This window comes from Lactuca virosa, chromosome 4 (genome assembly GCF_052849685.1).
Source record: "Lactuca virosa cultivar CGN04683 chromosome 4, Lactuca_virosa_CGN04683_v6, whole genome shotgun sequence".
Taxonomy (NCBI): Eukaryota; Viridiplantae; Streptophyta; class Magnoliopsida; order Asterales; family Asteraceae; genus Lactuca; species Lactuca virosa.
This window is the reverse complement of record NC_136429.1, coordinates 517,480,462-517,552,550: the sequence shown is the minus strand read 5'-3', so window position 1 is coordinate 517,552,550 and position 72,089 is coordinate 517,480,462. Positions and strand designations below refer to the sequence as shown.

General features: G+C 38.0%; 1 protein-coding gene and 1 long non-coding RNA gene across 2 annotated transcripts; one reads left to right on the top strand and one right to left on the bottom strand.

Annotated features, from left to right (window-relative positions):
• The first annotated feature begins 18,762 nt into the window (after positions 1–18,762).
• On the top strand, positions 18,763–20,673 carry LOC145109419 (tubulin alpha chain-like). Its single transcript, XM_079046564.1, has 4 exons — positions 18,763–18,926; positions 19,102–19,336; positions 19,423–19,793; positions 19,877–20,673. Exons 1-4 carry the CDS (start codon positions 18,834–18,836, stop codon positions 20,528–20,530), a joined length of 1,353 nt encoding a protein of 450 aa, XP_078902690.1. The 5' UTR covers positions 18,763–18,833; the 3' UTR covers positions 20,531–20,673.
• Positions 20,674–21,485: 812 nt separating this feature from the next.
• On the bottom strand, positions 21,486–22,615 carry LOC145109418 (uncharacterized). Its single transcript, XR_013709008.1, has 2 exons — positions 22,045–22,615; positions 21,486–21,674 (listed from the first exon to the last, which is right to left on the bottom strand). It is a non-coding gene; the product is annotated as an uncharacterized LOC145109418 (long non-coding RNA).
• Between the last annotated feature and the right edge of the window lie 49,474 nt (positions 22,616–72,089).

Below are 72,089 nucleotides of genomic sequence, written 5' to 3'. Positions count from 1 at the left end.
CCACCGATGAACAGTTGACTGCGAATTACTACGATCGTTCGCACCGATTCGCGGTGTTAAAGTAGATTGCGAATGAAAAGTGGACTACGAACTACTACGAATGTTCGCACCGATTCGCAGTATAATCATTATGTATGCGAAAGTGGTTTTGGAATAGATTCAGCTTCCATCATTCCTAGGCCTTGAAGAATTCTATTGAAGGTTGTTTCAGGCAAGGCTTTTGTGAATATATCAGCCAACTGATCAGAGGATCTCACGAAATGAATTTCAACATTGTCGTCTTCTACGTGATCCTTGATGAAATTATACCTAAGTGCTATGTATTTCGTCTTTGAGTGTTGCACTGGGTTGTGACAAATGCGAATGGCACTTTCGGAGTCAGAGTATAGAGGGATTCATTTCATGCTTAAGCCATAATCGCGAAGTTGACTTTGAATCCAAATGACTTGAGATGTACATGAGGCAGCAACTATATATTCAGCTTCAGCTGTTGACAAGGATACGCACGTTTGCTTCTTGGATTGCCAACTAACAAGTTTGCCATCAAGAAATTGGCATCCTCTAGTTGTACTTTTTCTATCCAATCCACATCCTCCAAGGCCAGCATCTGAAAACGCTTGTATGAAGAAGCCTGATTTCGCAGGGTACCATATGCCAAGTGATGAGGTTCGTTTCAAGTATCTGAAGATATTCTTAATGGCCGCCATATGAGGTTCGCGAGGATTTGCTTGGAACCTAGCACAATAACAAACGAAAAACATAATATCTGGTTTACTAGCTGTTAGATACATTAATGATCTTATCATTTGACGATAAAGGGTCATATCAGCAGCTGGTTTTTCCAGAGATGGTGTCAGTTTCGTTCCGAATGCCATTGGAACCTTCACTTTAGAGTCTCCCACCATGCCAATCCTGGTTAGTAAAGTCTTCGTATATGCTTCCTGATTTATGAAAATACCTTCTGGTCCCTGTCTTATATTCAATCCAAGAAAAACGTTAATTGGACCCATGAAGCTCATCTCAAATTTAGTTTCCATCAACTTTTGGAATTCAGCTGTTAAGCTGGGATTCATAGAACCGAAAATGATGTCATCAACATAAATTTAGACGATCATCAAGTGGTCACCTTCTTTCTTGAGAAAGAAGGTTGGGTCAACCGAACCTTGTTTAAATTTGGACATTTTAAGAAAGTGAGTGAGAGTTTCATACCGGGCTCTTGGAGCTTGCTTCCGACCATAGACTGCCTTGTCCAAGATGTAGCAGTGATTGGGATATTTCTCGTTTACGAAACCAGGTGGTTGTTCCATGTATACAGTCTCTTCTAATTCTCCGTTTAAGAAAGCACATTTAACGTCCATTTGAAATACCTCGAAGTTCTTGTGTGCTGCGTATGCCAAGAATATGCAAACAGATTCCAACCTTCCAACAAGTGCGAAGGTCTCTTCGTAGTCAATGCCTTCTTCCTGACAATACCCCTTAACCACAAGTCTCGCCTTGTTTCTTATAACAATCCCTTCTTTATCCATTTTTGTTGCGAAACACCCACTTTAAACCTACGACCGATGCATCTGGTGGGGTTGGAATTAATCTCCAAACTTTGTTTCGTTCAAACTCTTTGAGTTCGTCTTGCATCGCTTGCACCCAATCAGAATGATCAAGAGCAACATTAACTGTTTTAGGTTCTACTTTGGAAACGAATGAGTTAAACATAGAAAATTCCACTTTAGATAATAATGTAGTTTGTTTTGCTTTTTGTTGAGATCTCGTAAGGATTCCTGCAGAAGATTCACCGATTACTTGGGTTTTGGGGTGATCTCTGGTCCATTTAGTTAGTGGAGGATAGTTTGGATCATAAGTGGGATCCAATTCAGCATTTACTTCTTTGAATTCTGATTGAACATCCGAATCATCATTCGCATCCTTATTCTCCCCCTCGAATGACGAGAGGTCCTCTTCTTCAGGAATTAAAGTATCACATGTGAATGGAGGTTTGTGGGTCATTGTGGGAGGTGATTCATTTGTATCATAGGGTGGGTCAATAGAAAGAGACGAAGTTTAACCCTTCCCCTGCAATGGAATGTTCGTATCTTGTGGTGTAGATTGCTCCCCCTGAGGACTTGCATTGGAGTCAGAATTCTCCCCCTGGAATGTAGTGCTCGTGTCTTGAGGTACTTTCGTTGTTGATGGCTGATTGTGCATGTCTTTCGCAGTGTCATCAATTATCTTTTTCAATTCATCCACTTTATTGTCAGCTGCTTTCGCTTCAGATGTGATATCTTTGTCTGGCTCATCAAAGAGCAACATGAATTCCTCATACAGATTAGAGAGTGGAACAGTGGCTAGACTTAGCTTATGAAAGATTTCCTTCGATTGACTTTCATTCGACTGAATCCTCTTGAAGTAGTTATCATGTAACATAGTAGGTTTCTTCGATCTTCTTTGATCGTTTGTTGAGAACCCTATATGCCTTAGAGGTCAATGAATATCCCAAAAAATGCCCTCGTCAGCTTTCGCATCGAATTTGTTTCGTTGTTCCTTGGAATTGAAGATGAAACACCTGGAACCAAATACATGGAAAAACTTAACGTTAGGTTTGCGATTATTGATGATTTCATAAGGAGTAATTGAGAATCGCTTATTCAGGATGGATCTGTTTTGGGTAAAGCATGCAGTTGTGATGGCATCGGCCCAGAAGTAGAGAGGTAGACATGCTAACGACAACATTGTTCCTGCAGCTTCGCACAAAGATCGGTTTTGTCTTTCAACTACACCGTTCTGTTGTGGAGTATAGGGAGTAGAAAAGTTGTGTGAGATTCCCTTTCCAGCGAGAAATTCTTTAAATGTTTGATTTTTGAATTCCAGCCCATTATCGCTACGAATGTTGCAAACCAGCTTTCGCAGTTTAAGCTCAATTTGCTTTATGAAATCCTTGAGTTATGGTGTGGCTTCAGATTTCTGTTTAAGAAAGTAAACCCAAGTGAAACGTGAAAAATCATCAACTATTACGAGAATATATTTACTACTACCGACACTTTCGATTGCAGAGGGTCCACAAAGGTCTATATGTAGAAGTTCTAGAGGTTCGATGGCTTTCGTGTTTACTAAAGTTGGATGACTTTTTCTGCTTTGCTTTCCCATTTCACAGGCTGCACATAAATGATCCTTGTCAAATTTCAAGAGTGGAAGCCCTCGCACATGATCACCAAGAACAAGCTTGTTGATGTCTTTGAAGTTGAGGTGCGAAAGTCTTATATGCCATAGCCAGCTGTCATCAGAGTGAGCTTTCGTAATCAAGCATATGGCAGGCTTCCCTCGTATCGAGTTCAGATTCAAAGGATACATTTCTCCTTTTCGTTGCGACTTTAAGAGAACCGCTTTCGTATTCTTTTCTATAATCTCAGATCCTTCATCGTCAAAGGATACTTTCAAGCCCGTCCCTACAACCAATTGTGACACACTAATTAGGTTGTATTGTAAGCCTTCCACATATGCCACCTTACGAATCAAAAAATCTCCATTTGTTATCATCCTATAGCCTCTGATATTTCCAAACGATTTGTTTCCACACTTCACATTTCCACCATTTTTGAGAGCTCGAAACTCTCGCAACTCCTCTTTCCTTCCTGTCATGTGAAGCGAATAGCCACTGTCGATATACCATTCAGTGTCAAGCTGCTCGTCACGTATAACCTACGAAAATCAAGCAGATTTAGGAACCCAAAGTTTCTTGGGTCCTTGTGAGCCTTTTACAGAAAAGGGATAAGTAATTGCAAGATCAACTATATAAGTTCGTTTAACTAATTTGGTTTTGTCTTTCTTAGTGATGGTGAAGACTTTTACTGTATTATTTTTCATTTTCATTTCTTTTGAATCAGATTGTTTTTGTTTATTTTTGATTTGATTCTTGACGAATTTTTTCTCAACTTTCTGTGAGTTAGTAGTCGACTTCCTGGTTTGAGCTTCAAAATCCGAGACTAACTTTCACTTTCCTTTGACATCTTTGAGCGAAGCTTTCGTGGGTTGAGAATGATGAGATTTTGGTTTCTCAGTGGGATTCTTTGAAAGAGAAGGTTTTTGAACAAAGTTCCTTTTTGGTTTCTGAGGATTGCAAGAATGACAGTGCGAACATTGACTGGGATTCACATGCGAGCGAGCTTTTGCATTTTTATTGGAAGACTTTTCTTTGCAAACATAATTGTAATTTTGGGATTGCCAAAATTGCTTCCTTTCATTGAGATTTCTCTGATATCTCACGTTTCTTTGACGTTTTTGCTCTGCAAGTTGCTCAGAGGACTTGTGAATGTTCGCCTTGGGTTTCGTATTTCTTACATGAGATTCATCCTTCACTGACTGAGATTCGCTTGGACTTTCCTTTGTTCCACTTGGGCTTCCTTTCTCAAAGCTTGAACGATTGTTTAGTGGTTCTGCCACATATCGTCCTTTCACTCTCCACGAAGTTCTTTCTGATAGACCCTTCGTTTCGTCTGCATTGTCTATAGGAGCTGACCAAAAGTACTCATCGCAACCATCTTTGTTGTCTTCGTTGACGATGGATGTTAATTTGACATTTTGATTTTTGTCCAGTCCTTTAGTAGCAAACACTTGATTAGGGACAGTTTGAACTTTGGGAAAAACCGTTGCTTTCGCTTTTAAAGTTTCTGGTTTATTTTGAGAAATACGAGCGAACTCAACAGAATTTTCAGAAATCAAAGCTTTCGCATGTTCAGTTTCATTTTTAACAAACTCTGAGCAGTTAATCTCATCCTCTACAGATATTTCACTCATATCACTATCCTCATCAAATTCAGATGTACTTTCAACATTAATTTTGTTTTTTGAACTTAATTTGGCATTCAATGAATCGAACTTCTGCATAGTATCAGATTTTAATTGCTTCTATTAAGTTCTATGCAGAAGTTCACACTTGTAACAATCGGCGTCAATTTCGTCTTCCTTTAATTCAAGAAATGGTAAAATCATCTTGTGGATTTTCTTACCAATCTCACAATCAAGGTGCAACTGAGTAATGTTAAAGTAAATCCTTTTAGCATTCAAACAAAAAATGTTACGTTGTTTTAAAAGCATCAAATTTTCTCGTTGCAAGTAAATTAATTGATCCCTAGACTTAAACATATCCGACTCAATCTTCTCAATCCACATTTGCCCCTCATCGCTTTTTGACGAAACCCTGCTGATTTGATCAGTTAGGTTAGAGTTTGTTAAACGAGTTCATTTTAAACTGTCACTAATGCTTGAAAAGGTGAATTTTAGGTCATTTAATTCATTCTCATATCTAGACACAGGTATATTCAGAGATTCAAGAATTAGATTTACCTTGTTGATCAGCTGTTCGCACTCATTAATTTGTTCACCAACTGGTTTTGTTGTGAAGCAGCTGTCATCACCTCTTTTATCCTCAGTAGCACTCCCTTGTGCCTGTGACCTTTCGTTTGTCACCATCAAGCATATTCCTGTAAACCACGAACTCTCCTCTTTCGCAACGAACGCCATGCCATGTGTGGGCCTGCAAACCTCATCATCTTCAGAGTCTTTTGACCAGACCTTAACTCCTCCAAACTTGTTTTCAGCCATATTTTCCTGCACAATCTAAGCAGGCATAGAGTTATCAGAAACCTTTTTCTTCTTGATCTCCTCCAACTTTCGCATGTGGTAAGCATCATCATTTTCTCCTTCCTTCTTCTCATTCAACCTTATCAACATACACTCCTTTGCCAAGTGGTTTTTGCCATGACAATAGTTGCAGTCATAGCCAAAGTCACCCACAAGCTTCTTCTCCTTTTTGTCTTGTTCCTTCTGCAAACTGTTCACATTTTCTTCTTTCACCTTTTCAGAGCTATAACTTCCCTGCCAATTGCGATTCTTGTTCTGGTTGAAGTTTTTCTTTGCGAAACCATCATAGCAAAATCTTCTTTAGAGAGTTCGCATTCAGAAAGCTCAAAATCTGAATCATCATCTTCATTTGTCTTCTTACCCTTCGCAACAAGGGCCAACAAACCCATTCCTGAGACAACTTTCGCTTCTTTAGTCACTACATTTTCATGTGACCTTAAGATTCCTACAAGCTTGGCAAGCGTATAGTTCTTGAACTGCTCATGTGCCTTGACTGTAGACACCACTGCCATCCATTCTGATCGTAATCCATTCATAAACGTGACTTTTTGTTCAATAAGCTCACATCCAATCCCATGTTTCGTCATTCTGCTCAAAAGATGATTATATCGATTGAAGGTTTGACTTAATGTCTCTTCAGCCTTCTGAGAAAAGGCACCAACCTCTGAAAGTAAGAGTGTTTGAGTTGAGTGCTCAAGATCTGCATCAGTTAAGTAGAGTTCCTTGAGTCGATCCCAGATAGCTTTAGCAGTATCACATGAACTAACTAGACGAAAAGTATCAGCCTGGAGAGAAAATCTAATGATCCTAATTGCCTTAACGTTGCTGATTAGCTTTTCTTTCTCGTCCTGAGGAACATCCTTTACATCAAGGAGAAGCTGGTTGTATTCCTTCTGAGTTTTGTTTACCCTTATTGTTCCAGTATGAATAAAATCACCCGGTGTGATAGCTTCCTAGATAAGATAACCATTGTCCTCCAAACCAAGAACATAATCTTCAAAGTGAAGAGCCCAAACTTCATATTCATTATGAAACAGGATATGAATCCTTGTAGTTTAACCAATGGCACTAGACAGATTGATTGAGTTGAAGTGAGAATCGTCTTGCTGCATGATGACTAGATCTATAAACCTGTTAAGAATCAGATGTGCAAACTAAGATAATTTATAGGGTAATATCAAGATCATTGTATGCCGTCAAAAGCACAATAGAGACAACTAAACAAGATCCTATATTAATGGAAACCCTAATAACTCAATACACAGAAGAGATACGTATAGATTACATATCCTCCTACTCTGATACCAATTGTTAGGATAAAGTCCTTAATGATCCTTTAGATTCAAAACAAGTAAAAGCAAGAACACAATCAATGATGCAAGTAATGCTGAATGATTAAGTGTCACACCTCAGAAGAACTCGACAAAGAATTGCTATTGTAGAGGCGTGATTAGGGTTACAGACAAATATGAGAGTTTTTTAAAATGTGATGCATGCATGCATCTTAAATACTCTAACCCTAGAAGATAACTACGGGAGGACAGACCCAACCCGTTTACATAAAAGACTAAACAAAAGCCCAATGACGCAACATCTAATACCCAACAAACCCCTTGTAGATCCAAGATGATGCAATTGAAGTTATCCATATGATCTTTCACTTAGGTACTTTCATACATTCTGAGAGTGTACAACCTTTGCTTCTAACATAACTTGTTCGTCAATGAGTTGTTTTGGTACTCGTCACAAAGTTTATCCTAGAGCCCAGAAGGATTTGTTTAATCCACGACCTCCCTCAGTACTTAATATGTCAAGCTCAATAGAATGGAACTATGTGCCTTCGCCAGAATGTCCACCTTCTTTTCAGCCGCCATGTCCTTTGGCAATTTTGCCTCTCCTTCCAGTGCCACTCCATATCCTTGTTGAACCAGAAGAGCCCTCATCTTCACCTTCCACAAAGTGAAGTCATTTGAACCATTGAACTTCTCTAAATCAGACTTATGAGTAGACATCTTCAATCACAGGAATACAAATCGCAGCTCTGACACTACTTGTTAGGAAGTAAATCTGATAACTATAAAAACTATAAGCACACAAGACACAGTATTTACGTGGTTTGGTCAAGGTGACCTACGTCCACGGGCAGGAGGGAATTATTCTTTATTTCAGAGCTCTCAAACAAAGGTTACAAGTATTATTTTCACAAATATTCACCTAACACTTTAGAATTCAAGATACAAAATGACCTAGCATGCACCCTTATTTATACTTGATGGAACAGACCTAAAATCCTAATGGGCCAAGCCCATTGGCCCATAGGACCATGAATGGTGTCAATCAATCACAATCCACCATGCAACATCTTCTGGAATTCTTCCATGTTATACAACTCATGAGTATCAAAAACACACTTGATGGACCACCTTGACCATAGTGGAGCATCATGATGCACGGGTGGCGCATCATGAACACTAATCCCCCAACATCCATCATGGTGGCACAACATGATGTATTTCTTGAGCATGATCATCTTTTAGGCAAACATGGATCAACATGGCACAACAAAGGAATCGAGATTGCACATCATTTACCAAGTTGGTCCTTGATGGCGCAACATCCCCTCCATGAAGCAACATCTCATGAGGATGGCACAACTTCTCCTCAAGATGGCACAACTTCTCCTCCTTGGCTCAACTCCACTCCTTGATGGTGAAACATCAACCTCTTCGAGCAACTTCACTACCACATGGCGCAACATCCATTCCTTTGGCGCACCTCCTTTCCTATTGGCTCAACAACTTCATGAATGACACAAGATATGACACCATGGCACAACATCCTCTATGCTTGGCACAACATGTTGCTCCATGTTGCTCCAAGTTCTCCAAGTTTCTCCAAGTTGCTCCAAACCACCCCAAGTTGCTCCAAGCCACTCCAAATTGCTCTAAGACACTCTAAGTTGCTCCAAACCACCTTTTGGAAGATATGTTCCTTTGTCTGACGATCCATTCCTTTCTTAGAAGATATGTTCCTTTGTCACACGCTCTATGAATCTCAAGTGCTCTATTGTGATCTAAGTGCTCCAAATGCCCCATGAGCATGATCCAAATGCTAAAGTCACATTTAACAAATCACCATATATATAATAACCTAGAACCTTATACAAATTGTCTTATATAAATAATACACATAGAATATGAACACACATAATTAAAATTTTAAACATGTACAATGCCCAGACGTTCGCCTAGTATGTATATATATATATATATATATATATATATATATATATATATATATATATATATATATATATATATATATATATAAGGATTTTTAAACAAGTAAACACAATTTATTAAACAACTTAATAGATATTTTTAGGGACTAGGGGCACTATTCAGGGCATAATCTAAGTACGCATGACGTAGGTAGATTGGTTATGTAGGGCGTAAGTGAACCGAGTGTTGACCGTTGATTTTTTGACCGGTTTGACCTTTGGACTTAGTTTTGAAAGGGCGAAATGGTCGTTAGCCCAAAGGAGGTTTAATTGTGAGCCTAGACATTTCGTAGGTTAGTTTTTTCATTAATTATTAATTAGGGTTTTATTATGGATATGTTTAGCAAGAAGAGGCTTGACATCGTTGGCTCGAGTGGGTGGTTTATCTTTTCTTCAGGATTGATGTGAGTCTCTTCATTGTACTCATGGGTCGAAGGCCCTAATGCCGACCCACTGGATTATATTTGTAGAATAGTAGTTGTCTTTGTGACTCATAATGATATACATGTATGTGCTTGTTGTCTTTGTGACTCTTGATGTTATGATTGTATGATTTATCTATGTGGGATGAAATTGACATGGGGGTGAAATAGACCTGTCTAATTAAAAAACATTGATCAAGTTGCAATAGACTCAGGGGTTAAAAAGACCCGAGGGTAAAATAGACCCATTTGGAGTGTAGCTCAGTGCTCCCTCTCCTTAACAGTCGAGCTCTTTCTTTCCTTTCAAGAAGCATGAGTGGAACGGTCAAACCGTTAGGTCAGCAGGTTGAGAAAGAGATTGATCGTCACATACGACATTGACCCAAAATGATATTAGTCGTCATATACGAGATTAGACTTAGTCCGTTGTTGTTTGATCTTTTACTCGGATAAGTGCTACAATTGTCGAGTTGAGGAGCGAGACTAAGGTCGACCGTTAGCGAGACTAAAGTGGGAGGCTAAAACGAATGCTTTCAGTATGCCACGAGTGGCTTTAAGAAGGTGTTATGTTGGACACATTAAGGACTAAATTTATCCAGGTCCTGGTAGGTTGAAAAACACTGATTAAGTTGAAATAGATTCGGGGGTGAAATAGACCCGTTACAGCTTCGAGCTGCTATGTATGTATGGTATGCAGTAGTTTGAGGAACTCACTAAGCTTTATGCTTACGGTTTATGTTTGAAATGTTTTTAGGCACTTCTGTTTTTAAAAGGAAGGACCCAACTTGATCGCACCGCATACCGTGGAAGTTTATTCCACATTGACTGTTTATGTTTTCACTCTGATGTTTTGAGAATACTTCTACTATGATCGTCTTTTAGGGTAATTATTAATGATTTTAACTTATTTAAAATGAGATTTTTTACTTAGTATTTTTGGGACGTTACAGATGGATTAGCTAAGCAGATTTAGGGCTATGATTGACTGCAAGAGGCAACCCGTGGTGGTTCAAACCCAAAGTCGGGGAGAACTAACCATCTATGGCGAGGGTACCAGGTTTGGTTCAACTTTTTGTTCTGCTTCTAGGGTTATGAAATATCTATAACATAGACGTTCAGGTTAACTCTGGTATGTGGTTGACACTCGAGTTGAGGGGAAAAATTAAGTTTCAGATGTGTCAGTGGTTAGGGAGTTTCTAGATGTTTTCCCGAAAGATCTACCCTGTGTGAATCCAATAAGGCCTTTGGAGTTTAGGATCGATCTAATCCCATGTGCGACACTAATTGCTATGGCGTCGTATCACCTCGCACCACCATAGATGTAGGAGTTGTCCTCTCAGCTTCAGGAGTTGTTGGAAAAACAATTTATCTGACCGAGTAGTTCACCTTGGGGAGCACCGATTTTATCCGTAAAGAAAAGGACGGATCTCATGGAATGTGCGTAAATTATCAGGAGTTGAACAAATTGATTGTGAATAACCATTATCTACTTCCAAGTATTGATGACCTCTTCGATTATATACAAGGTGCATCTTGGTTATCCAGGATTGAGAGGTCGAGATACCACCAGATGAGAGTCGGAGAGGAGAATGTGGAAAAGACAACTTTCCAGGCTCGATATGGTCACTATGAGTTCGTGCTGATTCTGTTTGGGCTCGCCAATGCACTTGCATCATTTATGGATTTTATGAATCAAGTATGCAGGCCGATGCTCAACCGGCCAGTCATTGTGTTCATTGATGGTATTCTGGTCTACTCTAAGACTAGAGAGCAACATGAGGAGCACCTACGATAGTTACTTGGAGTGTTAATGAATGAGAGGTTGTATGCCAAATTCTCCGAATGTGAGTTTTGGTTGCGAGAGGTCCAGTTCTTGGGGTATAATAGTTTCATTTTATTTACTTCTTTTTATAGTTTATTTTAGTATATTTCATATATAATTTAGCTAATCTTCATTCATATTTTCCTTTTTGTTATATTATGACTATTTCGGGTACTTTCTAGTTTCGTGAGCATAGTTGAAGATTTTAAGGAGACTAGCGGAATGGGATCTTTGGGAGGTGATTGGACTTGAAAGACAATAAGGATTATGGGCTTCGTAGCTAGTGGAGATGATGCATGGAGTGGGCTTGTTGATTATTTGAAGGTGTAACAACCCGAATTTGACAAAGAAATTTTTTCATTTTAATTAATCAATCATTTTTGTATAGATCATAAAGCCCCAATCTTAATTGTTTTCAAATCCACATTCATTACAATTTATTTAATAGAAAACATTAGAGTGTCCCCCGATTCATATCAGTGAAAAAGAGATAGAGTGCACGCCACGTCATCACGCCTTGCCCTTGCCCTTGGGCTCCGAAGTACCTGAAACAAATCCACAAACGGTAAGTTGAAAAGCTTAGTGAGCTCCCCAGAGCATACCACAGACAATCACATACACATAATCTGTTAGCAATTAAGCTACAAACACATCATATAAACTATGCATACATAAAACCTAAGGGAATGCCATGGGCTACCCCACATGGTCTTACATCCAATGCCATGGGCTACCCCACATGGTATTTACCTAGGGATGCCATGGGCTACCCCACATGGTCTTACACCCAATGCCTCGGGCTCCCCCCGGGGTCTCCCATGCAGAACACACAATCACATAGCATATTAAAACACATAATGACTAACACATATACCATAATCACATAATGGGCCGACCTTGGTGCCTTAGACCCATAGGTATGGTGAGAAGACTCACCTCTGTCCGCTGAAATACAAAAGTTGCTCTCCTAACAGTCTGAAACCTCTCGTGATGAATGATAATAATAAATTAATGTCAATACCTTACTTAGTCAAAAGAAACCCAAACTCCAACCCCTTCAGGAGGCCCAATTATCCCTTTCTTGCTAGTGGGCCCGAAGTCTAAGTTCAATATCATTAATGGGCCAGGCCCATTAAAGCCCAATAAATATATCCAAGGCCCATAACAGATCAAATGGCCCACAATTTATAGAATGCAATCCAATTCCAATAACCAAGTGAGGCCCAATAGCCCAAAAGCCCAAAACAGGTCCAAGCCCGTCTGCAATATGTACGCTCAACGTACCGCCCTGGTACGCGCAGCGTACTGGGGCTCGGGGACTTACGTGCGGCGTACGCCGATATACGCCCGACGTACTAACAGATTAAGCACGTTTTCCATTAAGTGCTTAATGCTCGATTCTTTGACGTCCAGAAGTCAGATCTAGGCCTATTAAGATGACCCAAGGCATAAAGTCAGCAACTTTATGCATTTGCATGTCCCATATGATCCCAACACTCTCATAAAGACCATTTTGAAGCTCTTAACCCATGCATGAGGTCAAAACTCCCACCAAGACTCCATTTTTATGTTGGAAAAGGACTAAGGGACCTCAGATCTGTCATCTCCTTCCTCTGGAGTTGCTTAACTCACAAGAAAAGGGTCCAAGATCAACTAAAGGGACAAGACTAGAAACCCTAGCTAGATCTAATGATTAAAATGAAAAGGTACAAGCTTTATACCTCCAGAAGCTCCTCAAGGTCGAAAATGATCAGATTCTTGAAGCCAAATGACACTCCAAGCTTCCTTGGCAACTTCTTCTTCTTGGATGAACACTAAAAGAACCACCAATGCACTCTTAAAGCTCAAGCTACACTCACAAATGATATTAGGGTTTTTAGGGACGTTTAAAGGTGAAGGAGGCTGTTAAAGGTGAGGTTCAAAGGAGTTAAGGATGTTTATATAGGGCTCAAGTCCGATTTTTAGGGTTTGAACATGCTGGCACGTACACCCAGCGTACTCCTTGTACGCCCAGTGTACGTGCTGCTCCTCCGCGTTCCTCCTCACCAAGTATGCTAAGCGTACTCTTAAGTACGACCGGTGTACTTAAGGGTCTCTTATGCCAATATCAAGATATTTCAAGGGCTATAAGGTCATACCTGCTTATGGGTGTTACAACTCTCCCCTACTTGAACTAGACTTCGTCCTCGAAGTCCATAGCAGCAAACAATTCGGGGTAATGCTCCCGCATCTCCTCCACGGGCTCCCAAGTCCATTCGGAACCCTTTCGGTGCTGCCATTGCACCTTTACCAATTTCACCTCCTTGTTCCGAAGACCCTTCGTCTTCCAGTCTAATATGGTGACCGGCCTCTCCACATAATTCAGGCTCCCATCCACCTGAATATCGTCTAAGGAAATGACTGCGGACTCTTCAACAACACACTTCCGAAGTTGAGACACATGGAAGGTGTCGTGAATCTGACTAAGCTCCTCTGGCAGCTCTAAACGATACGCCATCTTGCCCACTCGGGGCGAGATCCTGAACGGGCCTATAAACCGAGGCCCCAACTTGCCTCTCTTTCGAAACCTGATAATCCCTTTCCAGCGTGACACCTTTAGCAGTACAAAGTCCCCCACCTAGAACTCAAGGTCTGATCGCCGCCGATCAGCATAACTCTTCTGGCGGCTCTGCGTGACTCGCAACCGGTCGCGCACCTGTTGAATCAACCCGGTAGTCTTGAGCACTACCTCAGTGCTCCCCATGACCCGATTCCCAAACCTCTAGTCCCAACACACCGGGGTCCTGCACCTCCGTCCATATAACATCTCGAATGGAGCCCGGTCGATACTAGCATGATAATTGTTATTGTACGAAAACTCTGCCAGTGGGAGGTACGTATCCCAACTTCCTCCAAAATCCAGTATGCATGCCCGAAGCATGTCCTCCAGCGTCTGGATCGTCCTCTCACTCTGACCGTTTGTCTGTGGGTGGTACGCCGTGCTGAAATGTAGCCGAGTACCCAGTTCCTCGTGGAACTTCTTCCAAAATCTAGATGTAAACCGAACATCCCTATCAGAAACTACCGACACTGGCACCCCATGCCTAGCCACCACCTCTCGAACATAAATATCCGCTAGCTTTTCTGGGGATATACTCTCGGAAATAGGAATGAAGTGGGCACTCTTCGTCAATCTGTCCACGATAACCCATACGGCATCCACGCCCCTCGCCGTCCTCGGAAGCTTTGTAATGAAGTCCATAGTGATCTCTTCCCATTTCCACATGGGAATGGGTAGCCGCTGAACCTTGCCATGAGACCGCTGATGTTCGGCCTTGACCTTCCTGTAGGTCAAGCACCGCTCCACAAACCAGGCGATCTCCCGCTTCATGCAAGGCCACTGGTAACTCAGCCTTAAGTCCCTATACATTTTCGTAGCCCCTGGGTGTATAGAGAACTTTGACTTGTGTGCCTCCTCTAATATCCTATGCCTCACTCCCCCAGTCATCGGTACCCACACTCGGCCACACTGCGTCAAAAGGTCGCGGCTATCCTTAACAAACAAAGGATACCGCCCCCGAATCCGCTCTATCTTCCAATTCTCCTTCTTCACCCCCTCAACCTAAGCCTCCCTGATCATATCTAACAAAGGCGAAATCACAGTCAACCTCATAAAAATGTCCCCAATCGGGGACCCCGTCGCCTTGCGGCTCAATGCATCGGCCACCACGTTGTCCTTCCCTGGATGGTATAGGATCTCGTAATCATAATCCTTTAGCACATCCAACCATCTCCTTTGTCACATATTGAGGTTCTGCTGATCCATCAAATACTTTAAACTCTTGTGGTCGGTATAAATAGTAAACCGTACTCCATACAAGTAATGCCTCCAAATCTTGAGGGAAAACACCACCGCCCCCAGCTCTAGGTAGTGAGTGGGGTAATTCGCCTCGTGAGGCTTCAACTGCCTCGAAGCGTAAGCAATCACATGCCCCTTCTGCATAAATACCGCACCTAATCCCGAAATCGATGCGTCACAGTACACCACCAAATCGTCCAACCCTTCGGGTAGTACTAGAATCGGAGCCTCGCATAACCTTCGTCTCAGGGTCTCAAAAGCCATCTGCTGATCCTTACCCCACTGAAAAGTCACATTCTTCTTGGTCAGACGAGTCAAAGGCATAACAATCTTGGAGAAATCCTGGATAAATCTTCGGTAGTATCCCGCTAAACCCAATAAGCTACGAATCTCTGATGCATTCCTCGGTACTTCCCACTGCATCACAGCCTCCACCTTGGGTGGATCAACCGAAATACCCTCCTGATTGATGACATGCCCCAAAAACTGCACTTCCCTCAGCCAGAATTCACATTTGGAGAACTTTGCATAAAGTTTCTCCGCCCTCAGGGTCTCCAGCACCTCCCTCAAGTGCTGCTCATGCTGCTCCTTGGTCTTAGAATAGACCAGAATGTCGTAAATAAAAATGATCACTGACCGATCCAGCATCGGCCTACACACCCGGTTCATGAGGTCCATGAACGCTGCTGGGACATTGGTGAGCCCAAACGACATCACCACAAACTCATAATGTCCATACCGAGTCCTGAAAGCCGTTCTCGGTATATCCTCATCCCGAATCCTCATCTGGTGATACCCGGACCGAAGATCAATCTTGAAGAACCAAGACGCACCCTGAGGCTGATCAAATAAATCATCAATCCTCGGCAATGGATAACGGTTCTTTACCGTTAGTTTGTTCAGCTCCCTGTAATCAATGCACATCCTGTGCGATCCATCCTTCTTTTTCATGAAAAGGATCGGCGCTCCCCACGGAAAGCTGCTTGTACGGATGAACCCTCGGTCTAGCAGCTCCTGAAGCTACGCAGATATCTCCTGCATATCGGGTGGTGCCAACCGATACGGTGCCTTTTCTATTAGTGCAACACCTGGTACTAAGTCAATGCGAAACTCCGCTTGCCTCTCCAGAGGCACTCCTGTTAACTCTTCGGGGAAGACATCCCGGAACTCCCGCATAACCGGCATACTGCCCATATTTGTCGTGGTCTCAACCCTCGTATCTGAGATATATGCCAGATATCCCGTACAACCCTGCTGTAGAAACCTCCTTGCCCTCGCAACTGAACAAAGAGTTGGACCCTGCGAGGCTCTCTTACCATGTATCACCAGTTCTCCCCTACTTGGGGTTCGAACCCTCACCAACTGGCACTCGCAATCAATCATTGCCCAGTTGGCTCCCATCCAATCCATCCCAACAATCACCTTCAATTCGTGCAACAGTATTGGGACTAAATCAACGCGAAACCTCTCACCAAGCATATTCAGAACACAGTCCTGGTACACCCTCGCAGCACTCACAGTGCGGTCATCTGCAATCTTTTGCACACTTCTACACATCCGTAATTTGTAGGTTTCTCTGGAGATTTTGGAGCATTTTGAAGGCCAAGAACACATCAAAAACATCATCTATTTGCTCTTGATTCTTGCTATATGTTTGGTATAATCTACCCCCACTTTGTTTTCTGGAGTTTAGCCATGCTAGGCTAAACTAATCTTGGGTGATTTTGGTGAATCACTTGAATATTTGGTTGAATGTTGAAGAACTCTATGAATTTTTTCTTGAATCTTTATGAGAAGGTTTTATGTTTTAACATCTTCTTGCTACTTGTATGTTTTTATTCATGAGTTTAAATGTATTTGTAGTGATTAGTTAATTTCTTGATTAAGTAATGGATCTTCAAATTAGCAAGTAATAAGTGGTTCTTGTGTTAGTTTTCACTTCACACAATCACAAAAACATTTTCTCCAACATGGTAGTGAGAGCATTTGACTCCTCTTGGATTTGATGACTTTTTGGTTCCTAATGCTAGTTGATTTTCACTAATTACATGCTTAATGGAAATTGTGACTTTAGCTAAGGAAATATGTTATGAGCTTCTCTAGCTATTTTATTAACTAAGAAAAGTCTATGTAATCTCAAGCTTCTTGGATTACAGTAACCAAATTATAGATTTAAAACAAGTATTGTACTATTGGGTTCTAATGATATGTTCACCAAATGTTCCAGTGAGGAAACCTTAAGTCAACCATCTTTCTCTTATTGATTTTACATCAAACTCTTGCTTTTTTTAAATTGTGTCTTTAAATTCTAGTTTAATTCTAATTTTCTTTAAACATTTCAAAATATCAAAACCCCCCATTTTTACTTTTATTGTCGTTTTACAAGTATTTTTACAAAGAGATTTTCATAGAATTATAAAATTGAACCAATCTCCGTGGATACGATTCCTTTACAGTCACTATACAATATTTTAGTGTACAAAATTTAGGGTTATTTATTTTGTTGGTCTCAACAACCACCAGGGTACCTCGTCAATCAGAAAGAGATTATGGTCGATGCGACCAAGATTGAGGCGGTTATACATTGAGAGGTCCCGGAGTCTCCATCTGAGATCCGAAGTTTTCTTGTGCTGATAGGTTATTATCGGAGGTTTATCCAGGATTTCTCTAAGATTGTTGTTCCTCTCACTCGCTTGACGAAGAAGACTGTAGATTTTCGCTGGGGGATGAGCAGCAGACTACATTTGAGATTTTGAGGCCGAGACTTTGTGAAGCCCCAATATTGACCATTCCAGAGGATGTTGAAGATTTTGTGGCATATTGTGATGCTTTGATTACAGGTTTGGGGGTGGTGCCCATGCAACGAAGTAGGATTATTGCGTATGCTTCCAGGCAGTTGAAGCCGCACGAGACTAGGTACGCACAATTTGGAGTTGGGAGCTCTCAAGATTTGACGACACTATCTTTACACAAAATATATCGAGATTAATTAGACATTGTCTTAATTTATGTTGAAACAAACAATTTCACTTATGTTTTTTGGGGTATACACATACCACGTCACCCCTATTTCATAAAAAAATGATATACCACAACTTTTGGATGACACATGTTGAACACCTCCCGAGCTCATGAGGATAAACCATGAAAAACTATCACCACCACCACCACACACACACAGGCCCATCAAGCTTTGAACACTAACGTATTTTACAGAACTCCACATCTCAATCACCATGATAATGTTTGAAATTTCGATCCATATTTTCTACACATACTTCAATGGCAAAATGAATAAGCAAATGCCAAAAAGGTATCAAAGGACTATAAGTGGTTGGGTCTAAAAATATTTAAAAAATCACAAAATGGTAAAATAAACAATAGTGAACATTCTTGACCATTGCAGATTCAAAATATCTGTCGACCAGTTTAACCGGTCGGACCTTCTCATACCAGAACTAGTCCACAATGGGCCTGACCCGAATGACTGGACCGGGCCTTCTGCAATCTGCCCATCTAATTTTCTTATTTTGTAAAAAGCAATATTAAATAGTCCAACCCACCTAAATTTGGGCTCAATGAAACCCAAAATGTCGACCTAAATCAGTAAATCACACCATAAGAAATTCTAAATTCAAAATATTTCAAAAAGTAATAACGGTAAAAAAAAGCCAGCTACAAGCCATTTCAAATTTCAAAAAGCTGCGTATTTGGAGCCACTTTAATTTCTCGCCCGTTTAAAATTGAAACAGCTTTTATCTATAAATAACAACAAACCCTACAATATCACTACCCCTTTTCTAATATTATCCCCAAATTTGCCCTAAAAATCTTCCGAAAATGAGAGAGTGCATTTCGATTCACATTGGTCAAGCTGGAATCCAAGTCGGAAACTCTTGCTGGGAGCTCTATTGCCTCGAACATGGCCTTCAGGTACCGAAAATTACTTGTTTCTTCCTCACTTTCGAGATCTGAGCTCGAAATTGTTTGAAGTTCTATAACTATGTGTTTTCTGTTTGTATAATTTTTAGATCTGGTGTTCTGCTTTGTGTTTGATTAGTTATTGAGCTATGATCTAATTTTCTTCTTGATTTGATACTTTTTGCAGCCTGATGGTCAAATGCCTAGTGATAAGACTGTTGGAGGTGGAGACGACGCCTTCAACACGTTTTTCAGTGAAACCGGCGCCGGTAAACATGTTCCCCGGGCGGTGTTTGTAGATCTGGAACCTACTGTCATCGATGAGGTCCGAACAGGGACTTACAGACAACTTTTCCACCCAGAACAACTCATCAGCGGCAAAGAAGACGCTGCTAACAACTTCGCAAGAGGTCATTACACAAGTAAGTACATCTAACTATTCAAAATCTATGAGGCATTTTGTCGAACACTTAGGAGATCTATCTCTTTGATGCATTTAATCGTACAGTTGGTAAGGAGATTGTCGATCTGTGCCTTGATCGGATCCGGAAGCTAGCAGACAACTGCACTGGTCTCCAAGGGTTCCTTGTTTTTCACGCCGTCGGAGGTGGAACCGGCTCTGGTCTGGGTTCTCTGCTTCTGGAAAGGTTATCAGTCGACTATGGAAAGAAATCAAAACTCGGTTTCACCGTTTACCCTTCACCACAAGTCTCCACATCTGTAGTCGAGCCATACAACTCCGTTCTCTCCACTCACTCTCTCCTCGAGCACACCGATGTCTCAGTTCTCCTCGATAACGAAGCCATTTACGACATCTGTCGTAAATCTCTCGACATCGAACGCCCCACCTACACCAATCTCAACAGGCTCGTATCCCAGGTACTCGATTAAGTTCCTATGAGAATCCGAATGACAGAAAAGATTCCGATTTCAAAATTTTAAATTTTCTTCCCGATTTGCAGGTTATATCATCTCTAACAGCATCCCTCCGATTTGACGGTGCTTTGAACGTCGACGTGACCGAGTTCCAAACCAATCTAGTCCCATACCCAAGAATCCATTTCATGCTTTCCTCATACGCTCCAGTCATCTCCGCCGAAAAAGCCTACCACGAACAGCTCTCCGTCGCCGAAATCACCAACAGCGCCTTCGAACCAGCATCCATGATGGCAAAATGCGACCCACGCCATGGAAAATACATGGCGTGTTGCTTGATGTACAGAGGCGACGTAGTCCCAAAAGACGTGAACGCCGCCGTGGGGATCATCAAAACCAAAAGAACGATTCAGTTCGTAGACTGGTGTCCGACTGGATTCAAATGCGGAATCAACTACCAACCTCCGACGGTGGTTCCCGGTGGTGATTTGGCTAAAGTACAGCGTGCTGTTTGTATGATTTCGAATTCAACTAGTGTGGCTGAAGTGTTCTCCAGGATCGATCATAAGTTTGATTTGATGTATGCGAAGAGGGCGTTTGTGCATTGGTATGTGGGTGAGGGAATGGAGGAAGGTGAATTTAGTGAGGCGAGAGAGGATTTGGCTGCGCTTGAGAAAGATTATGAGGAAGTTGGGCTTGAGTCTGCTGATGGGGAAGAAGATGAAGGGGATGAGTATTAATTAGGTTATGAATTATTATTAGCAGTAAAAGTAAGCTTTTGTTTACAAAACCAATGGGCTCATTGGTTGCTTTTATGACTTTTGTTTTGTTGTTTTATGTAATGTCGTGAATTTGAATACAAATGGTGTCTTGCTTGTTTTAATTCAATGTGACATATATTTAAGTGGAGATACCTACCTTTTTATTTGAATCAATTTACAAGTGTTAAATGTTTATTAAAGCCAAACTACGAGATTAAACATCAAGGTGTTATTGAAGTGTTAGATGGAATGTTGAAACATCTATTGACATAAAATGTAATTATTCTAAAAGGTTATCACCTACATTCTCACCAATGCTTGATTGGGTTTGGACATGATTAATATCTGAATTGACTAGTAGTGGGAGTGCCCATTAAGCAAACCAACTCGTTACTTGACGTTCGATTTGACCGAGAATTAGTGCCAAGACTTTTCCAAATTTTGTTCATTCTAGAGTAATTCCACCCATAAGGCATAAAGTGTCTTTTTAAGGCTCCTGAACTCCTACAATTAATATGTTTTCCTTTTTGAACGGTTAAAATTATGAGATTCCAAACTAATATTAATCTGTTTTTGTTTTAATACTGACTTATATATCCTTATTAAATCTGATTGTATTTTATGTTTTTGTAACCACTAAAGTGTAAACACTCTTGAAGAAGTGAAGAAGTGCCTAAAATTAAAGAATCATTTCCAACATGTTCACCCAAAGTATTGATTTTTTACTATTCTTGCAGCAACAAACTTCAATTTTAATTTTCTTGAGGTTTTTCAAGTTGTTGGGTTCCTTTAAGGACCATATTTTTATTTAATCATGAACTACTCTAAAAAAATACCTGGTTCCATGATCATCTGCTTTCCTGCATCTATTGAAAGTATTAGTAATTCATTGGGTCTCAAAGCATAAAATTTAATCAAAGAGGTAGAAAAGCAGTTGAGAAACAAAAAGGAACTGATGATTATATCAAAGAGAGAGGGCTCTTTATATACTTTCTGAGTTTTCACTGTACAAGAAAAAACCTGCTCTGCACTCTCTACATACTTTATTTCGCGAACTAATGAAGAAAATCTAAAACTCTCTATTTCATGGTGTCTCCCTAGCTTCCTGCTCGCATATCTTCACCTGGGATGATCATCAAAAAGCACTGTGTAAACCAACAACAATAGAGGAATGAAACATGAATATAGATTCAATTGGTCGTAGAATTAACAATAGGAATAATGGAATCAAGTGGCGGATTTTTCTAATTCTGGCAAACTAGCAGTAGATTCAATCTCATATGTGGAGATTTGAATTCAACACGAACTAAAATTTGAACATAAAGGAGAATTTCAGATCTAAAATACTTATGAAATGATTCTGATCAAACTACACAAGCTTAATTACAGTCGTAGATGCACAGGCACAAAACATATTCATGATCGAAGCACATATGACATATTATAGTTATATACACGGTGTATGAGAATTCAGATAGAGAAAAAGGACGAACATGCGGCGGATTCAGTGCTCGATTTTGATCGACGGCGACGATGTCTTCCCGCTGAGAGGCGAAGCCGGCCTGGAGAATGTCACAACAACATCTACGCGATTGTGGCCGGAGCGATCGAACTTACAAAAACATTCGCCAATATCTTCTCCGATCTGCGAATCCTCTGTTCTAATCCTCACAATCGGATCATGAACGCGAGCGCGGGAAACATTAACCTCCTTCGTCGTCACCGGCCACTTCTTCGCGACAACCGACTTCGGAGAGTAAAACTCCATATCTTCCGAGGACGATGCGTTACTTTCCTGATCCGTTTCGATCTCTTTCAAAACCTTCAACGTCGTCATCGTTGTCCGATCTCGGAAATCTCCGGCCACTGCAGCGTTCACGGAAACGGCATCCTTAACAGAATTTTTCACTAAAGTCATGGATAAAAGCATGTAACAGAATTGAAATCGAAGTTGGAGAAATGACGCAGGGCGTATTCAATCAACAATGCTGGAGATATTCCGGCGATATGTATGTGTTTGTGAGTGTGAATATGATAATGATATATAGAGACGACGGAGCTACGGTGGAATCTGAGGTGGGGGGTTGGGGAGATTTGTAGGTGGGGGAGGTGAGCTTAAGAGATGACACGTGTCCGTGGAGATTTGTGGATGAGGTGGCGTTTTGATTGTGTAAAAGTAAAACGACGTGTTGGTGATTTTTTAAAATGAGTGACAAAGACCGGTCAAGAGGCCGTTTTGGTAGGGTTTTCTACTTGGAATTCTCTCTGCCACGTTTCAACTCAATGACATCGACTGTTTCGTTGTTTTACTTTTTTTTTTTCTTTAAATATATATAAACTTCATTTTCTGCAATAATTGTGCAACAAAATCTACTATTTTTTTGTGGGGATATTTACAATTATGACTTTAGTATTATAAAAAGGCAACATTTTAAGGTATTTAAAAAATAACAAAATAACAATTTAATCCAGAATAGGTTTTTCAAACCCGATAAAAATTGGATTCAAATCCATTTAGATTGGCGGATGGGCCATCATCGTTACGGTTGTCAGTTAGTGTCACCCGGCATCGCGGTGGGTATTTTAACCCCACACCCGTTGGCGTGTTGGCTGCGGTGAGTACCACCCCGAGAAACAAATATACGCACCCTTTGCCTCTTTTCACTCCCACCCCTAGGTTAGTTTTCTAATTTTTAATTTTTTTTTCCATTCAATAAATCGAGGTTGTTAAGATTGAAATTTTACCTAAGATCGTTTTATGTTTTGAAAGATTGTAATCGTAAGAGATCAAATTGAGATCATAAGATCCTACCAAAATGAATTAATATTCAAATTTGTTTGTAAGGTATTGGATGTGCAATTTACATTATAACTTGATGTTGATTAAGATGTGGGTATTGAGTTAACTTTAACTTTTTAAACATAAACCATAACTTTTGTTGTTACAAACCGTAAAAATTAGGAAGTAAACATCTTAAATGCAAAAGAAAAAAAAATCATTATGGTTATGTACAACTAAAAGCTTAAGATCACAAATGAGACATCATGAGTATGATCTGCCTGATTCGAAATGACTCTGTGAATCTCTATAAGGCTTTTCGAAACTTGTGATGCTTGATTTCAAGTTGAATATATGATTTTTTGAGGCTCGACTATATAACAAAATTAGAAAGGTGAGATCAAATCGTGTTAAGATCTTAAGATCCTAGCTGAGATCTTAAAATCTCACTATAAATCTTGCTTTAAATAAATCATAGTGAGACCGAGATTGTTTTAGGCTTTTAGGATCTTAAAATTGTAAAATTTGAAGATCAAGATCAGGATCTTAACAATCATGCTATAAATACCAATTTTTGACCTTCAAATTCAGACATTCTATTATCCTTCTAAAATCAAAATTTTTTTTTTGAATCTAATTGTATTCAAACAATTCTCCTAACAACCTTAACACAAGATCCTGTCGAAACAAATCACATGCTACTAGTTCAAGCACACCTAGAAATTTACTTTCAATCCGTCAATACCATTTTACTAATAAAATATAAACTCCCGTATTTTTCACCCACCAATTTTCAATTTTAAAATATGTAAGAATTTTATCCTGTTCCAACCATTACCGCAAACTTATTTAACAACTTCTCGTCTCTTCCCGAATACGTTCCAAAACACAACCCCGTTTGATCCAAAAGTCGAATTTATTCTAGAAACGCAACCCTCACCTGAAGACATCCTTGAAACCCAACTAAAACCTGTTGCTGAACTATCCTAACTCAAAGGAAAAATGAAAGCAACGCGCTCAAATTTGGTCTTCGAAGGAGAAAATCATGTTGACTTGTTCGTAGGTTGACATATCGTAGGAGTCAAATACCAAAAATATGCAAGTGAATTATCATTTTTGAGACGAGTTACATAACGTTTTCATAATGAAATGTGTCAAAGTGAGTAACATACAACACAACAGTTGACAATCAAGTATCGAGACGTGAATAAGATAGTTACAAAGGTCAACGGGTATACAACAACTTAAAACATAACACGAAAATGGACAAAATAATGAAGACATTTTTGATAAGACACTAAATATACACCGGTTGGAAAATTAAGGGAAGACATTCCAATATATCGAGTTTTGGAAAGTTTTACCGTGTAGCCCGAAATGGCTAGAGGTAGAAAAAGAAATTGTTGCATCAAAAGGAATAAAACATCTTAGACAAGTTACATAATTTCCACAGATGCTCGTGTCGGGTAAGACTTGAATGATGCTGACGGATTGAACTCGAGGAAATGGTCCGTCCGATAGGTAGGCATAAAACGAATAAGTAAGTATCTTCGTCTAGTGCATCAAGATTCAACAAAGCAGATGAAATACAAAAGATGGCAATGAACTTTGAATAATACAATTTGAATGTAACGCCCGGATCCTGGTATATAACTTAAATCAAATTATTCATTCTTGAAAGGGGACTCGACGAGTTTGAGGCCCAAACTCGTCGAGTGGGAATGGAATTTGGACGCGAGACTTGAAGTCTACTCGATGAGTTGAGAGCCTCAACTCGACGAGTAGGGCGGCTAGAGTGAAACCCTAATTTTTAGGGTTTTGCACCCTATTTAAACACCTTATCCTCCAAAGGTTGTCCTCATTTACAGCCTCCAAGTCCCAAAACCCTAGCCACAAAACCCTAGAGCCTTGTGTGAGCTTGTGAGACCTTTTTGAGAGAAAACTTGTGCCTTTGAAGCTTGTGGAAGAAGAGGAAGTTAGAGGACTCAAGAAGAAGAGAGTAGATCCAACAACTTCACTCCATTTGCAACATTTTTGGGTAAACAAGTCTAAAACTTGCTTAATGATTTCTTAGATCTCTTCATCTCCACTTTTGTTGAGTTTTTGGTCCAAGTAGCTTAGTCCTTGGGAAATGGACGTCCCAAGTGATTTACCTTTCAGATCTGGGTTCTACAAGGGGTTTCATGGCATAAAGGTACAAACTTTATGACCATGGAAGCCCCATACAAGCTTTAAGGTGTCATTTTGGCCTTTTAAGCCCCAAAAGGCCATGCATGGAAGGAAAGTTTGAGACTTTACGTGTTCATCTGGTGTCTAGGGCCTAGATCTCAGTTTTCATGCTTTGGTTTGGAGTATTATGACTTTTGGACCAAGATCTAAGTCTTAAAGAACTAGGGTTTGAGCTAAACCCATTAAGAAGGACTATTAACGGGTAAAGTTGGAAACTTTACCCTTAAGAGGGCATATACAGTATGTGGTTGAAGTATGGAGTTTGGATATGAAGGATAGGAGCTTAATCTATTAAGATGACTCAACAGACTGAAGAAATCGTCGAGTCCATAAGGGAACTCAACGAGTTGGGTTGAAATGTCTCGATATCATGGATACGAGGATCTCGAAGAGTTGATAAAGAACTCATCGAGTTGGATCGAGATTTCCAGGGTTTCATGGATCATGGAACTCGACGAGTTGATGGACCAACTCGACAAGTTAAGTCAACCAGGATGTTAACTTTGACCAGGAAGTTGACCTTGACTTTGACTTTGACCAGAGTTGACCCTTAATAGGGTTATGGGTATGAAAGAGTAATTAAAGGAGATTTTTATGTGTAGGAGTTTATTTCAGAGCCGAGGACAGTTTAGCTACTTCACGACATTGAGGTGAGTTACCTTCCAGTAGAAGTGGGTCTAAGGCACCAATGCTGGCCTACTAGTAGGTGATTATAGATAAGATGATTGTCTTTGTGATAATTGTCTGGTTTGCTGTAACGCCTGCAGATCAGGGCTAGTCAATTTAGAGACGATAAACGTCAAAAATGACTTTTTGATAGAAGATTATTTAGAATGAATAATCTTAACTAAGTTGTAGTGTTCGTGACAAGGATTTCGGATTTATAAAGAATGCCGAAATCCGAGTTATAACGAAGAAGTTATGACATGTCGAAGTTTCACGACAGAACCGACACGACACTATGCAACGTAAATAGTGAATTTACGATAGAGCGATATTTGGCCTTAGCGATCTAAATGAAAGTCGTAGAATATGTTAAACCAAGAGTGTGCATAAAAAGAACGTCCAAATCTGACTTCGTATGAGGAATTTATGATTTTTCTAAGTTTCAGCTTAGCAGTATGCAGCCCAAAACTCGATATTTAGATCGAGTGATTTCTAGCCGAAACAATCTAAACGAGAATCGAAGATCTCGTTAATAGTAGTGCAACGGTAAAAAGACAGACGAAAACGGACGTCAAATGAAGAAGTTATGAATTTCTAACGGTCTTTTCCTGTCCCGGCCTACTAAAAATATAATATTAAAAACGAAGTCAAAACTACCCGACGGAGTCTAAATGAAAGTTGTAGAACATAATTTCACCTATGCGTGGATATAAAGAACGTCGAAAACGGAGCTCGTATGCGAAAGATATGAATTTCTGAAGTTCAGGGCACGAACCCCGACACTGTGTCAGAGCTCACGACGTGAACTCAGAGATGACGTCTCCTAGAGCCTGACTGACCCAAGTTGCGATGACGCACCTGATGACGACTGAAGTCACGACGTGAACTTGTTGTTCACGACGTGAATATCGAAAATCCAGCCCTATAAATAGAAGCCGAGGGCAACCGGATTTGGTTGCTACTTCACTCATCCTCTCACTCTCTATACCCTCTCTACCCATCTTTTAACCCCCCGAAGTCCCGGTATCATCCCCGATACCCGAAGCGAGTCCCGACGCTCCGAAGATCCCGAGAAAAAAAGAGTTTTAAGTCGAAGCTCTGCCCGCGAGAAGCCCGGTGTGTGAAGATATCCCGGTTACATCAAAAGAATAGTACTTGAAGAGTCGTAGTCCTGTCCGAGCATCGTCTAATCAAGTGAGTTTGTAGTCACTTTCATCTAACACATAGATATGAAGTATCTTCTATAAAATACGTGCTATGTGTTTTTATATTATTTGTTTATTTGAGATGGATGTTTATTGAATGATTTATACCTGTTTAGAATGATTTAAACAATATATGTATTTGTATCTACAAATATGTTAGGTAGAACATGGGTAGATGAAATAGTTGATGTGAGACGAAATAAAATGATGAGAAGTTTTGATGATAATGATGTTCCAGTTAACTAGTGGAATATAGATGACGACCACAGACTTTTCTAAACAATCGATGAAAGTTAACAGGCTCGTAACCTGTAGGTGTTTTTGAACTATGTGTTCATTAAGTGATACTGTTCAATAAGAAATTTTGAACTGTGTGTTCACTAGATGTTTTGAACTATGTGTTTACCAGGTATTTTTGAACTGAGTGTGTTCACTAGGTATTTTTGAACTGAGTGTGTTCATTAGGTATTTTTGAACTAAGTGTTCACTAGATGTTTTGAACTATGTGTTTACCAGATATATTTGAACTACGTGTTTACCAGATATTTTTAAACTACGTGTTCACCAGTTGTAATTTAAGAACCCTGGCAGCTATGGACTTAGTGCCTTATATATGTACGTTGGTAGCTATGGATTTAGTACCGTATAGATGAACATTGGTAGCTATGGACTTAGTACCTTGGCAGCTATGGATTTAGTTCTTGTTATATAAACCTCGGGCAGCGATGGACTTCGTGCCTATTCCTTAGGTCAATCCTTAGGAATGAATGATAAATGATTCTTAGGGTAGATCCTTACGATTAAAGAAGATAATAGGGATGGGTAATTGGGTTAATTGTTTGATGATCAAACATAATAATAATTATTTGTGGGTTGAAAACTCTATATGCTCACCAGGCTCCCAAGCCTGACCCACTCAACTTTCTATATTATTACAGGTAGTGGAACAAGAGCATAGTTGGACAATGACGAGGGATTTTGGATTATAGGCCAGTAGATATAAATAACTGTTGTAAGGCATATATGATATTATTTATGTTTTTGGTCTGTATCGGAACATGACATCCCGAGGTTTTGATATATAATGAAAAAATATATTTCTTTAAGAAATGTTTTGATAAATTTTTATCATGTTTTGTTTTGGGGACGAATTCCGCAACATCTTTTAAAAAGATTACTCTGATTTTATTTTAAAAGCATAAATTAAATCGGTTTTTTCTGGCCGTGAAATTGGGGATGTCACATTTGCTACTATCGGTTATGCCTTATGTGCTAGTATGTTACGCTATTATGTGATAGTAGTAGTAGGGGTGAAATAGTCCCCGTATCTGGTTGAAAGAGACCGAAGGAGGTATGCCAGCACCAAGATTAGCTAGGCAGTGTATGGTATATGTATGTATGCTAGGGTATTATGTGGTAGTATTACGGGGTGAAATAGTCCTCATATCCGGTTGAAAGAGACCGAAGGGGTAGGCCAGCACCCAAATATGCTTAGACAGTATCCGGTTGAATGAGACCGAAGGGGTAGGCCAACATCCAGATATGCTAGGCGGTTACCGGTTGAAAGATACCGAAGGGGTAGGTCGGGCACTCATATATGCCTAACATCATGTTATTTTATGGTATGTGGTATGATGGGGGAACTCACTAACCTTCATGCGTACAGTTTACAATTTTGGTTTCAAGTACCTCTTCTTCAAATGGAAATGAGCCGATATGACTGCAGCGCATCAAACACATGATTTTCCGCACATGAGATTCTTCTGATATGTACTCTGACATTATTATCTTATGACATGTTTTGAGATATGTCACTTATGGATTTCTATGAAATGAGTTAACTTGATGATGTTTTTAATAATATGTTTTATGAATTATTAACTTAAAAATGAAATTTTTGGACTTGAATTTTGGGATGTTACAAGTTGGTATCAGAGCCTTGGTTTGAGGGATTCGGACACACCTTCGGGGGTGTCTGGACTCAAATCGAGGATTTGAAAAGTTTTTACAAAAATTAAATTTTCCAAAACTTTAAAATTAAGGTTTTTGAGGAAGAATAAGGAGTGTGATGCGTGCAATCAACCGAGCTCAAGTAAGTTTTCCCCAAGATACCTATACATGTTTGTTATGCTATATGATATGGTTATGAGAACTGCATGCTAGATTAGGGTTGAGGATCTAGGAAGGATGGCTTATATGCCTGCTGTTTGTGTATGAGAACTGCATGCTAGATTAGGGCTAAGGATCTAGGAAGATGCCTTATGTTCCTGCTATATGTGCTTATTGAATTACATGCTAGAACTGATTAGTCAGTGATATGATGGCCTGATTAGGATATGCTTGGTTTGGTTACTCAAAGCCTGAATGCTGCTTGCTTTGTGTTTTTAGGAGTTCTAATTATCTTTAATTGGTTAGTAAACGAATACATTAAGTTACATATTACGAGGACTAAATAATTTCAGAAGGTTAGGTCTAGCCCTATTTCGCAGCTCTTGTCTGAGTCCAACCGTTGTAGGGTAGGACCTCTTATTCGAAGAATTATCTGGTCTTAGTAATATGTAATGGTATTCGCGAGCTAGTCAGGGGGAGATAGCAGGGACTTCTTACGCAGCTGATGGCGGAGAGTAGGTCGGAGATTACCCTAGGGTAATCCTAGGATGAGATTAACATGAGGAGCGATAGTAGTAGAAGGGACTTGGTGAAGTCAAGGCAATCCTTGAGGAAAGTACAGATAGATGTGGAAGGTAGTATGGGCCCGTACTACTAAAAGCAGAGGATCCGTACTCGAGTCAAGGAGGGCTGAGATGGAACCAGGGAACTTGTAGTGTGTATGAGACCTATCGAGGTTATGTATGAACCTGAAGATTATGTGTTTTGTTTCAGAATGGTGGTGACACGTCATGGAGCAGGAGGTTCAGGGTCAGGATCAGGATCAGGTTCGGGTTTGGGTTCGGGTTCCGAGCCAGTCGATAAGGGATTGCATGAGTTCATTGAATCCGAGATTACGAGAGGCATCCTTGAGGCGACCCCGGTGATTTTCGGGTCGATCAAGGAAGGGATCATTGAGCTGATGGAGGATCGCCTCAAGGCATTCAGGAGCGACATGACAATGAGCCAGTCAGGGACTCACACACCCTCCTTCAAGGATTTTAGGGGATGTGGTGCGCCAGATTTTCATGGGGTGAAGGACCCCATCGTGGCCAGGAGATGGATTGCAGACATCGAGTCTGCACAGTTGACGAGTTTCTGCCCTGAGGGGTCGAAGGTCCGGTATGCAGCGGGATGTTTGAGAGACAGAGCTAGGGACTGGTGGGAGGCAGTCAGTGACACGTTGGGAGCCCCAACCATTGAGGCTATGACTTGGTCGGACTTTGTGACCAAGTTTAGGGTTGAGTTTGTGCCGACTGTGGAGCTTCAGCAGCTGGTCGGGGAGTTTCTGGATATGAGATAGACTACTGAGTCGGTGGCGGAGATTACTGCCAAGTTCAGGGAGAGGGCCTTACTGGTGCCTCAGTACGTGGGGGATGAGGAGATGAGGAAGACCCGGTACCACGACATGTTGAGAGCTGACATTCGGAAACATGTCAGCTACTCGACATGTCCGATTTTGGATGACATGATTGTGAGGGTGAGGGTGAGGGTGAGGGAAATTGACATAGAGCACATCAGGAAGAGGAAGGCGGAGACAGGGCAGGCGACTGGGGTTTCTGGAAAGAAACCCATGGGATCCGACTCGAGGTCGAAGGGCCAGCAGGTCCGGGGCCGCTGTGGGAAATGCACCAAGTCGCATGAGGGAGTTTGCAGATTGGGGGCATCAGGATGCTAGACACTTCAGCAGGGATTGTACCGCCCCTACCCCCACCTTTCAAACATCGGACCTGATTTGCTTTCATTACAATCAGAAGGGCCGTAAAAAGGCCAACTGCCCTAGATTGACATCAGCAGCGCCAGTAGCAGCGCTAGCTCCAGCGACCCTGCGGATCACAGATAGCCGACATGGCAAGTCAGATGCTCCAGTGGTGAGGAGCCGAGCCTTCCAGTTGACCGCAGAGGAGGCGCGTGCCACACCCGATGTGGTGACGGGTAAGTTTCTTCTCCCTATCTCTTATATTATGTCAGTTTTTATATTCATGTTTCATGTATTTTGTTAGGATCGTTCCATGTGAATGGTATTCTAGTATTGGTGTTATTTGACTCGGGGGCTACCCGATCATTCGTATCCCTTGCACTCAGCAAGAGGTTTGCTGAGTCATCAGGCACATTGGATTGTCCATTAGAGGTCAAGATTGCGGACGACCGATCCGTCTAGGCATAAGAGGTTTTCAGATATTGCATTTTGAGGTTTTACGACGAGCGTTACCTCGTGGATTTGGTTCCCATTTCGTTGCGTGGTAACAAGGTTATCATAGGTATGGACTGGTTGAGCCCTAATGGGGTGGTGATCGACTGCGAGTAGCAGTTGGTTCGGGTCAGGACCCTAAGCGGGGGAGAGTTGGTGATTTAGGGCGAGAGGCCGTAACGTGGGCCAACTTTGTGTTCAGCAGTAAGGGTTAGGCGCTACCTTCAGCAGGGTTGCACATGTTATGTCGCCTACGTTATGGATACCCGGGAGGCGGGCAATGCGACTATAAGCGATGTGCCAGTTGTGCGAGAGTACCCGGATGTGTTCCCAGAGGAGTTGCCTGGGATACCTTCGGAGACACAGGTGGAGTTTCGGATTGACCTCGTTGCTGGTGCGACACCAATAGCCAAGGCACCATATCGGTTGGCTCCTCCCGAGATGCAAGAGTTGTCTACACAGCTGCAGGAGCTGTTAGACAAAGGATTTATCAGGCCGAGCAGTTCGCCTTGGGGAGCCCCGATTTTGTTTGTGAAGAAGAAGGACGAGTCCCACCGGATGTGCATAGACTATCGAGAGATGAACATGGTAACGGTGAAGAACCGTTACCCACTCCCGAGGATTGACGACCTCTTCGATCAGCTACAGGGAGCATCTTGGTTTTCCAAGATCGACTTGCATTCAGGATATCATCAGATCAGAGTTAGAGATGAGGATGTACACAAGACTGCTATTCGGACTCGCTACGGTCATTAAGAGTTCGTAGTGATGCCCTGCGGGCTCACCAATGCTCCTGCCACGTTCATGGACCTCATAAATCGCGTATGCAGACCGATGCTGGATCGGTCTGTGATAGTCTTTATCGACGACATCTTGGTTTACTCCAAGACGCAGGAGAAACATGAGGAGCATTTGCGAGAGGTGTTGGATACCTTGAGGAGGGAGAGCGTGTACGCCAAGTTCTCCAAGTGCGAGTTTTGGTTGAGCGAGGTGCAATTTCTGGGGCACCTTGTCAATCAGAATGGTATTCTCGTTGACCCGATCAAAATGGAGGCCTTGATGAGATTGGAGGTTCCGAAGTCTCCATCTGAGATTCGCAGTTTCCTCGGTTTAGCATGCTATTATCAGATATTCATCCAGGATTTCTCCAAGATAGTTGTACCCCTGACTCGGCTGACAAAGAAGGCGGTTGTTTTTCGCTGGGGGCCTGAGCAGCAGGCAGCGTTCGAGACTTTGAGGCAGAGGTTGTGCGAGGCGCCGATCTTAGCCCTGCCATAGGGCATTGATGACTTCGTGGTTTACTGTGATGCGTCCATCTCGGGTTTGGGCGCAGTACTGATGCAGATGGGGCATGTCATCGCCTACGCTTCGAGGCAGCTGAAGCCTCATCAGGCGAACTACCCGACGCACGACCTGGAGTTGGGGGCGGTTGTTTTCGCCCTCAATATTTGGCGAAATTACCTCTGTGGGGCCCGTTGTACCATTTACACGTATCACAAGAGCTTGAGGTACCTCATGGATCAGCCGAACCTGAACATGAGGCAGCGTCGGTGGTTCGATGTGGTGAAGGACTACGATTGTGAGATCCTCTACCACCCGGGGAAGGCCAATGTTGTGGCCGATGTGCTTAGCCACAAGGCAGCCCCGATCAGAGACATTTTCTTGAGGATGACAGTAGTGACTCCGCTTTTGGAGCAGATCGAAGAGGATCCAACAGGTCCGAAGCAGGCTTCAGACTGCTCAGAGTTGACAGAAAAGTTATGCCGACAAATGCCGTTCGGACCTGGAGTTCCAGGTAGGAGATATGGTCCTCCTGAAGGTGTTACCTTGGAAAGGTGTCATCCAGTTCAGGAAGCGGGGAAAGTTGGGCCCCAGGTACATTGGGCCTTTAAGGGTTATAGCCCGGTTGGACAAGGTGGCGTATAGGCTGGATCTGCCAGCCGAGCTCAGTTAGATCCACAACACCTTTCATGTCTCCCAGCTGCGGAAATGCTTGGTAGATGACTCCGCAGTGGTACCCTTAGAGGATATTCAGGTTGATGACAGCCTGAAATACATCGAGCGACCGGTAGCCATCCTCGACAGGAAGACGAAGGATCTGAGGAACAAGAGGGTTGAGTTGGTGAAGGTGCAATGGCAACACCGCAAGGGCTCGAAATGGACCTGGGAGCCGGAGGACGAGATGAGGGAGCACTACCCAGAGCTTTTCCCAGACGCAGCAGACTTCGAGGACGAAGTCTAAAATAAGTGGGGGAAATTCGTAACGCCCGAATCCTGGTATGTAACTTAAATCAAATTAGAGGATATTCTTAGAGGATATTCAGGTTGATGACAGCCTGAAATACATCGAGCGACCGGTAGCCATCCTCGACAGGAAGACGAAGGATCAGAGGAACAAGAGGGTTGAGTTGGTGAAGGTGCAATGGCAGCACCGCAAGGGCTCGAAATGGACCTGGGAGCCGGAGGACGAGATGAGGGAGCACTACCCAGAGCTTTTCCCAGACGCAGCAGACTTCGAGGACGAAGTCTAAAATAAGTGGGGGAGATTCGTAACGCCCGAATCCTGGTATGTAACTTAAATCAAATTATTCATTGCAAGGGGACTCGATGAGTTTGAGGCCCAAACTCGTTGAGTAGGAATGGAATTTGGACGCGAGACTTGAATTCTACTCGACGAATTGAGAGCCTCAACTCGACGAGTAGGGCTGCCAGAGTGCAACCCTAATTTTTAGGGTTTTACACCCTATTTAAACACCTTAACCTCCAAAGGTTGGCCTCATTTACAACCTCCAAGTCCCAAAACCGTATCCACGAAACCCTAGAGCCTTGTGTGAGCTTGTGAGACCTTTTTGAGAGAAAAAAATGTGCTTTTGAAGCTTGTGGAAGAAGATGACTCAAGAAGAAGAGAGTAGATCCAACAACTTCACTCCATTTGAAACATTTTTGGGTAAGCAACAACTTCACTCCATTTGCAACATAGTTAGAGGACTCAAGAAGAAGAGAGTGGATCCAACAACTTCACTCCATTTGCAACATTTTTGGGTAAGCAAGTCTAAAACTCGCTCAATGATTTCTTAGATCTCTTCATCTCCACTTTTGTTGAGTTTTTGGTCCAAGTAGCTTAGTCCTTGGGAAATGGACGTCCCAAGGGATTTACCTTTCAGATCTGGGGTCTAGAAGGGGTTTCATGGCATAAAGGTGCAAACTTTATGACCATGGAAGCCCCATGGAAGCTTTCAGGTGTCATTTTGGCCTTTTAAGCCCCAAAAGGCCATGCATGGAAGGAAAGTTTGAGACTTTACGTGTTCATTTGGTGTCTAGGGCCTAGATCTCAGTGTTTATGCTTTGGTTTGGAGTATTATGACTTTTGGACCAAGATCTAAGTCTTACAGAACTAGGGTTTGAGCTAAACCCATTAAGAAGGACTATTAACGGGTAAAGTTGGAAACTTTACCCTTAAGAGGGCATTTGCAGTATGTAGTTGAAGTATGGAGTTTGGATCTGAAGGATAGGTGCTTAATCTATTAAGATGGCTCAACAGACTGAAGAACTCGTCGAGTCCATAAGGGAACTCGACGAGTTGGGTTAAAATGTCCCGATATCATGGATATGAGGAACTTGACGAGTTGAGAAAGAACACGACGAGTTGGATCGAGTTTCCAGGGTTTCATGGATCATGTAACTCGACGAGTTGATGGACCAACTCTGCGAGTTGAGTTAACCAGGATGTTGACTTTGACTAGGAAGTTGACCTTGACTTTGACTTTGACCAAAGTTGACCCTTAATAGGGTTATGGGTATGAAAGATTAATTAAAGGAGATTTTTATGTGTAGGAGTTTGAGAGGAGTTGATTTCAGAGCCGAGGACAGTTCAGCTACTTCACGACATTGAGGTGAGTTCCCTTCCAATAGAAGTGGGTCTAAGGCATGAATGCCGGCCCACTAGTAGGTGATTACAAATAAGATGAGTGTCTTTGTGATAATTGTCTGGTATGCTACTATCTGTTATGCCTTATGTGCTAGTATGTTACGATATTATGTGATAGTAGTAGTAGGGGGTGAAATAGTCCCCGTATCCGGTTGAAAGAGACCGAAGGGGGTAGGCCAGCACGCAGATTAGCTAGGCAGTGTATGATATATGTATGTATGCTAGGGTATTATGTGGTAGTATTAGGGGTGAAATAGTCCTCGCATCCGGTTGAAAGATGTGACATCCGCCTAAAATGGATTTGGGTCAACCCAACCCAATTGGAAATTTAATAAACCCTACTCAAGATTACTTGACGCCAATAGGATCAAAACCCATACAATACGATATAACTTGACGTTAATAGCAACATAGTATTGTACAACGTTATAACTATAATCAAAGTAAATTATGATACCATATTAAAATCAAATCAAAGTATAATGCTCTAATTAAATTAAAAGAATCAAACTTGAATTCTCTAATTAAACTTCAAATCAAAGTAGATTGTTATAATCAAATAATAACCTATCTTTTATAAAACTCCATTTTTATAAACTTTACATTAAATTTTATAAAACTCTATTTTTTATAAACTTTACTTTAAATTTTATAAAACTCTTATATTAATTATGTAAAAGATGCTTGTGTTAGTGGGAAATTATGAAGACCACCAAAAGCAAAAAGATTATTCCCATGGTCTCCCACTCACACCTCCCATCCAATTTCCTTTCCTTTTTCTCCCAACACATTATTCTCTTCACCACTTAAATCTTCTCTATTCTTTCTCTCACTCTCAATCTCGAAATTTCCTCCAAGAATACTCATATTCCATCCAAGAACAATCTATTATACTCAAATCTTCATCCCTCTTGAAGCATTCATCAAGGTATGTTGTTAAAAGTTTCAAATTCATACAAGAAACAAATTAAATCCACCAAAATATCTAAAACTCATTTTTTTTGCATAAACCTGATTTTTCTCAGAATACCATCAATAAAATAAGAAGTTCTGGAAATTTTCAGAAAATAACTTATTTTTATTGAATTATCATAATTATTGCAATAAAGTAGGGCAATAATTCACATAAAATACTTGTTGCATCCAATAAATTCTGAGAAAATTCTGGGATGACCTGTATACTGATTAAACATGATATATGAAGTTTCATGCATTTATATTACTGTTTACTATTATTTATGATTTTATTGATTAATTAATAATGAAATATATAAAAAAATACTTCCCATAGTCACAAATATCTGAAACTTATACACTGGGCTCTACATCATGTTATAAAACTATGGTTAATTTTACAGATTTTTTGAGAATCATTTACTATTTTCCCGAATTTTGTGTTGTTTAATCATTAAAATATTAAATAAATACTAAAACAGTTCAGAAAAATATACAAATTTTACAGTAATTCATATTGTATGAAATAATGATTTCCTAATAATTTCCTAATTTTTCAATACTGTTTACTATTTAAAACTATTTTCCTAAGTATTTAAGCATGTAAAAATGCATTTTAATGATTATTTCATATAAATAATTGTTAAAATCTGTAAATAATTATAATTGGGCAAGTTATTATTTTAATAAGAAATTATTAAAATCTGTCCTAAATTGAAAATATAAATTAATTATGCAAAGTAAGTAATTCAATTTAAAATTCATTTAACAAATAAATACCTTAATATTATAATCAAAATGAATTATTGTTAATTCATCTAATATAAGAATATGTGTCTAATTATTTGTATTAATACTCAATTCTCGTTTAGCAGTTCCTAAACCAAAACTATTAATTATATTAGGTTCTACGCCATTTTGACCCGAATCGTCTATCGTACGACACACGCATTTTGTTTTGGGACTAATGTGAGTAATCTACCCCATACTTTATAATTTTCAATATTTTTGGGGTGTATCATGTGGTTCTAATATGTTCCAACTTCATTTTTATTGTTTTATCACAATTGAGACATTGTTGGGACATTTATACGTGAGTCATTAATTGTATAACTATTGTTTGTTTACGCTACATGTACTTGTAGTGCATTATCATTTTTAGTCTACTCTCCATAACTATGCCCGTATTCTTGAGGTACGTTATGGACAATAATAGCGCTATTGGGTTGACCACCCCACCTTGGGACGCTAAGGTGATTGATCACACGTGGTTGAGTGTGTATGATGATTAGATGCTCCATCCTATATATATTTATATATATACATATGTATATATATAGGGTGAGGACTTATTGTTGTTGTTATCAATTGTTAATCAATTTTTGATTTATAAACCGTTATCTCAAGTACAATTGTTTGGCGACTTCAAAAGAAAACAGATTTCAAATTATAAATGTTTCAACTTCACAATTTTCTCTACTAAAATTTGATTACTCACCAACTCTCGTAGTTGACCTGTTTTTACCCATGATGCAGATTTGAAGAATGAAGAATGATGAAAAATAGGTTGTGCCTTAGAAATCCATAAGACAATTTAAATTTGATGTAATAAATGTGGTTTGCATTTGTATTTGTACTTGTATGTTGTGGATCTTGTTTGCCTACTTAGTACTTAATTGAATCTAATCACATTATAACCTAGTTGTCATGAGACTTTGAACAATATATTACGCCTTGATCGATTCCGACAAGGATCGGGGTGTGACAGATTGGTATCAGAGCCCTTGACTATAGGGAATTAGGTTAATTGCCTTGACCTAGTCTATAGCCTCTAGGGTCCTCTCGTATGCTAGTTTATAAAATGCACACACAACTGTATGCAATTCGCACTTAGAAAATCCTAGGAATACCTTTGTGTGTTAATTGCTCCCTTATGTGCATACGTATTACTCCTGACACTTATATGTGTGCATACACTTGTGAATATTCTCCACTTTCTCTGAAAATCACACACATACTCAAGTTGTTTAACAAAATGTATATACATATATGTATTCCTTAGAGCTCATAGGAAATTCAAAGTCATCCACTCTAGTTGGGTAGGATCATAGTAATGGACGCGTAGTAACTGGAAGGGGGAGGTGCCGGTAGCCCGAAAGTCCTGACTAGGTAAGCATTCGTATACATCCCAATCAACCGAGGGACCAGTTTGCTTATCTGGGGACCAAAGGCGAGAGTTCCCAAACCTATAGGCCAAAGCGCGTCATTCACATTACTTTTGAGCCATCAAAATACCCGACCTTATCAAACGTATCCGAAAGGATACACTCCAAAATGGCCAACTCATTGGACTATTAAGTTCCCTAATGGGCCTAGAAGTGGGAAAGAAATGTGAAAACTTAGTTTTGTGGGGGCCCACGCAAGTGCTACATGTTTCACATTTAGTAACCATGGAAAGCCCAAAAGGTGCCCAACACTCCTAACCATGGCCCAACAAGTGTTTTACAATTATTTTACCCAACAATGTCTAAAAACTTTATTTCCATAATCAATTTACAAATAACTCACAAGTCCATATGCGTGTTTCTCGTAGATGGCATTACGACCCCCATACGCTGCTCGCAACAACAGAAGGCTAGCTGCCCTGGTCGCCAAGGAGGTAGCAAACGTCATCCCAACAATTGCAACCCAACTTCATTCTCTTCAGCCACAAGCTCCAGCAACAACTCCTCGTTGCTCGTTCAAGCACTTTCGTAACTGCAATCCGCCTTACTTCAAAGGCACCGATGGTGCCACCGCACTCCTCACATGGATTGAAGAAATGGAGAGTACTTTCATCCATAGCGAGTGTCCTGAGGACCTGATGGTCCGTCATGCTACAGGGTGCCTCCTAGGTCATGCTCTCACATGGTGGAACCTAGAAAAACGGGCAAAGGGAGAGGCTGTTGCCTTGGGAATGACCTGGTCAAAACTAAAAGAACGCATGATGGAGAAGTTCTGCCCTGACAGCGAATTGCAAACTCTCGAGGATGAATTCTGGAATCTGAAACAGGAGGGAGGCGACAACGCGACCTACACCAATAGATTCCATGATCTCTCGAGACTCCTACCTCACATGGTTCAACCTATGAAAACTGCAATACGCCGCTACATCAAAGGGTTACCACGCCAGATCCGTGATTCGGTGACCAGCAGCATGCCATCTACCCTAGAATCCGCCATTGAATTAGCAGGTCAACTCAACGAGGACAATGTGAACGATGGTGTCCTCCCACGCAAGGGTTCAAAGATGTCAACTGAAAAGTCGACCCCTGAGACCCCCCTAATTGTCAAGTCCGAGTCCTCCCACCGACATGACAAAAAGAAGCGGAAAAGTCATCACCACAACCATGCTGTTATTACCCCTGCTACTCCTATCACCCAAGTCACCCCACCAGCCCAACCAAATAAAAAGCCGTATACCGGACCTCACCCCCTCTGTAACCACTGTAACTATTACCATATGACCACCAGCCCGTGTCGCCTCTGTACGAATTGTGGTCGCTATGGCCACTTGGCGGACACATGTCGTGCACCAAAAACTTAGCGACCACTCTATCTACCCTCAAATCAGCAAACACAAACCCGATATCCAACTGGAACATGCTTCAACTGTGGTGACCCCACCCATTTCAAAAACGCGTGTCCTAGGTTAGTCAATATCATCAACACCCAAGCCCAGGCAAATCCAACAATGCAGGTTCCAGCTCCCAAAGGCCGAGCCTTTGTCATTACCGCAACCCAAGCAAAGACCGATAACAAGGTCGTAAATGGTACGTTTCTCATAAATAACTGCTACGCGTCAGTACTTTTTGATTCAGGTGCCGATAAAAGTTTTGTGTCTTTGGAATTTGAGCCCATACTTCACACACCTCGCACGATTCTTAATGAGTACTTTACCGTAGAAGTCGCCGATGGAAAATACGTTTCACTCAATGCAGTCATCCAAGATTGCACTTTCGATTTTTCCGGTCATAAATTTTCTGTCAATTTAGTTCTTATGGAACTTGGTAGCTTCGACATCATCGTAGGAATGGATTGGCTATCCCAAAACCATGCTGAAATAGTATGTTACGATAAGTTCATTCGTATTCCTCTCGCCGACGGTCAAAGTCTTCGTATTTATGGCGAGACTCATTCGAAAAAGCTTAGTCTTATGTCATGTACTCAAGCTCGATCATATCTACGAAAAGAATACATGGCTTTCTTAGCCCATGTGGTGGAAACAAATGTCAAAGAAAAGAAGATTGAAGATATTCCGATAGTACGAGACTTTCCCGACATCTTTCCCGATGACGTATCTGGACTCCCTCCAGTACGTGAGCTAGAGTTCCGCATCGATCTTGTTCCTGAGGCTACTCCCATAGCCAAGTCTCCATATCGGTTGGCTCCAACCGAGATGCAAGAATTGGCAAGTCAGCTCCAAGAACTAACCGATAAGGGATTTATCCGCCCTAGTACTTCACCCTGGGGAGCCCCGGTTCTCTTCATCAAAAAGAAAGATGGTTCGTTTCGTATGTGTATCGATTATCGGGAGTTAAATAAATTAACCATCAAGAACCGATATCCGTTACCTCGGATCGACGACCTTTTTGATCAGCTTCAAGGAGCTTCATGCTTCTCAAAGATTGACCTTCGATCGGGTTATCACCAACTTCGAGTACGGGAAGAAGACATCCCCAAAACCGCTTTCCGAACCCGCTATGGTCATTACGAGTTCACCGTTATGCCTTTCGGCCTAACAAATGCCCCTGACGTATTCATGGACTTGATGAATCGGGTATTTAAACCTTATCTCGACCGTTTTGTTATCGTCTTTATTGATGACATCCTCATTTACTCCAAGACAAGGGCAGAGCATGAAAGACACCTTCGCCTAACTCTCCAAACGTTGCAAGGAAATCGGCTCTACGCCAAATTTTCGAAATGCGAGTTTTGGTTAAATGAGGTACAATTCCTTGGTCATATTATAAGTGACAAGGGTATTTTAGTCGATCCCGCAAAAGTTGAAGCAGTCCAGAATTGGAAAGCCCCCCGTACCCCCAAGGAAATTCGGTCCTTCCTTGGTTTAGCCGGCTATTACCGGCGTTTCATTTCAAATTTCTCAAAGATTGCTTTACCGCTTACTTCTCTCACTTGCAAGGGTACACCATTTGATTGGGGACCCAAGCAGGAATACGCTTTCCAAACCTTTAAACAAAGTTTGTGTGACGCTCCGATTCTTACACTCCCTGAAGGATCCGAAGATTTCGTGGTATTCTGCGATGCCTCCAATCTCGGTCTAGGTTGTGTTTTGATGCAAAGGGGAAAGGTTATAGCTTATGCATCACGACAACTCAAAATCCACGAAAGGAATTATACGACTCATGATTTGGAGCTCGGTGCCATGATTTTCGCTCTTAAAATTTGGAGGCATTACCTTTACGGCACTAAATGCGTAATTTTCACCGACCACAAGAGCTTGCAACATATTCTTAATCAAAAGGAACTCAATATGAGGCAAAGACGATGGGTCAAGCTCCTAAATGATTACGAGTGTGAAATACGCTATCATCCGGGCAAGGCAAACGTCGTAGCCGACGCGTTAAGCCGAAAAGAACATGCCCATGCGTTTCATCTAATATGTTCTCCTATCTTGTCCAATCTCAGGGACCGAATTCGAGGAGCCCAACACTCGGCAATTACCGAAAATGACATGCCCACGGGAATTGATGGGGAGTTGGAAACCAAATCTGATGGTATTTTCTATTATCAAGATCGCATCTGGATCCCAGATTGTGACAATCTTCGCATATTCCCGATGGAAGAAATCCATAAAACCCGATATTCCATTCATCCGGGCACTGACAAGATGTATCATGGACTGAGAACCAATTATTGGTGGTCGGGAATGAAAAAGGATATTGCTTTATTCGTGGCCAAATGTCTTACATGTTCCAGGGTCAAAGTAGAACATCAACGACCCTCTGGACTATTGGTCCAACCAGAAATCCCCAAGTGGAAATGGGAAGCGATCGCAATGGATTTCGTAACCAAACTTCCCCGTACCACAAAAGGACACGACAGCATTTGGATAATCATTGACCGTTTGACCAAATCCGCTCATTTCCTTCCCATCCGGGAAAATTTCAAAGTCGAAAAACTTTCTCGGATTTACATCAACGAGATAGTTAGTCGGCATGGCATTCCTCTCAGCATCATTTCAGATCGTGATGGGAGATTTCTCTCTCGGTTTTGGCAATCACTTCAAACAGCCATGGGAACCCGCCTCGATCTCAGTACCGACTATCATCCTCAGACCGATGGTCAATCTGAGAGGACAATTCAAACACTCGAAGATATGTTGAGGGCGTGTGTCTTGGATTTCGGAGGAAACTGGGACTCTCATTTACCGTTGGTGGAATTCTCCTATAATAACAGTTATCATTCTAGCATCAAGATGCCACCATTTGAGGCATTGTATGGCCGTAAATGCCGATCTCCTATTTGCTGGCATGAAATCCGTGAGTCCCACGTGATTCGCGCAACAGTGGATTCTCCAATCGTTGGTCCTGAGCTTATCCAGGAAACAACCGACAAAATCACTCAGATTCGCGATAACCTTCTCGCAGCTCGTAGCCGACAAAAGAGTTATGCTGACAAGCGACGCAAACCGCTTGAATTTATCGTAGGTGACATGGTCATGTTAAAAGTGTCCCCATGGAAAGGTGTGGTTCGATTTGGACGCAAGGGTAAATTGGCACCACGCTACATAGGCCCGTTTAAGATCATAAAAAGGATCGGACCAGTAGCCTACGAGTTGGATCTACCAACAGAGCTTAAGAAAGTTCACCCGGTATTTCATATAGCCAACCTCAAGAAGTGTTTAGCAGACGAGAACCTTCATGTTCCTCTCGAGGATATCCAAATCGACGAGACAATGCAATTTATCGAGAAACCCTTGGAAATTGCTGACCGAAAGGAAAAGCAACTCAAAAGAAGTCGCATTCCCCTGGTTAAGGTCAGGTGGCAGTCGGCACGTGGACCTGAGTATACATGGGAGCGTGAGGATCATATGCGTACCAAATACCCACAACTTTTCTCTTAAGGTACTCTCTTCTTAAATTTCGGGACGAAATTTCCTAAAGTAGGGGAGACTGTGACATCCGCCTAAAATGGATTTGGGTCAACCCAACCCAATTGGAAATTTAATAAACCCTACTCAAGATTACTTGACGCTAATAGGATCAAAACCCATACAATACGATATAACTTGACGTTAATAGCAACATAGTATTGTACAACGTTATAACTATAATCAAAGTAAATTATGATACCATATTAAAATCAAATCAAAGTATAATGCTCTAATTAAATTAAAAGAATCAAACTTGAATTCTCTAATTAAACTTCAAATCAAAGTAGATTGTTATAATCAAATAATAACCTATCTTTTATAAAACTCCATTTTTATAAACTTTACATTAAATTTTATAAAACTCTATTTTTTATAAACTTTACTTTAAATTTTATAAAACTCTTATATTAATTATGTAAAAGATGCTTGTGTTAGTGGGAAATTATGAAGACCACCAAAAGCAAAAAGATTATTCCCATGGTCTCCCACTCACACCTCCCATCCAATTTCCTTTCCTTTTTCTCCCAACACATTATTCTCTTCACCACTTAAATCTTCTCTATTCTTTCTCTCACTCTCAATCTCGAAATTTCCTCCAAGAATACTCATATTCCATCCAAGAACAATCTATTATACTCAAATCTTCATCCCTCTTGAAGCATTCATCAAGGTATGTTGTTAAAAGTTTCAAATTCATACAAGAAACAAATTAAATCCACCAAAATATCTAAAACTCATTTTTTTTTGCATAAACCTGATTTTTCTCAGAATACCATCAATAAAATAAGAAGTTCTGGAAATTTTCAGAAAATAACTTATTTTTATTGAATTATCATAATTATTGCAATAAAGTAGGGCAATAATTCACATAAAATACTTGTTGCATCCAATAAATTCTGAGAAAATTCTGGGATGACCTGTATACTGATTAAACATGATATATGAAGTTTCATGCATTTATATTACTGTTTACTATTATTTATGATTTTATTGATTAATTAATAATGAAATATATAAAAAATACTTCCCATAGTCACAAATATCTGAAACTTATACACTGGGCTCTACATCATGTTATAAAACTATGGTTAATTTTACAGATTTTTTGAGAATCATTTACTATTTTCCCGAATTTTGTGTTGTTTAATCATTAAAATATTAAATAAATACTAAAACAGTTCAGAAAAATATACAAATTTTACAGTAATTCATATTGTATGAAATAATGATTTCCTAATAATTTCCTAATTTTTCAATACTGTTTACTATTTAAAACTATTTTCCTAAGTATTTAAGCATGTAAAAATGCATTTTAATGATTATTTCATATAAATAATTGTTAAAATCTGTAAATAATTATAATTGGGCAAGTTATTATTTTAATAAGAAATTATTAAAATCTGTCCTAAATTGAAAATATAAATTAATTATGCAAAGTAAGTAATTCAATTTAAAATTCATTTAACAAATAAATACCTTAATATTATAATCAAAATGAATTATTGTTAATTCATCTAATATAAGAATATGTGTCTAATTATTTGTATTAATACTCAATTCTCGTTTAGCAGTTCCTAAACCAAAACTATTAATTATATTAGGTTCTACGCCATTTTGACCTGAATCGTCTATCGTACGACACACGCATTTCGTTTTGGGACTAATGTGAGTAATCTACCTCATACTTTATAATTTTCAATATTTTTGGGGTGTATCATGTGGTTCTAATATGTTCCAACTTCATTTTATTGTTTTATCACAATTGAGACATTGTTGGGACATTTATACGTGAGTCATTAATTGTATAACTATTGTTTGTTTACGCTACATGTACTTGTAGTGCATTATCATTTTTAGTCTAATCTCCACAACTATGCCCGTATTCTTGAGGTACGTTATGGACAATAATAGCGCTATTGGGTTGACCACCCCGCCTTGGGACGCTAAGGTGATTGATCACACGTGGTTGAGTGTGTATGATGATTAGATGCTCCATCCTATATATATTTATATATATACATATGTATATATATAGGGTGAGGACTTATTGTTGTTGTTATCAATTGTTAAACAATTTTTGATTTATAAACCGTTATCTCAAGTACAATTGTTTGGCGACTTCAAAAGAAAACATATTTCAAATTATAAATGTTTCAACTTCACAATTTTCTCTACTAAAATTTGATTACTCACCAACTCTCGTAGTTGACCTGTTTTTACCCATGATGCAGATTTGAAGAATGAAGAATGATGAAAAATAGGTTGTGCTTTAGAAATCCACAAGACAATTTAAATTTGATGTAATAAATGTGGTTTGCATTTGTATTTGTACTTGTATGTTGTGGATCTTGTTTGCCTACTTAGTACTTAATTGAATCTAATCACATTATAACCTAGTTGTCATGAGACTTTGAACAATATATCACACCTTGATCGATTCCGACAAGGATCGGGGTGTGACAAAAGAGACCGAAGGGTAGGCCAACACCCAGATATGCTAGGCAGTATCCGGTTGAATGAGACCGAAGGGGTCGGCCAACAACCAGATATGCTAGGAGGTTACCGGTTAAAAGAGACCGAAGGGGTAGGTCGGGCACCCAAATATGCCTGACAGCATGTTATTGTATGGTATGTGGTATGATGGGGGAACTCACTAAGCTTCGTGCTTACGGTTTACAGTTTTGGTTTCAGGTACCTCTTCTTCGAAGGGAAATGAGCCGGCATGACTGCAACGCATCACACACATGAGATTCTTGGGATTTGTACTCTGACATTATTATCTTATGACATGTTTTGAGATATGTGACTTATGGATTTCTATGAAATGAGTTAATTTGATGATGTTTTTAATAATTTGTTTTATGAATTATTAACTTAAAAATGAAATTTTTAGACTTGAATTTTGGGATGTTACATTGAATTTTAATGTGTTTGGAATTAGAGAAAGACAAATTAGTTAAGAAAGAAAGTGCGCTGAGAAAAGCAAGAAATATTCAAAGATAAACAAAATACTCGCGACAAAAAATGTCTCAAAAATATGAAATTTTTGATGCAAAAGCTCCAACCATTTTTCGGGAGAAGAATTCGATATGATTTCAACGGTGAAACAGAAACTAGGAAATAATTATCACCTATGCTTGTTTTAATTGTTGTTATGTTTCAGTGTCATTTTAATTTTTATGTAATGTTTTTATTTAGTTCGAAATATTTCTTTTTTATTATTTGTTATTATATATATATATATATATATATATATATATATATATATATATATATATATATATATATATATATATAGTTGAGATCTGTTGAGAACTCATAGTTTCCCGAGAACCTGCGAACAAAAGGTGGAACGTTAGATCAAAATTAATTCATTAAGGGCATGATCGTCATCTTACCGATCTCATTTAATGTTTAATTTCTTTTTGTTATTGGAAATATTAATAAAAAGTTCTAAAACTTAAAATAATAAATCAAATTTCGGATTTTTTTAAAAACTAATTTTCAATTTAAAAAAAATGGAGAGTTTTTCATTTTTTAATTGAAAAAAAAATAATTTTTTTAAAAAAAGCTGCAATTTAAAAAAAAAAAACTACATTTTTTTCAGAAAAAACTGCATTTTTTTCAAAAAAAAAAAAAACTGTAATTTTCTTAAAAAAACTGTATTTAAAAAAAAACTGTAATTTTTTCCAAAAAGCTGCAATTTTTCTAAAAAGTAATTTTTAAAAATCAATAAATTAAAAATAAAACTGGAATATTAAAAAAAAAAACTCTAATTTTTTTAAACCGAAATAATCATCGTTTTAGGTGCATATATGTATATTTTTCAAGTGTATATATATATATATATATATATATATATATATATATATATATATATATATATATATATATATATATATATATCTTTCTTATACTATAATATTAATAAGTAATCATATAAAAAAATCAATTTTTATTTAATAATCTATAAACACAATAAAACGAGTATTTTATTCGATAAAAATAAAATATAAAAAAACCCAAAAAATACTACAAAATTTCAAAGCGTTTTTATGTCTTCGTGTTCCATATTTTCTTTAATTTATCATTTTTCATCTCTTCAATGTTTTCCACAAATTCTTCCAAATCTACAAGAAAAATAAGAAAAAATGATTAATGAAAGAAAACTTACAAAAATACATGTGTGCATATAGACGTAATTTATATGTGGTTCACTTATGATTTATATGCGAATCACATATAATTCATATGAAATTTACTTGCAAGTTATATGTGGTTAGCATGCAAATTACATGTGAATCACATGTAATTCATATGTGATTCATTTGTGATTTATATGTGAATTATATGTGAATCACATATAACTCATATGTGAATCATTTGTGAATTACATGTGATTTATATGTAAATTACATATGTATCACATGTAACTCATATGTGATTCACTTGTGATTTACATGTGAATTACATGTGATTTACATGTAAATCACTTGTGATTTACTTGTGAATTACATGTGATTCACTTGTGATTTAAATGTGAATCATATGTAATTCATATGTGATTCACTTGTATAATATTGCTGAAATGAAACAAATTAAAATAAACTATATGGTTAGAAAAAATAAATAAATAATATGATTTACATGTGAATTACATGTGATTCACATGTGTCACAAGTGATTCACATGTGAATCACAAGTGATTCACATGTAAATCACAAGTAATTCACATGTAAATCAAAAGTGATTTATGAAGCTTAATATAGAAGCAATTAAAATAAACTATATGGTTAGAAAATATAAATAATTAACATGATTTATATGTGAATTACATGTAAATCACAAATGATTCACATGTGTCACAAGTGATTCACATTTGAATCACATGTAAATCTCTTTATTCATCATCATTTTTCTATATAAACTTTTTGATATTATGTGAGAATTACCTGAAATCCAAGAAATCTGCAATTGTAGAAAGCTCTCACTACTACAGCTTGATAGGAACCTGAATGGAAAATTTTGAATGATATTTGTGACACATCACACATACATTCAAATGGTGCTTTAAGACATATACTTTAGGTTGGTTAACCAGATTTAAACAAGTTTTGGGTCAAAAGTGTCAATATTATCAAAGTTTATGGTCAAAAGTGTCAATATTAAAAAAACTACTATTCATTTGGCGCATGAGATTTGATATATATACATAAATGCAGAACTCATTTGAAGCTAAAGAAAGATGGAGTAATCCTAGAATTAGTACCCCCTCCCACAAAAGTCAACAATTTAATATTTGGAAGAACTTGGATTGATTTCCCAGGGGAAATGGTTTTGACCAATTTGACCTCAGGAGATAAAGTTGTCCTCTATTTTCAACCTTGTGGTTGGTTTGGGTGCATCTTATCTAAACACACAAACTAAACTTCAATTTTTTTTACATTATATAAATTTACTTTTTAGTTTTTTTTATTTGTGTGAAGTGCTGGACGTTATGAAGTGGTTGTATATGTATACAATTCGGATGAAGAGCCTAAAATATTAATGACAGGAAAATGGAACGAATCCATGAGCTATCAACCTCGTGATTCTGAAGGGGAACCTCTCCCTAACATTGAACTCACACAGGAAGGTTTCAATATTTTAGATTCATATATTTTAATTTTTAATTGGAATTTATTCAATAATTATAATAATGTTTTGAAGGTATGGAAAGTTGTTGAGGCTCCAGCAGATGATAAATTATTTATGTGTTACCTAAAGAGCTATCATATCGACAGGGTCCAACGGGGGTAAGATTATGTCCTGATGGAGAATCTGAATAATTCAGTTTGCAACAAAAATTGATGACAATATTTAATTTGAGTCGAAATAAAGATTTTTTTTGTGAAACTCACCAGCATTGGATCCTGCCCTGTTGCACTTTCCAATTTTAGGATTTTTTTTTGTGGTTTTGATGTTTTCCCTGAAACAGGGGTTTGTAGAGAAGTGGTAGTAGATAAAGTGTTTCCAGGAGTGGGCTCTGGCTCTGCTCATTAGTTGCATCCCCCTTCCTCTTTAATGGCTAATAAACAAATTTCAATGTATATATCACAAATTCAATCATCAACTTTCCATTATTCATTACAAAGAAAACTCTTATTATTGACTATGTATACAACCAATACTATATGGAAGTGAAATATTGACCCAACCTTAAGGGCATAGCAGAAATGGATTTTAATATCTGTAACATTATGTTATTGAAGTGTGTTATGAATTTAGGGGGATGGTTATACCTTAGATTTGAGTTTCTTTCAAACACGATTGATATTCCCTACTCTATAGACATGTCTTCAGGGAACTCCTCCCTTACTTTATTAGTCTGCAATACATAAATCAGAATGTCAGGAGACCAATAAGGAAAGAAAACAAAAGGTTTAAATATTTAGAAATAAATTTGATTAATGATAACAGTTGTGATAGAAGAACTTGCCTCTTCCAATATCGTCTCGAATGTTTTTCCAACCTGTGAGACTAATTCTTAAGGATTTTGATTCCCATCCATATCAAACAGTGCATAGCTGAAGAGTACAAAAAGAAAATTTAAGGAGTACATCAGTAACAGGAAATTGTTAAAATAAATTATAATTTATTGGTTAAAAGTACATGAACTTCTTATAGGTGTTCCAGAACATCAAATTTGGTAAACAATTTGCACCTTGAATTAAGTCATTAACAGAGCAAACGCAAATTGATCATTATCTTTTTTTTTTGTTTCTATGTTCAAGAATATAAACTAATATAACTTGAGCTCATAACTTATTTTCAAGATATGATGACATTTGCTTTTCTGGTGTTGGAAGGTATTTCGGTAATTATATCGCATTCAAGTATATAAATAGGAAGTAAAGTTGAGTGTTAATATGTTATAATGTTATTCCAGTGACGTTTCACAGCTCGTGAAGAGCTTTCCTTCTGTTAAAATGGTGTTTGGGAAGGGACAAAAGTTGTCAATAACCCCCGAGAACTACTTATTCAGAGTAAGCAATTATTCCAATATTTAGAAAATTAAATTTATTAAACATCAATGGTGTCTGTTTGCTAAATATTCTGATGATTTTAACAATAATCTAACACAAAAAATTGGTTGTTAAGTTCATTGAGGACTTTAATCAAACAGTTGGTGTATGATCAGAAAATCGGTTGTTAACTTAGAAAGATAACATACAAATTATTAAACCCAGATGAAAACTCAAGAACACAAAGATAGGAAACATATTCTAGCATAATAAACACCAAGATAGACAACCAATTCTAGCAAAATAATCAACGAGATAAGCAACAAATTATAGCATAATAATACCTGAATACGTGAGTGTTGACAAGTGAGAGAAGCGCAGAGACGGATTAACCTTATGATTTGTCAATTGCACACTAGCCATTAACATCTGGATCTTGCTTTCCATCTTAAGAAAGCACACCATCCATCAGCTATAAACAAACACTAGCTGGACCTAAATGAATTTCCATGGTCATATGCTTGACTTTCTGATACCAGGAGTTGATCAATGATGACAAATCGATGCTTACAAAAACTTGATAAATCATTGTTGATCGATCTCGATGAATCGATAATCATGAATCGGGCGATTTAGGGCTTCAAATATCGCAATCGAAGGTGAACACGAACAATGTTGATCTATAGGTTCGTAAATTCTTCACCGATGATCTGGATATGAAAGATTGTTGATTGGTAGCCGATGTTCATTGTCGACGGACGTAGAGGTGGACCGATTGAGGGAGGATGGAGACGAGGAGAAGAGATACGGTGGAAACGTGGGGGAGAGAGAGAGAGAGAGAGAGAGAGAGAGAGAGATCAATCTGATAAGGAATGGTGATCTAGAGACGTATGTGTATGAGTCAATTTCTATAACCCTAAAATGCCCCTAATTCCATTTAATTCTGATGCCCCTCCCTTTATTTTTCCACTTATTTACAAAAATGTCACAATGCATCTTGACCATCCATTTTTTTGATCTAACGCTCCACTTTTAGTTCTCAGGTTCTCGAAAACTATGAGTTCTCAAATGATCATTCCTCTCTCTCTCTCTCTATATATATATATATATATATATATATATATATATATATACATATATATATATATATATATATATATATATATATATATATATATATATATATATATATATATATATATATATATATTAAGAAAACAATAAGCGACAGATAGTGAGAGTTGATCAGTTCCAAGATTAAATAGAAATGATGGAAAATAAGAGGACAACACGTGACGCTGTTTTGGCATGATAAAACTTTGGCCTTATGCGGCCCCTTTATACAAACGAATTGGAGCTTTGTGTCAAATGGATGTATTAAGAGAATCTCTAATGGTTAACTTTTATAAGTTTTTAATTTTTTCAATATCATAATTTATATATATACTAATTTTGAAGTCGTTGGGGAACAGTACTCTGTTCCTATTGGACCAAAGTTTTTAATTTATTTATTTATTTTTTGTTTCCTCTTTAATATTTTTTTTGAGATGCCCCTTTACACCTGTCTTTGGTTTAAAAACGTTCTTTTACACGTGGTGGCACCTCCCACTGCTTCTAATGAGATACGGACAACAGATACCCATGACTTCGATTATTGTTCACCGTCTCTCTTAATTCACTGCTTATCCCTTAATCGAATAAGTTGGTGACCCAACTACAGACGGAATGAGATCGGAGAGAGAGAGAGAGAGGACGAAGAGGGTGAGGTCGATCTATTCGACTAATACCCATTTCGCCGCTTCACCGTTCTCTCTCAGTTTACCATCCACCTCCACCGGGGTTAGTTAATCCATTTGATCAGGTGATACGTTCTTTCCAGAACCCTCTTTGTCTCCCACCGCCTCCAACCCCTTTGATCGTCGCTGCACCCTTTGTTGCTTTCCTCAATTTCTCGAAAGTTGGGGTTGAAGACGATGGCAAAATTGCATGTTCAATGCTTTCAATGACATTCGAACCCTAGCTGATTGCCTTCAAAATTTCGATTACTTCACTTGCAGATTCATTTCAAATACCGATTTTGTTGTTCTTATTTCTTGGTGCGACAACACTAATTTTGGCTAACAACCGACGTTGATTTCAAACTTTTTTTTTATTTCTTTTTCAGTGATGATGCAGCGCAAAAAAACAACACAAAGATAACCAAGAATGAACCTGTTGATTCTAAAAGAATAGCCAGGACAATCTCTTCAAAACCACGTTGATTCTACGAATACCGTGGGATTGGCTTCAAAATCTGGGTTAACACACAGAATTTGGGAGAAAATCGAAAGTTCATAAAATTGATGATCGACCACCCAAATTACATCAAAAACAGTTAAATAAGAAGCAGAAATTAAAATGAAACCCTAAAAGTCCATGGGCCAAATACAAACCCAAAAACAAAACCCAAAAATTAAGGAAAAATAACAAAATTGTTCATAACTCCATTTAGAAAGCGATTTCTGGACTCAAAAATGGGTAAGTCCCCTTCGGGAACTTATCTAGACGTGCTCCTTGCTCCAAGCTTCGATTTGACCGGTCGTAGGCCCGAAATGGAGATTCGTAGCCAAAGTTATGGCCATTTCCGTAAAGCCCCCTTAGTCACACGATCGTGGGCCTCTAGGAACGCAAGGGCCCGATCCTCCACACTAGGGCCCGCATCAAGTGAACATTCTAACTTTTACTTTTGAACTTTTAGCTTCCATTAGATCAAGGTGGTGGTGAGGGGACGAAGCAGGTAAGCTTTTAATTCAAATATGTGAAAAAATGTTATTTTTCAAGAATAATATAGTTATCAGCTTTCAAATATATTCAGTGCAATTCCGATCTTTCTAATGGAATTGCCTACAAGGAATTTGTGTAGTTATACGCTCTGTATTAGATACTTCTGATAGTTTTTTACTAATAACAATCTGATAGAAACAAAAATTAAATAAGTTTGCCTATTAATTGTTACTTTCTTACTGTTTCCACCCTCATTAAGGAAATTTCTTGAAATATTGACTTCTGAATGATGCAGCACAATAGAGAATTTTGGTGTTCATAACTTAAGAGTTGGTCAATTGGCTGAATTTAGAACAGTTGAGAGAGGATTCCGTTGTGCTTGGTTCAGATGCAAGGTAGTTGTTGATAGTGGCCAAATAGTTCCCATTTCTAAAACTGATATTGGTCGCACACATATGTGATTAAAAAGTACAGTTCCTCTAGAGTAAGACTCACCTCTTGAAACTTTTTTATTTTATTATACTATAGAGTGCCAAAGGGATAAGTGCGCATCTATGCAAATTTTTTAAATTACTGTTTTACCCTTTCTGATTGCTAGATTAATAACACCGCAGATACAAAAACGATTCAGAAATCTTGGCTATGACAAACTCAGGCTGTTGGAGCGTGGTGACAGGTTAAATTTTATATCTATAGCAATAGTTACTATTCCTGATTCCATTCCAATCTTGTGTTTGACTCTGGAATTGGAATGATGGCAGGTCAAAGGGAATAAAAAAAATACACCGCTGTGGAGAAATGGAACACACAACTTAGGTATATTGACAATTTTTGGAAACCTTTTCAATCTTTCATTATTCATCAATCCTATGGAGGAGTAGGTGAGTTGGTAAATGATAATTCAATTTACTCATGATCATATCCATTAAATATAAAAGTTAATAGTTTCGCTCTATTTATTTATTTATTTTTTTAAAATTTTATCGTTATTGATTGATTGAAATTGGTTTTTCCTTTCCAAATAATTTTAGGTGTGTCTGAAAACTCTAATCATGTGTGTGTTTGGCATGGAGTTTTTAATGTTTGAAAAAAATAACTTACTTTGGTATCAGGGGTTTTCAGTTTTTATTATAAACAGAAAACGTTTGAATCAAGAAACTATTTCAGGTAGTTTTTATGTGTGTTTTCTTTTGGAGTGGTTTTAGTGTTTTCAACTGGTATTGATGAAATCAGGTGAAGTTTTTTTTTTTCTCACTTTATTTTGATGCAAGTTATTGCCAGATCTTAAGTGGTGGCAGCAACTTCTCTAATGTCTCTTCTCAGATGGAACTTTAAAACTAAAATGGAGAACACAATGAGTTCTTTCGGTAATGTTCATATTTCAATGGTTAGCATTTTACTCATCTAATTTTTATTACCTTTTCTTCTTAATTGTTTCTTCATTTTTGTTTAAATTTGGTCACTTTTAACTTTTGCTTCTAATTTTTTTGAAAAGAGTAAGACTTGGGCTGCTGAAATCATTGCTAGGAGAAATTCATGATTGGCGCAGCAACAAAACTGATGAAATTCCAACTTTTACATTGTAATTTCCTTTGAAGCAAAATCGTGATGCTTTTCTTTATTCTATTTGGCATCTAAAAGAAGTAATTTCAAGATTTTAGATTTTCGAATATTTCCTAGGAATTCAAAGATAACCTGATTTTAAATTAATTTTTTTTATTTCTGGGTTGTGCAGATATTAATAGCTTATTATTTCTTATGGTGAGTCAAAGGGACTAAAATTACAGCAAACTGATACCCTTAGGACAAGGAATGTAATGAAATCCGAATTTGGACCGAGGTTGAATTGCAATTTGATTTCGTTTAACTAAAAAACAGAATACATTGCTATTCGTTTTTCTGTTTTTTCCAATTTGTTTTAGTTTTTACCAAAAAACAAAGTACATTGCCATTCGGTTCATTTTCAGATTCTTGGTCATTCACTTGGTGGTTTCCATTTCTTTGGCGTTTCCAACTCCGCAAAGAGGGGGTTCTTCCCTAGTTCCACTTTAATTTGACAAAAACCTATCGATAATTTCATAAACCTTTTTCAAAAGTTTTTTTTTTAAAAAAAACTTATTAATTTATCTTTGTGTATATTAAATTTTATAAACTGACATTATTTATTTTTTATATTCTAGACATACATATATAATTCTAAAAATACAAGACTAGAGAACTAATCTTATATATAGTAGTAAACTAAAAAAATAAAAATAATCTGTTATCACGATGTAAATCAAACATTATTTGAATAAACTTATTGCAAAAAGCTTTTCAAAAGTTTTTTCAAATATGAAATATTTTTTGAAAAAACAATTATTGGAAATGCATGCAATTAATTATAGGACTCTAGTCTCAAATGTCCTTTTGATTGATATATGTCAGTTCGAACTGTACTCAATTGAGTCCCAAATGTCCTTAATTTATAGGATGGTTATATAAGGCTGTAACGAACCAAACGGGTTTGTTCATGTTCGTTTATTTAAATTAGCCGAACAAATAAATAAACTCGAACGGATTAACGAACGATTTTTCTTGTTCATGTTCGTTCGTTTAACAAATTACGTTGTTCATGTTCGTTTGTTTATGTTAGTGTACATGCTAAACGAACATAAGTAAACGAACATAAATGAACAAAGATAAACAAATTGAATCTATATGAATATAAATGAATATATAATATAGTAATGTAATCAAATACAATTAAACATATATGAACATAGGAACTTATATAACGTAAACGAACAACATAAATGAACGTTCACGAACATAATCGAATGAACGAGACCATTGTTCATGTTTGTTCGTTTAACTAAATGAACGAGAATTTGTGTTCATGTTCGTTCATTTATTAAATAAACAAGCATAAACGATCTTCTCCCTGAACGGTTCACGAACAGTTCGCTGAACGTTCAGTTCATTTACAGCCCTACTTATACGTCCAAAAATTTCAATGGATAGATTGTTTTTAGACCAATAAGCATTGTCTAATTTTAATAAGATTTTCAATGATATCATTTTGCACGACCTTTTTTATCTATATTCAAGGTTTTAAAAAGCTGTCATGGCTCCAAAACTTTTATTTGCCGTCGAGTTTTAACAAAATGTTATCTTAAGTCATATATGTATATAAAAATAAATAATAGTAGAAAAAATATATAAAAATATTAATTATATATAAAATTGTCGTCGTAAGTTACGCCTTACAAGCGTCGTGACTCGCCACCGTTTGAAAAAGCTTGAGGTTTGACATTGCCGCCAAGTCACGCCTTATGTTATTTAGAATCTTGTCCATATCCATAGCACCTCCGTTTTTCTACCATTTTAAGTTTTTTTAGTACACGTTACACATTTTTACTTTTGTTTCAACTATGCTTAGAGAACATCTACATGTTCATTAAGAATCTGAATCTTTTCTAAGTGTATTTGTTGGTCTTCTTCAGCGTCCGTCATCGCTTCAGATATATAATTGAGAATCTTATTGTTATGTTCCACTACTATATAGGCCAACGTCGGAAAATATATTAAGATCAAAACAACAATAAAAATACTTCGTCTTCACAATGCTAAATATCAACTTTGGACGTTTTTGCAATTTGCTTAGATGAAATCATGTATATACGATAGTGAATGAATTACTTATATTTATTTTATAATGAGTGAATAAGTTTAATTTTTTTTTTTCAATTTTAAAATTAAATAGCCACATAATACTTATATTTATATATATAAAGTATTAAACATAATAAATATAATAGTAAATTTTAATTAATACCTTTGTTCATTTCTTATTTGAAAATTTTATTTTAAAAAATACTTATTGTTTACATTTCGATATTTAATCTTTATTTTAATCAACTCGTGTAATACACGAGTTTTACACCTAATAATTATATACATGGAGATTTCAGATAATTGCTTCTATCCTTTTGTCAATGTGATTTTTTATCCAAGTTACGTTATTTTTTTGATTGGTCATGGAGTAAAATACAAGGAATATATAGTCAAAGGAAATTATGTCAAGAATCGTGTAAAACTTATTTGAAAACATACGGTACTAATTATCTATAAATAATTTTTTTTTTGTCAACTCGTGATATTTTGACATCTTGATCATAATCTAAAAGGGTCAAAGATAGTATGTAAAAGAATTTGCCAATTTGGCTATCATCCTTGATCCTTCCGCTGTAGAGTGATGACTATTGACTACAAAATTCATAATGGTGTCTTTACAAAAAAAATAAAAATAAAAATAAAAGTTGATAAAGCAAATAATTTTTTTTCGATGATCGTAATAATCAAAATTTCAAAGGATTTTTTTTCACAAAATAGCAAAAAATTCGAAAAATGTTAAAAATAGCCATGATTTTCGCTAACTCTTTCATACGAACTACAATTTTTTTTTTTTTTTTTTTTTTTTTTTTTTTTTTTTTGGCTTTTCATAGACATATTACACTTCAAATTTACATATCAAAAATTAAATTCTTTAAGATCCAAAATATGCTATTCATTGAAAAATATGAAGAAAAAAAAACTAGCTTTAAAATACCCTTTTGACTTTTTTTTCATAGTGTTTTATTTATGGACATATTACACCTTTAAATTTGGATTTCAAAAAATCATATTTTTTAGCTCAATGATAGGGCAATAGGCTATTCGGGGAAAATTATAACTTTTTTTTGAAATTCGCCGGTTGTTATATGTCCATTGTTCGTTTGCAAAGTTGGTGATGAAATGAGTTTTCAAATAGTGTGGTATACATACCGATCCGTTCAACACAATTGATTCTTGATTTCACAGCTAGATAGGGGAATTGCCCAAAGAAAAGACGGATTTTACAACTCATTTGTTATGGAACCCTTTGGAGCATATGGAGTGCAAGAAACGATAGGATATACAACTACCAACGAATTTCACATACTGTGTTGACATACATGATAAAATCTATAGTATTCACATGGATCAAATTTAAAGGAACTTCCGTAAGGAACCTGAAATGGGTTGATTGGTACAAGGATCCTTTCCTTTGCTTTGAAATTTTCATTTGTAATTTTAATACTTTGTTATGCCCCTTCTCTCACTACAAGAAATACAGTCATTAGCGGCGACGCCAATAGCGGCGACACCTACTTTTAGTGGCGACACATCAAATTGTCGCCGCTAAAAGTAGGTGTCGCCGCTATTAGCGTCGCCGCTAATTGTTAATCTTCATAGAACTTGAGAGAGATTCAAGCTTTCGGTTTCTCATTATGATAAAAAGAATGAAATGAATTACAGAGCAAAAATTGATATAAGCGAGAAACTAATTGTGATCATCCTAACTGAATTTAAAGTTTACATAAATGCCCTTAGTTGTCAAAATGTCGAATTTGCCCCTCTGGTTCGTGAATATGTTGACACCCCTCCTCAAGCTGGAGGGTACGGTAGGAGACCAAGCTTGGAAGTAGCTTGCTGATGGCGAGGACCAGTGAGTGCCTTCGTAAACACGTCAGCTAATTGATGTTGAGTACTAACATGAGACAACGAAATGAGACCGCCTTGAAGTTTTTCTCGTACATAATGGCAATCTAATTCAATGTGTTTAGTGCGTTCATGGAATACAGGGTTAGTGGCAATGTATACAGCTGCGAGATTGTCACATTTTAGTGGTATCGGGATAAGGCCGGTAACTTCCAGTTCAACAAGCAAATGATTAATCCATGCAAGTTCTGCACACACACGTCGCATCGATCGATACTCCGCTTCTGTGGAAGAAAGAGAAATAATTACTTGTTTCTTGGATTTCCAGGAGATAGGGCTACCACCAAATAGAATAAAAAAGCCACTAACTGATCGACGTGTTAAAGGACATGAAGCCCAATCTAAGTCGCAATAAGCTTCGATGTTGTACACCGGTTTATTGTTGAAGAAAATACCTTGAGAAACAGTGCCTTTAAGGTATTTCAAGACATGGAGAGCAGCATCAAAATGAGGTTGACATGGAGTTTGATTGAATTGACTAAGATATTGTACCGCAAAGGCAATATCAGGTCGAGTGTGTAAGAGAAAATTGAGTTTTCCAATCAATTGACGGTATAAAGTTGGATCAGATAATGGTTTTTCCATGAGAGGATTCAATTTCAACTTGTATGGAAGAGGCATTTGAACAGAAGCAACACCAACCATAGAATAAGAATTCAACAACTCTTTGATAAATTTTTGTTGATGAACAACCATGCCATGCTGAACTTTATTGAATTCAAGTCCAAGAAAATAATTGATGTGGCCCAGATCTTTTATTTGAAAACAGTTATGCAGGGATGATTTTATGTTCGTGATTTCGTCAAAGTCATCTCCAGTAACAAGAATATCATCAACGTATACAACAATTATCACAATGGTAGTTGATGTCTTTTTAAGAAAAAGTGAGTAATCATTAGATGATCTATGATACCCTCTGGTTTTTAGCGCTTCTAAAAGTTTGTCATACCATTGTTGTGATGCTTGTTTCAAGCCATATAGAGATCGTTTGAGCTTGCATACGAGAGATGGGGAGGAGACATGATAGCCGGGTGGGACACGCATATACACCTCTTCATGTAAATCGCCATGTAGAAAGGCGTTATTCACATCAAATTAGTGAATGTCCCCTCCACGTTTGACAGCAAGCGAAACCAAACAACGAATTATACTGAATTTGATGACAGGTGAAAAAGTTTCATGATAATCTATCCCCTCTTTTTGTGTGAATCCCTTTGCAACAAGACGTGCCTTATGTCTTTCTATCGTACCATCAGCACAATATTTTATCTTGTATACCCATCTACAAGCAATTGGTCTTTTTCCCTTTGGAAGTGGAACAATGTCCCATGTATGATTGTTAGTCAAAGCAGTAATTTCCTTTTGCATAGCTTCTTCCCAAGCTGGAATGCCTCTGGCCTCATGATAAAATGCAGGCTCTTGTTGAATGGTTTGAGTATGAAAAGCAAATTTGGTGATAGGCATAGAAGAGTGACAAGTAGAACAAGTAATGCAAAGATTTGTGATTGTATGATGACATGTAAAAGGTTCCGCTTCTGAAATAACACTATTACAATCATAATCATGCAGTCGAGATGGAGGTTGACGAGAACGAGTAGTGCGTCTTAATGGAATGACAGGAGATGAAACATTAGGAGGAGTAGAAGATGGAGAAGGATCAGACAAAGAAACAGATGGTGAGGGTGATGGGACATAGACCTGATCAGTGAAGTCAGGTGATACATGAGGAAGATAAGAAGGTATTGATGAAGAGCATGATTGCATATTAAGAGAATGTAAAGGAAAGAGGTCTTCAAAAAATTTTACATCCCAAGAAACAAAGATGTCCTTGGTAACTAAATTCAATAACTTGTAAGCTTTTTGGCCAAACGGGTATCCAATAAAAACACAAGGATGAGCTCGGGACATAAACTTGTCTCGTTTTGTTATGTTTGAAGAAGCCTAACATAAACCACCAAATGCTCTTAACTGGTGCAATGTCGGTTTTTCATGATAAAGTACTTCAAAAGGAGAACGATTTTGCAAAATTGTGGTTGGCATATGATTGATGAGATGAACAAAGGTTTTCACACATTCACCCCAATACGCTGCACCAATACCAGATTGAAAATACAAGGCCCTGGCTGTTTCAAGAATGTGCTTGTGTTTCCGTTCCACTATGCCATTTTGTTGTGGCATGTAAGCAGTGGAACGTTGATGAATAATCCCTTGAGATGAAAAGAATGCAGTCCCTTCAACGCTTGATCCAAGTTCGAATGCATTGTCAGTTCGAATGACCTTAATAGTAACACCAAGTTGAGTTCGTATGAGCGAGATAAAAGATTTTATTAGGGAAAAAGCATAACTCTTGTGACCGAGTAAATGAACCCATGTATGCCTGCTATGATCATCCACAATAGTAATAAAATATTTGAACCCATCATGAGTTTGATGCTTGTAAGGTCCCCATACATCAATATGAACCAAGTCAAATGGAGCTTTAGAATGAGATTCACTATGAGGAAAAGGCAAAAGATGTTGTTTTGCTTTTGAACAAACAATACATGATTTGATACTATCATTACAAGTTGTAGACAACAAAGAAAGAAATTTCATTTTATCCAGTGATACATGACCAAGGCGATTATGCCACAACATTGTCTTAGACTTGACTGTAGAATTGACTACAAAAGAAGGTTCTGAAAAAACAGAAAGACTGTATGAAAGGTTGTGTTTGATATGTTCATGATCAAACACATACAGATCGTTGATTCTTCTTCCTAAAACACCAAGAACGAGATTATTCTTCATGGAAGGGTCCTGCATAAAGCATGCTTGATCAGTGAAGATGAAAAAAGTGTGTAGTTGAGATGCCAATTTTGCAGTTCAAAGAAGATTGTACTTGAACTCTGGTACATATAAAACCCCATGCAAAAAGATAGAATCATGTAATTTGACATCTCCAACATAAGATACAGTGGTGTCTTGGCCATTAGGCAGACCAATGAGATGAGACTGATGAATTCGTGTCATGGATAAAAAGAAATCCCTGTTAGAACAAATGTGATCGGTAGCTCCAGAATCGATGATCCATGAATGATGTTTATGCAATAAAGAAGATGATTTATAGACATTTGCAGCAAATGATCTGAAAGAAAATGTATTACCATCAGGATGCATTGCAGTGTTTGAAATGGAAGCATTAGCATGACTAGTTGAAGAGGATGACTGGAGACTGTTATGATTGAGCATTTGAATGAGTTGTTGATACTGATCCTGTGTGATATTCATAGAAGAAGTCATAGCAGCATTTTGCACAATTGACTTTGGTTCGTCTTTCTTGGATTTGGTAAATTTGAAGTTGGGAGGAAAGCCGATAAGACGATAGCATTGAGATTTGGTGTGACCCGATTTCTTACAGTGAGTACATGTTAATGACTTCTTGGTTGTGAAATTGGATGGTTCATTCGAGACTTGCATTGCAACAACATCAGTGGTGATTGATGAAGGATTGTTGATTTCACGTTGACGTTCCTCTTGTATTATTAAGGAATAAGTAGTGGATAGACTGGGCAAAGGTTTCATCATTAATATTTGTCCTCGAAGGATCTTGTAGGAATCATGAAGGCCCATAAGAAGTTGAATAAGACGTTGTTCTTTAAGGTATTTATGAATACCTGCTGCGGCTTCACAAGTACATGATGGTATTTCTTGAACAACTCGTAACTCGTCCCAGATTTTCATCAATTTTGTAAAATAAGTAGAGAAATCATCCGAGTTCTGTGAAATTGAATAAAGTTGTTGTTGGATTTGATAGATTAAAGCACCATTAGACTGCTCATATCTTTGATTGAGTTCGTTCCAGATAGCAGAAGCAGTTTGCAGAAAAAGAACACTTTCTGCTATGTTTTTGTGCAAGGAATTGAGAATCCAACTGATGACCATCGAATTGACATGATACCAGCCTTGATATGTAGGTGAACCAACAGGTGGAGGAAGAATCGATCCATCAACAAAACCAAGTTTGTTTTTAGCAGAAAGAGAAATTATCATCGATCGTTTCCAAGAAGTGAAACCAACTCCATTAAAAACATTTGATACAAGAACAGTGCTTGGATTATCAGAAAAACAAAGATAATAGGGGCTTGAGGCGTTAATTGTAGTGGAGTCGACAAAGACCCTCCCGATTCAGACATTATTGAAGAATGAATTGGAAAATTTCAAACGAAATTGAAGAAATACAGAAGGAATTGAAGAGATACCGAAGAAATTGAAGAAACGCGGAAGAAATTGAAGGATCAATCTGATACCATGTTAATCTTCATAGAACTTGAGAGAGATTCAAGCTTTCGGTTTCTCATTATGATAAAAAGAATGAAATGAATTACAGAGCAAAAATTGATATAAGCGAGAAACTAATTGTGATCATCCTAACTGAATTTAAAGTTTACATAAATGCCCTTAGTTGTCAAAATGTCGAATTTGCCCCTCTGGTTCGTGAATATGTTGACACTAATGACCGTAGACACGAATCCGCGCTTTCATGTTCTGGTAAATTAAGACCCTTCGATCGTATTTCTAATCTAACGGCGAGGATAATCGAGGAATGCACAAAAGCAATACCGGCGACAAAAGTCGTCGCTAAAGACCTAACCGATATTGTCGAAAAAAATGGCGTGGTAATGTTTCCCTCCTAAGTGTCGCCGATATTGAGGGAAGTCGCCGCTAAAGCCAAAATTGTCGCTGGTAAAGGCGTCGCCGCTAAAGGTCGACACACTTAACCCCAAAAACGTCGATCTTTTCTCATTTTCTCTTCTGTTTCACTGCAAATCTCGTTTCTTTCTCTCGTCTGCGTCGCTTCCTTCGTCACTTTTGTCGATTAGAGTGGGATATTGTCACATTTAGCAATTTTGGGTGAAGATTAGGGGCGTAGTATTATTGGGGCCAGGAGGGGCAGTGCCCCCCCCCCCCCCTTGATTTTTGGGCTAGAAGTAGGAATTATAGTTCAAAAAAAATTAGTTATAGGCCTGCTATCTTCAAACTTGGGCTTTGCCCCCTCCCGATTCCTAATCAGACTAGTCCAATAGTCCAAATTCTCCAAGCGGTATCAAGAAATCAAAATCGGTTCATCCCCATTTGCCCAATTCGTTGCCTATCTCGCCTGCTGTTCGCTGTGTTGCTGTCTCGCTAGTCGCTTGTGTCTTGTGTCGCTGTCTCGCCAAGTCGCCTGGTCTCACTCTCGCCAATCGCCATCGCCAAGTGCCCAAGTCGCCATTCACAGAAATCAGGTATGTAATCCACTAATCCCGTCATGGCGTCATCCCGAGACCCGAATCCTGTTCAGCTGTTCTTTCTTTTCTGATTGTAAGATTGTTGATTGTTGCCTTGTTGGTGTTGGCGTGTTGCACTGCTGCTGCTGTTTTCTGTCAATCTGTTGCCTATTTTTGCGTTACTGTCGTACTGAGTTTCTTTTTTAACTTGGTTGTCATTTGCGATTTGCCAATTTGATTTATAAGTTATGAACTTATAGATTTGCTTATTTTTGGTGTTGGCGTGTTGAACTGCTGCTGCTGTTTTCAGTTTGATTTTTTATTTTTAGATTTGGTTATTGATTTGGTTATGCTTAACAGCTTGTCAGCTTCAAACAAAACTGAAAAGTGAAAACAAAGATTGATTTGGTTATTGTTAAATGAGTTATTGGTTATTGTTCTAATTTTAATTTTGAATTTTTGATTGAATCAATTGTTCCTTCATTTTGATTTTTCTAGATATAATCATGGGAAAGATGAAAACCTTAGATTATTTTTTCAAAAGAAAGGTAGATGATAAAGAAACTAATGATGAAAGTGAAGAGAGTAAACGTCACAAAGCTTCAACAAGTGAGCCACAACCGCAAGAAACGGAAAATCAACAAGAGAATGAGCCACAACCGCAAGGAACGGAAAATCTACAAGAGAATGAGCCACAACCACAAGAAAAGGAAAATCCTAATGAAGTTGATTTGAAGAATCTAGAAAGAGATCCCGCTAAACGCAAGCAAATGTGGGATTTTCCGGTCAATTTAAGGGAACAAGTGAGACGAGCTTATATGAATTTAGGACCTTTCCAAATACGTCTTAAGGAGTATCAAGCTAAAGGTTCAACGAAACATCCTCGTAGATTCCAATATTCTTGGTTCAACATTTTCCCTAATTGGCTAGAGTATTCGGCCCCCAAGTTAATTGTTCAAGCTCCGCCACCGGTAAAGATACCATTGGTGGGCAAGGATTTTCTGGTGAGGACCAAGCTTTTTCCGGCGAGACCAATGATTTTCCAGTGAAACCAAGCTTTTCCAGGTCAATTTCCGGTCCCTTTTCTCTTGTAACATTGATTTTAAGCTTATTGTAGTGGTTAATTGCAAAAAAAATTCAATTTCAGTTTTGTTGATTGTGTTCCCGACCACCACCCGCCACTACCGCCTCCACTACTGGACCACCACAAGTTCTATTACTTCTATTTATTATGACTGGGTGATAATTGTCATAATTAAGGTACGTCGATCTTCATGATTTAAAAGAAAGAAAGGGAAGCATGTTCTTCTTCATATAATAAGTTGAAAAAATGGCAAAATCATTCAAAGATCGTTGATGATTTGTATATCCATTTGAGAGCTCTAGTTTCATCATTGGTGAATTGATTAGCTAGCTAGAAGTTTTATTATTTATATCTTTTAAGTTTTTATAACCAACTGATAAGGATCATAGATATAAAAAAATAAAATAAAATAATAAGTATACTTGTAATAACAAATTGAAATATATATACGTACTAATTATGTATCCCATAAAACCAAACACAATTAAATCTTTCATTCATGTGGCTAAAAGTGGCTAGGCATTAGACTGAATAAATATCCGTGGCAGCAACATTAAATAACAAGAGAATCTTGAGTGAAATTTATAGAATTAATGATATAATTCGATTATATTCATCCATTTATTTGATTACTTTTTTTTCCTTGATGTGCAATATTGCTCCAAACTCAATATCACATGTACTTGAATGCTTAAAAGTTCTTCAAATATATGACAAAGAATTTTCAAATCATTTGTGAAGGAAAATTTTCTTTCGACAATTAATTGCAAAATATTTTCAATTTCAGTTTTTGATTGACTTTTCTGGCCACCACCGGCGACTACCACCACCACTGCATTATTTAATTTCAATAAATGCATGTTGATTTGGTAATTTTTATTGGTGGTGATTATTTTCTAAAAGCTTTGGTAATTAGTTTTTTGTCCCAAGTGCAACAAATAGCAATGTACTTTGGTTTTTTGTCTTAGTTTAAAAATAGCGATAAAATGCATGTTGATTTGGTCATTTTGGTTTTGTGGTGATTATTTGCTAAAAGGTTTGGCAATTGGGTTTTTGTCCCAAGTGCAAGAAATAGCAATGTACTTTGGTTATTTGGCTTAGTTTAAAAATAGAAATGTAGTTTGACATCATAAAATGTATGTTGATTTGGTCATTTTGGTTTCGTGGTGAGTATTTTCTAAAAGCTTTGGTATTTGAGTTTTTGTCCCATGTGCAAGAAATAACAATGTACTTTGGGTTTTTGTCTGAGTTTAAAAATAACAATGTACTTTGGCGTCATAAAATGCATGTGGATTTGGTAATTGTGTTTTTGTCCCAAGTGCAATAAATAACAATGTACTTTTGGTATATCTTTATTTAAGTGCAAGAAATAGTAAGGTACTTTGGTAGTTTTTGTTTATGTTTGATAATTTAACTTATAAGTTATATATGTTGTTATTTATTATGTAGTTGGAAAATCTTCGGGCATTGCTCAACGACCCGGCATGTAGGGAGGAGCTTTATTCGTTTTTTCAATCACAGAATAACCAAGGAGGAAATGATGGGAATGAAGATGATGATATGTAGGGAGGAGCTTTATTTGTATGTTATACTTGTTGTCAAACTTTGCTACTTGTTAGAATTGTCAAACTTATGGTTGTTTTATTTTGGTATTAAATTAATTATAACAGTATTGGGTATTTAATTTGATGTTGTTATGTAATTTTTGGTATAAAGTTAATTATAACAATATTTGGAATTAATTATACCCAAAACCGCTAATATAAAAAAAATGAAAAACGTTATTACCGGCGACGCTATTACCGACGACATGAGTATTAACGACGACAGAGGCATTAGCGGCGACAATTTAATCAATAGCGACAAAGCAGTAGCGGCGACTCTTTACCGGCGACGTGTCGCCGCTATTAGCTTTACCGGCGATGTGTCGCCGCTATTAGCTTTAGCGGCGACTTCTCGACCCTTTACCGGCGACTTTTGTCGCCGCTAATTTCTCATTTCCTTGTAGTGTCTAGCAGCTTGTTAGTTTTGGGTTTGCTCTATTTATTTAATATATATTTGTCGGTTCTAAAAAAATTAACTTCATAACAATTATCAGACCATGTGAGTTCTCCCAATCATAATGGTAACCTACAAAAATCTCACAAAAAAATTCGCAGGCCACCTAGATTTTCGTAGGTGTTGGCATGCATTTAAAAAAAATCAATTTAAAAAAAATCAATTTTTTGCATGCAACCTAGATTTTTGTAAGTTGTGACATGTAGAAATATAAAAAAACAAAAAATTGTAGGCAACCACGATTTTAGCATATAGTGGCTGTGAAAATGGTAGCTATTATGTTTTTTTTTGTTTTTTTTATAGTTATTTTTTATAAAAAATGTCTATTATGATCATTTTTTTTAACTTGAAGCTTTTTCAACCATAATTGTAAATTATGTGACCTTACAATTAAAGTATATATTCACTTGTAAATGTATAAACTCTTAAGTTTGGTTCTTTAAATCGTTACAGTTTTTACAAGGATGCGAAAAAACAAATGGATCCATTAAGAAAAATAACTGTTTACATGTTCTTCAAAGTTTAAACATAAACCAAAATAAAATACATTTCTTTATCTATTTATGAACGCATAAAATTTAAAACAAATATTAAAATAAACTACGTTATATATTATTACAATTATCTTCTTAAAACATAATACCCCATAACGATTAATAATGCTACGTACTTGGTTGTATCAGTATTCAACGTACTTTGTTTAGCTTGTCATATATATGTCATGTAAAGCTTGAATAGTTATAAAGCTAAAGCGTCTTTCTTTAGATCTCCTTATACATTGTATCTTTAGTATTGATTTCTTGGGGATGTCTTTTAAGACATAGATATCCCATCGGAGGATTTGCGTCCTTTGAATCTATTGAAATGATTTGATCCTTTGTTTAGATGCATGAACAATCATTAGGCTACCCATGCCTAATTGATGTTATGTCGGTGCAAAGGGTGGTCTTATGGGCATTAAGATATGTCTCATTTTTCTATCTCCTTATATCACCGAAAACAAAGAGATCAGTCGTATCTCGGGGATGAGCTTTGTATAAGCTTTGACCATCAAGTTAGTTTGTGTGGTCCGGTGTGAGCAAAGTAATATAGATAAAGTATAGTGTTTAGAATGACCTAAGTGTGGAGTTGCTCAAGATATTTATATAGAATGTAATGGTACATTGTGAGCAAAGTAATATAGATAAAGTATAGTGTTTAGAATGACATAAGTGTGGAGTTGCTCAAGATATTTATATAGAATGTCATGGTACATATTAGCAAGTCGCTATCAAGGTACAAGATAATGGCTTGCCTTGCGTATCTATTTATGGTGCCACTTGCGTAGATGTATGGAAAAGGCCGTTAATCGTATTTGGGTGCCAACTTTGACATAGGAATGTTGTGTCCGAAGCCGGTTCATGGAGCTGGGATTTGGAGTAGTCCTGAAAGGCAGGTGGGGTCCACCACTAAGTCCCCTATGAAGTGTGCTGTAAGCTTACATATTTTAGGGAAATCGTTTTTAATCTAAGCAAGAACAATCATAGAGAAAACTCTGTATATTTAATTTTACAAAATTTATAAGTTATAAATAAATCATTTCGATATATTTTTTAGGATTTTAACATTTTTTATTATCTATAAAGCCTATTATATTGTAAACTCTATGTATTTGGGGTAATGGATCAAGTCCCAATAAAAAAAAATTTGCACGTATGTGATCAATCTCGACACCAAAGTTAGTCAAATCACAAGGATTTCCAAATTTAAATATAATAATCTAGTTACATGTCCTACCTTCTTGTACTCCTTGCGTTGTAAGTGTTGGCCGAAGTTGACTACAATTATTGCTGCGATTTTTAACGTTTGATTCGTTTTAGGATGGTGATTACGAATGATTGACAATGGACCTTTGGAAAGGTGAAACCTGAGAATGCGACGTGGAACCATAATCCCAATAACGTGGACAAAATTTTGACAATGATCTATGTCACAAATTTCTCATAAATGACCCAAATAAGAGATCTCTGGAAGGTATGTGAAACGTATGACATGTTTCTAATGTATACATAGCGCGAAAGGTTTCAAAACTTGGGCAATGGTTTGGTTTTGTAAGGTTTCTTCATATGGGAGATAAATAACTATCGATACAAAATCTTTTCACTATTTGGACAAGAAACTTTTACTTATTTGCGTTGCTTTCTAGGTTTAACCAAGAGGAATTGATCAGAAACCTAATGTGGATTGAGCGGTTAACCCACAACATCTGAATTGAAAAAAACCCTACAATGATTTCCAACAACAGTGGTCCAGTTTTTAGTTACGTAATTAGGCAGCGTTCCTTCAAATTAAACGACGAGATCAGACGTTGATTCATGATGAGAGATTGGCAGCGTGTTATGATGACGTACAACGTATATAACTATGACCAATCCAATATAATTGATGGCATATCACTCACATTGGACTGGTGGGGGTGGGGGTGGAGGTGGTTGGGGTGGGGTGGGGGGGGGGCTTGATGATGTTAGGTCCATTGTCAACTTGCTTGACACTGCTTGGAAGTCCTAACCCACTAGTAGTTTGGTTGCACGACCTAGCTATTGCTTGACAACACTGCCTGTCAGCCTTGCCTAGCTGAACCTAAATTGCTTGGCCCAACGCCTGATCTAATTGACCTTGACCTAATTGTTCCTTATTAACAGAACATATCGTCCTTCACAGAAAAGACCCCTAACTCTTAGGCATCAACATCCATCATGCATATACACTCCCTTATTACACCAAGGTGGTTCTTTCCGGCTAGGAGAAACCATATCCTCTCATATACTAATTGAACTTGATCGTCAGAGCATGCTCTTGGGGCACAATCCCCGTGACAGTTCTAATGTCTTTGCAATGTGATGACATCTAGGAATCACGTCAGGGACTTGCTATGGGTACCTACTCCAGATCCTTGGTTCAAATCTGGCACCAAGACCCGATGACCCGAGCTGATATCACATCATGTTACAAGATGATTGAAGGAAGACTTAGTTCAATAATTTCCTCATTCGGTATTTGTTACAAATTTTCCTGATTCCCTTTTTTTGAGGAACTTTGGAGGACATGTGATCAAAATGGGAAAGTGGTTGATGTATTTACTGTTAAATGAGTATCTAAAATGGGGAAAAGGTTTGCGTTTATTTGATTCAATAAGGTTTCTAATATTGATCTTCCTGTATCTAATCTTTGTACTGTCTAGGCGGGAAGTTTGAGATTGCATGCTGATATGGATAAGTCTCAGAGTGGTTCCAAACTAGTTCATGTTTATAATAATTTAGCATATTCTAATAATTACTCTCAGATTTTATAGCATGCAATTCCTAATGTTGGTCATCCTCAAAATTATAAGGCTCCTCATGGGTCTTACACCACAATGGTTAAAGGAGCGTATGTTAATCTATAAACAAAGGATAAACCGGTTATGGTGTTAGATGAGTCTTGTTTCATTGATAAGGACTTATCTTTGAATTTGGTTGGTAAAGTTAAAGAGTTTGGAACTCTCTCAAAGATGCGTGTTATTTGCAATGAAGATGGGTTTTCTGATATAGTATTGCGTTACATGGGACGGTTTTGAGTTTTAGTGGATTTTCCTTCTATCAGTGCTAAAGAAAAATTTAAAAAATCATCATGGTACTTGTTTTTGGTTTTCACCCATTTTGCCATGGACGAAGACCTTTGTGGCGGATGATAGGGTTATATAGGTAGATACCAAAGGTGCTCTCTCGGTGGCTTTTACTTCCAATACTTTCAAGAAAATTGCAAATCGATGGGGAGAGATTCTTTATGTTGAGGGTAAGAATGATAACAATCTTTATTGGAAAATAATATGTATTAAAACAAATGTCCCACATATTATTATGGATATGTTTAAGGTAGTAAACCAAGTAAAACTTTCATTAATGCATGCACGTAAGGTGATTGGGTGGACTCCTGAATACATTAAGGATTCATATGATTCTGATTCAAATGTAGTTGATAGTGGAAATCATGCTTCCAAACATAAGGGGATGGTGTAAATTATGATATAGTGGAGGTAGAGACAATTATAGATGTAAGTTCACGTGATACAAGATTAGGTAAAGAAGAAGTGCATAAGAAACCAAAGGATCAAAGTTTAAGGGATCCAGTTATTTATGATCTGTTAAAAAAAAGAAGCTTTATCACATGAGTTGAGGGTGAAAAATCATTTTCTCATCCACCTGGTTTTACTCCCCTGATAGTGAGCATGGATCACGAGGCACATCAACTTTGTAATTCTGATTGTATACAAAATGCTAACATCGAGAAACGGGAGGTAGATGCTCATGTGTCAGATTTTGGTGAACATATGTATGATGTTGTTTTATAGTTGCATAGGGTGTTGGTTCGGCTACACGACATAATTCTAAGGATGGTATTTAAGAATTAGGTGAGAACAAATCCATTGAGAAGACGACTAATCCTCCATTCATAGGTTATTCCTCGGGATCTTCCTTATTAGAAAAACTAGATGAAATTGTATTGGCGGGGTGATACTTCTTTGTCAAAAAGAACGTACGTTT

Coding starts and splice junctions, on each gene's coding strand:
- LOC145109419 (XM_079046564.1), top strand. CDS start 18,834: ATGAGAGAGTGCATTTCGATTCACATTGGTCAAGCTGGAATCCAAGTC. Junction 18,927..19,101: donor GCCTCGAACATGGCCTTCAG/GTACCGAAAATT, acceptor TACTTTTTGCAG/CCTGATGGTCAAATGCCTAG. Junction 19,337..19,422: donor CGCAAGAGGTCATTACACAA/GTAAGTACATCT, acceptor TTAATCGTACAG/TTGGTAAGGAGATTGTCGAT.